This window comes from Astatotilapia calliptera, chromosome 20 (assembly GCF_964374335.1).
Source record: "Astatotilapia calliptera chromosome 20, fAstCal68.1, whole genome shotgun sequence".
Taxonomy (NCBI): Eukaryota; Metazoa; Chordata; class Actinopteri; order Cichliformes; family Cichlidae; genus Astatotilapia; species Astatotilapia calliptera.
The window spans coordinates 18,249,581-18,309,923 of NC_137441.1; the positions used below are offsets into that span (position 1 = coordinate 18,249,581).

The 60,343-nt window shown below is 43.1% G+C and overlaps 1 protein-coding gene and 1 pseudogene across 4 annotated transcripts; one reads left to right on the forward strand and one right to left on the reverse strand.

The window, feature by feature from the left end:
* The first annotated feature begins 6,010 nt into the window (after positions 1-6,010).
* On the forward strand, positions 6,011-54,027 carry igsf21b (immunoglobin superfamily, member 21b). Of its 4 annotated transcripts, XM_080294437.1 has the most exons (11): positions 6,014-6,235; positions 21,513-22,512; positions 41,980-42,104; positions 45,306-45,427; positions 45,527-45,645; positions 46,006-46,121; positions 47,543-48,056; positions 48,164-48,264; positions 48,408-48,600; positions 48,679-48,717; positions 50,966-54,027. In XM_080294437.1, the coding sequence occupies exons 4-11, from the start codon at positions 45,354-45,356 to the stop codon at positions 51,043-51,045; spliced, it is 1,236 nt and encodes a 411-aa protein (XP_080150563.1). In that variant the 5' UTR covers positions 6,014-6,235; positions 21,513-22,512; positions 41,980-42,104; positions 45,306-45,353; the 3' UTR covers positions 51,046-54,027. The 4 variants fall into 4 exon arrangements, with proteins under 4 accessions (XP_026010364.1, XP_080150563.1, XP_080150564.1 ...); XM_026154579.2 differs by lacking the exon at positions 21,513-22,512 and having other exon boundaries at positions 6,011-6,235; XM_080294438.1 differs by lacking the exon at positions 41,980-42,104.
* Positions 54,028-56,481: 2,454 nt separating this feature from the next.
* LOC145423360 (18S ribosomal RNA) lies at positions 56,482-57,458 on the reverse strand (annotated as a pseudogene).
* Between the last annotated feature and the right edge of the window lie 2,885 nt (positions 57,459-60,343).

Below are 60,343 nucleotides of genomic sequence, written 5' to 3' on the forward strand. Positions count from 1 at the left end.
ATAGTATTTTATTTTATTCTATTCTGTACAGCTGTGTACTGTATTTATTCTTATTGTATTCTAATTTTAGATTCATAACTTTTGCACTGTCCACTTCCTGCTGTGACAAAACAAATTTCCCACGTGTGGGACTAATAAAGGTTATCTTATCTTATCTTAGATCTATGTTCACATCTGCAAGCATCTCCTCTGATTGGACTTTGCCAGTTAGCTGGAGGAGTTGTACCCTTGTGTGGATGCTGTGACAAAGTGGGTGAGAACACCATTTGTCCAGAGTTGAAGTTTGCTATTCTTAGTTAACGTTTGTGTTTTGATTTAGCCATACCTTATTTTAATTCTGTAGTTTGCAAACATTTACTATCCCGGTTTTGTTTATGTTTTGTACTTTTACAGATTATATAATATAGCATCTTGGCTTAAATCAACATTGACAAGTTTGTTAAGTTAACATTTTATTTAATTCAACTGTTAATTTGTCTAGTTTACTTGGTTTGAACTCACCTGACTTACCTGTGTTCCAGGAGCAAAAGGAGGAAGTGATGCCTCACTTCCTGTATTTATAGCTTCTTTTTTGGTTAGGATGTCACAGGAAGAGACCAGGTGAAGAGGGGGAGAATTGGTGTAATTGAATAAAGCCGATTTTAGGATTGTGTTTGTTAGAGAGATATGTATTGATGTAACATGTATTGACTACACCTTTGAGTGTTTTATTGCTAATAAAGAGTAGCATCATACGTTTATTAGAATGGTAATGTTTATCTTACCTATTGAATGGAATAGTCCAGAGGAGGATATTGTTTGGAGTATTTAAGCAGAAGAACTCAGATGTTCAAGGGGAGAGGGCCAGGTCAGTAGTGATGGGCAGATGAAGCTTCATGAAGCACTGAAGCTTTTCATCCAATTGGTTCACCCCAGCGCAAAGCGTCTTGAAGCTTCATTTGCTCTAGCAGGACACCTACTGGACGTAAAAATATTAGTTGGCATGAATTTGAAGAGTGTGGCATTTTGCACACAGCCTGTAAATGTCAACAACAAAAGGAGTGTGTAAAACATGTATATTGTAGTGGTGGCAGTATACTGTGTATATTTATATTGGCAGTATGGAAAATGATTATTTGGAAATGCTTAAAATGGAAATGATCATTTACTGTGAGGTGAGGTGTGGACAGTGGTTGTGCTTTTGTAATGTTGAGGTATGGACAGCTACAGACTGAGGCCTCAGTCCAGCCTGTTCACATTTTATTCAGTAAAAACTAAATTTTCACTGCTTTTATTGCCTTTTTAGTGGGGAGAACATAGCTAGGATTTAATGATTTAACAAATCTTTTAAATCCTTTGTCCTCCACAATGCTAAATGGCTGGGAGTCCTCAATCACCATGCTGACCAGGTCTTCATCTATTTGAGATTGTTCTCCTGAGGAAAGACAATAAAAGCAAAGCACAAATATAAATATCACACACGTAACTTATTACAGTTGTATAATATTGTTATATCATTTAGTAACATTACGTCATGCTATATTATCATGGCATTTGATGGCTCACCTGGTCTTGCTCCACAAACAGTGTTCTCCTTGTTCTCATGCAAAGCTCTGTAGTGCCTAAGCATGGATGAGGTGTTGTTGTTATATCCCAGCTCCCTGGCACATAGCAAACACTTCACCTTGTACAAAAGTAAAGACAGCTTAACATAAATTGTATTGCACCATCAGTATTATGAAAATACATCTTCTGTAGAAATTTACATACCTTGTTGGGAGGAATAAGATCAAATGTTCCCACACAGGGGAGGACATCCTCCTCTTCGTAGCTGGCTTCATTCTCTCCTGTCTTTCTCTCCTCACTCTCATAAACCTCCAAACTCTCACTAACCGCAACTCTCCATCAAACACCCACATTTTGAATGAAGTCTGAGGGATTTGTGATTATCGTTTCACAACCAGAGTTGGTTGCTTTAACAGATGATCACAGACGGGTATATGTCAAAGTTAATTTAGGAAGCGGTTTTTAAACTACTTCAAGTAGTGGCAGCAAATACTCACATCTGTTGTCCTTTGGGCTCAAAAATGACCCCGTCTGGTTTGAATATTTATAAAGCAATAAGTATAAAATATCATTCATCTCTGTGTTTCAAGGTTTTATTCATCTTTATTCCAACTCATTACCTGACATTTTTCTATATTTTGGCATGGTAGGACACCAGGGCATGGGTCTGAGTGAAGGCAAACTTTCATGAGGACAAAGCCGTGTCCATATTTCACACGAGTGCAGGAGGAAGCTCAGGTTTATTCCTCTGTACTGGGCCCTATTTCAGGAAGCCGGTTTAGAAAACTCAGAGTGAAAAACGATACTCAGGGTTGAGTAACCCCGAACTGTCCAACTCGGAATATTCGGTTTCAGAAAGGCTGATAACAATTAGTTCAATCAACGCGGAGTTGCTTTAACCCCAAGTTAAACGCACGCACGAGGATACATAAAGCCCTGATTAGTGGAGCACAGATTAAGCGAGTCACCATGGAGACGGAGTGAACGAAGGCGCGGTCAATGTATTTTACAGCACTTGAGGCCAAAATTCTGATGGCAGCATATGCCGATAACATGCAAATTTTGCGGAAAAAAAGTAACACAGCCTCAGCTGCAAAAGAAAGGGTGCATGCATGGCAAAACATAGCCGACAGAGTCAATGCGTGAGTGTTAATTTAAACATTGATCTAGGGATTTCCACCCATTTAACACGTTTTTTTTATTATATTTTATTTTATTTTTTATTTTATACATTTGATTTTGTGATGTGATGTGAGCGCAGGTGCAACCCAACAGGCCCCAAACGTTCCTGGCAGCAAGTAAAAATGAAATATAAAAATATAGTCCAAACAGGTAAGGTGTAATTGTATTATGAGCCATAGTGCTTGGTCTGTTTGTGCGATGTAAATCAATTGCAGTTAGAGGCTACATTAATTTCCCCTCTGTAAGCACTTATTGAAATTATCTGAGCACATTACAAGTACATATTTGCTTACTCTGTATGCTCAAATGTGACCCGTTATAGCCAACAGAAAAAAAAGCGGAGGCCCGAAAAACAGGTGGGGGTCCTCCACCACCACCACTCACAGAGGCTGAGCAGTTAGCTTCCATATTTGTGATAATGTTGGCAGCATCACATATGATCTTCACAGTGCAGAGAACACAAATTAGCATCCATTACTATAATGAAATAATTTGTTAGTTTGAAATGCTACAGGGAGCTATGTACCTGTACATTAATGCTGTGGAAAGACTTCCTGTTCACATAGTCTCCTTCATTTACTGAAGGAGCAATGATTGGAATGTGAGTGCCATCTATACAGCCAATCACGCCTGGGAACCGTGAGAATAAATGTAAAATTTAAGTAGTAGTTCAAATATCAGCACATCATGAATTAAGTTTCGTTCATCCTGCTACCTGCAATTTTGTGGCATCCCTCTTTGATAAATCTTGTGGGTCTATGACCGGGGAACACCACAAACGAGTGCAGGAGACGTTTCAGTGCAACTGTAACATTCCTGACTGCCCGACAGACGGTAGCCTTGGAAACGTGCTCAGCGTCACCAATATTATACAGAAAGCTCCCGTTTGCAAAAAACCGAAGTGCAATACAAATAATATGTACAGAACTGAGAGAATGTCCGCGATGTGTCACATGCGTAATATATGGCCTGAGGATGTTATTCAAATAAATTATAGATTGTGCTGAAAAACGGTAACGTTCACACAGAAAATCATCAGGAAATGATAAAATGTCCAAACGCGCTCTAATCACTCTCTCCCGGCGGAGAGCTCTGCGGAGAATTTGGGCTTCAACATCTACTGGCTCTTCAGGGAAGGGGCACGCCATGTCTGACACTTCCTACAGTCAGGTTTCTGACAAAGAGGCGGAGAAGGTCAGGGTTAGTTGAAGTAAACCTGCTAGGGGGCAGGTTAGCTTCACGGAGTGTGTCGTCATAGTAACTCACTCAGAATTAATCTAAACTCGCTTTGTGAAACCGAAAACCCAGAGTTTTCGTTAACTCAGGGTATACTTACTCAGAGTTTGCACTAAACCGGCTTCCTGAAATAGGGCCCTGGTCCCATCATGGACAGCCTTCTTTTCTGCAGTTGCAGGCCAAGGGTCATATACAGTAAACAAATTGTTACTGGTGATTGTTTTCTTTTGGAAACCTTCTGCAATGTTAGGGACAACTTGCATGCCCTGACTGCAGGCCAGATGGTTTGCCATCATACACTAGCATGTTCCATGTACAGCTGGACCTGGCATCACATACTGCCCACGTTTTTATCTCAAAGTTCCCCGGTTTACTTGGGATGTTGTGTTGGAATGGACAGAGTCCTCTCCAAGTGCAAAGTCCTCCAGTGCAATGGAGGCTTGTGAGCATACTTTCTGTGTATGTATTATTGTAGGGTCTACCTTGCAATATGAAGCACCGTGATGCAACTGTTGTTGTGATTTGGCGCTGTATAAATACAATTGAACTGGATGTAGAGCACCTGCCTCCTCATTGTGCTGCCTGTTGTTGTTGTTGTTGTTATGGTTATGACCTTTGCTTGACCCCACACATCAGTGATCCAAGATCAAAGATGTTTGAAAGAAGTATGGTGTGAAAATATGTCCCTTTGCAACACTTTGTACTTTGGGGACATTTTTGGCCCCGAGGACAACAGGTGTTATAAAATCCAATAAAAAACCCCATAAATAAATCAGATTACTTAAAACTTCTTCCAATCATACATAGCATAGTACTGAATAACTTTTGTTATTTTCAGACCATTTGATGAAAATAAACACATTTTTGATAGAAAAAAAGATTTCTTTAGAAGACAAAAATGACCCAAGGACAAAACAAGGGTTTTAACAGTGACTGAAGCTGGTGAAGCTAAGCGACCGGCAGCTTTTCTTCAGGTGATTTCCACATATATATATATTGTGGATAAATCACTGGTCTTAGTTCAGCTAAGAACTGCGCTTTGTGTGGCAACACAGCTAACGTTAGCAAGTAAACAAGTTTTAGTCATTGTAACAGATGTGTTTCATCTTGCTAACCACATCAACCAACATTATTATTGTAGGGTCTACCTTACAATATAAAGCGCCTTGAGGTGACTGTTGTTGTCATTTAGCGCTAGATAAATAAAACTGAATTCAATTGAACTGAATGTGATGTAAAAACAGAGTTTTTAAAAATTGTTAATAGCCCAAGGAAAGCTGATGATGATGGAGATGGGACGGCAACTCTCCCAAAGTTATCTGGCTTTAAAAATGAATGAAACAGGCATAACAGAAAAACTTTACACAGTTGCCATTGTTTTTGTTCACCCAATCTAGGATGAAAACATTGCTGTTAATTTTATGAGACATTAAACTGCATAATTTTCAATAAATACCTGGAAAAACTGGGATGTTCTGAAATGTTTGACTGGTAGTGGATGATAATCAGAGAAATTTGAGAAACATATAATGCTAAAACACAGAAAATGCTTTCTACATTTTATACATCCCACAGCCAGAGTAGCTCTCTCTCCCGAGCATCCCTGTATGATACTAAACCTTTAGGCTGTTGGAACAGTCAACCATGAACTATTTTTAGTAGCCAACCACACACATACTGCATAAATCACACGTAGTATTAATATACTGCTTGTATATTTTTTGCCCCGCCAAAAACCCTCCATGAGAAATAATATAAAATATATACATGTTTTAATGTTTTAATTGGCATCACATGAAACACACGAAAGCTTAATTACATGGGATTTCTTATAGCACATTTTTGTGCTTTTTCACATAAACCTATCCAGAGAAAAAAACAAAAACAAATGCTGGATTGTGATAAGCAGCATACATTAAGCCACAGCAGAGAGAGAGCTTGTTCAACTTGAACAAGGAAACAGAAAATAGGACAGAATGTTAAATATTCTGGCAGACAAAACAGGGAAGCAGACATGGAGATGCACTGAGAGTGAGGTGTAGAAACAAAAACAAGAGAGAGAGAGAGAGATGCTGTAATCCTCCGAGTTTAAACCCGAGCTGCTGAGCAAAGCTGCCTCAGAGTGAAGTATGGGAGATGAAATGCTGCTGTCATCCTCCGCTCTTATAACAGATGGAGCATCCTCAGCTGTGAGCAGCAGCACCCAGCAGGATGACTGCTTCTCTTGTCCTCTGCCTCCTCCTTCTGCTTCACATTTTCAGTCTTACAACAGGTAAGTACATAGGGGTGTGCTTTGTGATTCCTTGTTGATATTATTGATTTTGCCTTTGTGTGGTCTTTTCAGTAGTCAAAAAAGTCAGTTTCTAAGAGTAGTTATAGGTAGTAGTAGCAGTTATAAGTGTTTTTTAAATCATTTGTTTCAGGGAACATGATGGTTTCACATAAACTTACTTGTGATGAAGTTAATCACCTGAGAGAGAACAATGCACTTTTTATACTGATACTCAAGAGAGTAAGAGTGTGTGTGTGTGTGTGTGTGTGTGTGTGTGTGTGTGTGTGTGTGTGTGTGTGTGTGTGTGTGTGTGTGTGTGTGTGTGTGTGTGTGTGTGTGTGTGTGTGTGCGTGTGTGCGCGCGCGCGCATAGTGAAAGGATCATGCCATCATGCCAGTATTTTTACACATTTGGAACAGTAGTTTGACAGGACACATCACTACATGACAATTGTTTTGTGTTAACTCTGCAATTAATAATTTGCTTAATTAAGGTATTTATTTTCTTCCAAATCCTTAGAAATCCATCTATTTTATTCTGCTTATCCTATTTAGAGTCACCGACAGGGCTGGGTCACAGGGCATGGCTGTCTAAGGTCGATGTCAACAGTCTTGACATCGACCTTAGTCATCAAGCGTCATAGTACTCCTTGAACAAATTACTAAAAATCTCCATGCAAATAATGATGTTTTCTGTATTGTGAAATGATCTTCATGAGAACTTTAGGACAACATGCCAATGGTCAGCCCAGCCTTACTTTGGACTGTGTACACAGATGACTTTGCATATCATAAGTTATATGTTATATCTATTTTTTTGTATTTTGGCTGAGGTGAATTGACTGGAAACCAGAGGTTGTCTGGAAGCTATTAAATGTTTAAAAACCTCAAAAACTTTATCAGCTTTTTAAAATTTGCAGCTATGTGAGGATTATGTAAACATAGATTTAATGTTACAAATTCAGCAGCTGCAGTCTTTCTCATGGATCTTGTTGAAATCCATTTTTATGAAAGGAAATTTGGATGTTTATTAAGCCTTTTGTTAAAGCTTCAGAGTAGGAAAGCTGTCCTTTAGTAAGTTACTTAATCCTGCTCAGAGATTTTTGCCCTTAGGGATAAAAAAGCCCATTGTCTAACCATGACCCATATTGCTCAAGGTAATCTGTACTTTAAAATGATTAAATGTTAGCGGCTGCTCAAACCACAGAGTGCATGAATGCTAATCCCAAAGCAGAAGTCAGAGATTTGCGATCTATGATCTTCAAAATGTCCGTCTAGATTTTGGTTCATGAATTATTTTCTCCGGGAGAACGAGCTCCTTCACTAACGTGATGTGGAGCCCAAAGACAACATCATGGAGGTGCAATGGGAATTACACATGACAATTCCATATGAGGGGAAAAAGGAAAGAATTCATTCATGCAATTTGAAACTTACATTTAAAGAAATTATGAAACATGAATAACATAAAATAAAATGCAAAGGAATATTTGATTTCTAATTCATAGTTTAATAGAAACAATTTAGATGCTGTCATTACATCATAGGCTTTGGAGGGGTCCTGCTCATCGCTTTATCTCATTTAAACTGCAGTTTAACTCATAAATCTACATTAACCCACTTTACTTGCTCCAGTTAATTTTCAGTTCAGGATTTTGAGTGGACTATTAGGGCAACTGTGCGATGCAGGAGGGGTTTAAAATGTTCTTCTGTGAAAGACTTTTGTGATTAGTTTTTCAATTTGGCATAATTCTTACAGCAGATTGAAATTATAATTATTCCTAACGCAGTTCTCAAAACAGTTGCTAAAAATACTAAAACACACATGTCAAAACACACAAAATCAGTCAATCACTTCATCCCTGACATTACCATTTTGAGACTTAGGCACCAAATGTTTTTTTTACTTTTATCAAAACATTTTTTGATAAAAGTAAGGCCAGACAGTCCTGATCCCCAAAGATCCTCAGCAAGGATCAGCCCCATCAAACTACCAGCCAATAACCTACCTCAGCACCACATGGAAGCTCCATCATAGCAACTAAGATGAACTAGCACATGGCTCAATATCTGAGCGGGACCCAGAAAGGAATGGGCAGAAACACTGGAGGAGCAAATCACCAACTACCTGCAGACAGAGCAGTCACTTGATACTGTAAGACCAGACTGACCAACCTGTGCACTGCCTGGATTGACTACAAGAAAGCCTCATGACTCAATGCCTCACACATGGATACTAGAATGCGTAGAACTGTACAAGATGGTCCTGATTAAGGCTCTACAACTGTAGAGCCTTAATCAGGAATTCAGTGCGGATGTGGCATACAACAGCACAGCACAAGTCACCATCAAATGTGGGATCTACCAAGGAGATGCTCTGTTCCCACTGCTGTTCTGCATAGGCCTGAACCGCCTCAGTGAGATCATTGACAAGACTGGCTACAGATGCCTAATATGGACTGGAGTAAACCTTATTCACCTACTCTGCATAAATGACATCAAGCTGTATTCCAGGACACTACATGTCCACCACCACTATTAATCCCCTACATTTAACCAAATTATATGCTATATTTATAAGAATAAAAAAATATATAAGTAGACCTCATGCCCTTCAATGAGGCCAGGAGAGAGCCCATTTTAATAGCTACTACTTACACTTATTACCTGTTATTTCAACAGCAAGAAGTAAAAACCTGATAAGAGATGGAGATGTGTTACAGTTTTTCTCCATTGGTTTGGCTCATTTCTTGAAACAGAAATTACATTCTCAAAATAACATGGACAAACCTCCAAACCTCTTGGCAAATGTTCATAACAGAATGGCATTTCTCATTCATTTTATCAAATGGCAAATACCTTAGTACATGTCTCAATTGTCTCAGTGCATCTTTGCAAATGATTAAGTACACGTAGCCTACAGTTATACAGTTAGCCCACATTTAGCACATTTTCCAAATGAATAGATCTTGTAGATCTAAACTGATTAGTTGATTCTCAGTCTAATGATCATTCTCTCCAAAACATGTCAGCATGATTTCATTGTATAAGTACTCGCATGCACAACTGTCTGTTCAATTGTCAAAATTGGTCAAGAACATAATACCATGAATACCATATATGAATTTCTTTGAATATTTGATAAATTGATGACAGTCGTTGACAGTCAGGTGAAACTAGACTAACGAAGGGGTAGTGTCACACACAGGTGTGTTCCATGATTGTGTGCTGCCAAACACGGATATATAGAGCTTGACCAGAGCCAGTCTGATCTCTGAACAAGGATAGACAAGGCCAAGCAAACGGACAAGAGGAAGTTCTTCCTCAAGGAAGAGGAGGAAGAAGAAGAAGAAGAGGAGGACTGAGAATGCGTGGTGGAGGAATAAGGGGAAGAGGCCGCAAATAATGCCATCACATTGAGACAGATCCGTGATGCCATCCTTCAGGACAATCATATATTCCAGAATATAAACACATTAAGCATCTCCACAATAGACCGGGTTTTGAAGAAGCATCAGATGACAATGAAACAAATCTACAGGGTACCATTTGAGAGGAACTCTGACAGAGTGAAGGAGCTGCGCTACCAGTATATAAATGTAAGTCAGTTACTGGTTGTCTCTCATTATAACCTTACCCGTAATCACAGTAAGCAGTAGTTCACTTATTTGGTTTCAATACCTCCTTTACCTGATTTCAGAATCAGTATTTGCTTCATCTGACTTCAACAATTTCAACAGAAAACTGCAGTTTACTGTATGATACGATTCTCATTATAATCCTTATTTTATTGTCTCCCAATCAAATCTATCTAATACTGTAGGTTTTACTGTAACATCTCAGTAAGTCATCAGTATTTCCCACTCCCCTTTCTATCAAATACCCCTGCAGTACTTCCACATAGGCCTATCACTAGTTTAGAACCACTGGAGTAGTGGCCTGTAGTATATTGAACCTGTGGGGGAGAACATGTCATTGTCTAACTGTAGTATATGACTCTTCTGTATGTATATGACTCTTCTGTATGTTCTTTACTCTATTTTAGAGAATAATGTCATTGGAAGGATATGAGATCCCTCACATCCTGGTGTTCGTGGATGAAGCTGGCTTCAACCTGGCCAAGGGCCGAAGATGTGGCCGTAATATTATTGGCCACCGGGTCACAGTGGATGTCCCAGGTTTTTTTTACATATGTATGAAACTTTCTTTGAGTGTGAATAAAAAATGGTTATAATTTCCTTGGTAGTGTGAGTGCAATCTGTGATGTCAAACCTTGGAAGCTACTCTTTTCTGTTGTATATTGTTGGTCCTCTGCCATAGTGACAAAACATCTAAACATTTTGTATGGCAGCACTCACACAATGCCAAAGGGACGATATATTTTGGGGGCACTGACTATTCAGATTAGAAAGAAATGTAGTTTTGACACATGAGGGAACTGTTTTAGGAGAGATATGAGCTTTTGCAGGTGGACCATGTTGTTGTGATCAACCATCCAGGTTTATTTTTGACAAAAGCACCAAGAATGATGAGAATGTCCGATCTGTGTCGAGAAATGAGCCAAAGCTATTGAGAAGGATCTTTGCCATTTTGGAGACACTGACTGTTTAAATGCGAAAGGGATTTAGATTGAAGCCTGAGTGAACAGTTTTGGAAGAGATATGAGCTTTTGCAGGTGAGCTATAGTGTTGTGCTAAACTGTAAGAGTGTTTTGCCAAATGATCTTAGAGTTTTGAGAATGTAATTTCTGTTTCAAGAAATGAGCCAAACCAATGGAGAAAAACTGTAAAAGAAATTAAATACATATTCAACACATATTCACTTAGTCATGGTCCGATATTCATTTTCAGTCTTGTCCTTTTCCAGATTCTTGGAATTTTTTGATGATACTTTCTGATAAAAGTCGTCACAATTTTATATTTAGGAATATCAATCTATTTTCTTCTGCTTATCCAATTCAGGGTGTTCTAAAACATTACTGTGAAATTGTTCCACAATTTGTAGAAATAGTTCTTTGCAGATTGGTGCACCTCTGCTCATCTTTACTTTTTAAAAGCGCTTCCTTTCCAATGCACTCTTTTTTATACCTAATCATGTTACTGATCTTTTGACAGTCAACCCAATTAGTTGCAAAATGTTCCTCCAGGTGTTACATTTCCAGCCTTTCTTGCCCTCTCCCAGCTTTTTTGTGATGAGTTATTGCCATCAAATCAAACTACAACTATTACTATTACTACAACAACAACAATTTTTCTTAAAATGATACACTATCACACTTTAAACCTTTGACAGGTTTTCTATGTTCCATTGTGAATAAAAGATTGGATAATGAGGTTTGTAAATCAGTGTTGTATGATATTAAATGAATGATACTTAGAATGAAACTGCAAGACAGAAGACAACCAGTCCCAATTAAAATCTTCAACCAATAAAATTTCATTGGTTATTAATGGAGGTAAAATGGCTTACAAGGTACATTTCCAAATAAAGGAACACAGAGAAATAATTAAATGTGTCCATCACAGTGATATGGCCATGGTATTTGCTCTGGAAGGAACTGAACAGCTATTCGAGAAGATGAAAGATATTTCATACACCAGTTCTCTTTTTGTGAGGATTTTGGGCTCAGGTTAAGCAGCTAGATAACAGACGTGATGGTTTTAAATAAAGATCTGAGCTCTGTGAGCAAAGAAGGGCATTAATGTGAGGTGAGTCTCATTATTTTCCATTTTAAAGCAGCTTTTGTTTTGTCTCATTAAAGTTCACCATTCCTAATGTCTAGAGAAGCAACATGAATTGCAGATTTGTAGTTGTGTTTTTTCAGTTTGGTGTTCATGTGTTTGGATGTTGGAGTCTATTTTCTGACAGGAGGGCAGACTGTCTTGCATCCTATAATGGGAGAATAGAGGGGCTTGTCCTAACTTTATCCCCCAGCAAACACAAGACATGGTCTATGTCTATGTCATGAACTTAGTTTTACAATTCACACACACTGTCCTGACAGGGAAGAATCATATCACTTCTCTATATCTCATTTGACTAACATTAATCTCATTACAAAATATGTTCTCTCTGGCTTTTTTGTTGTCTGTTTTGTTTAGGGTTTTTTTTTTTTGACATTTCAGTATTATTATTCTTTTATGTGTTAATCTCTTTGCCACATTGCGTGTGTGTGTGTGTGTGTGTGTGTGTGTGTGTGTGTGTGTTGGGGGAGACAGAGTTTGGCAAATGGCTGGCTCTGTGGATAAAAAGCTGCAGGGAGGATTAAAAGAGAAAACATGGGGAAAAATAATCTGAGGCAGGATGACATCATGCAGCACAGATCAGCCTCATGAAGGTGAGCCTCACTGTAATGGCAGAGGACATGATGAGTGGTCTTCAGTTTAATTCAAGCTGCCCTCGAATTGAACTGAATGTTAAATTCAAGTAAATACTATTATTATTTATTATATTATGCAGTGCTAAATCACTACAGTGATTTCCTCAATGTGCTTTATATTGTAAATTAAAAACCCTACAATAATACAGACAAAACAGAGAAAACAAGAACAAATCAATCAGACGAGGGACAGTGGGAGAACTCTTACAGGGAACAAACCTTCAGCAGAAGCAGCCTGTGGGAGGCACAGCAACAGGGAAAGAGAAAGAAAACGGAAAGAGAAGCTGGGAAGGGAGTTAACAGAAGGAGAGGAAAAAAATAGAGGAGAAACAATAGACTGAAAATCTGCTTGATCACCTGCTGAAAAGAAAACAACACAGTAAGGAAACCACAGCAAGAACCAACATAAGCATAAGCAACAGTAAATAATAAATATTCAGTGTTACTGAGCAGCATACAGTATTAATAGTGCATGATATGCTTAGATGTAGCAGCCAACCAAGATACTGTCTGTCTCTGAGTACCTGTTTGCACACCTTTGTGCACATCTGTGTTGTGAGCGCGCTTTTATTCATTAGGTTTCTCCATGTAAGTGTCTAACAGTGGGGGGCCAAAGCCCTCCCCCCAGGACATGAAGCAGGCATGGCAGATAGATCGATATAAATATATATGATCCCCAGAACATGAGAGCACAAGGAGGAATCGCACCACCCACCTAGAAAAGAGCTGGGAGGTTACCCAGTAGCCACAGTGCAGAAGCCACAGAGGGCAGCTGCGACAAGCCCGCAGGCTCCGCTGCCACTCAATCCAAGCCCACCGCAGAGGAGAAACAGCCAGCCCAACAATTAGTCAACTCCCAGACTACATAAGACAATAGACACCCAGGTTGAGTTTATCCTCCACGTCTGTCAGATCCCCTGCCCTCCACATCTTTACGAGCAGAGACCACATGCAAAGGATGGTAACAACCTCTTGCCAGCTAAATAGCTCCCCCCAGTTCCACTGATGCACTAGAGGCCTCCTGCCCCTAGGCAGGGCCCCCGTGCATGCACCCACTCACAATCCTGTCGACACACTAATCAGGACCCAGGCCCAACCAGAACCCCAGCCTAGAGGCAGAGCACCCCCAGAACTCCAAGTCCATAAGCCTGCCCCAGACCCGCCTAGGAGCAGCATGGCTACTGGTAGATTAATATGATCTATCAGACGGTCTCTATATTGGTTAGAATTATCATTATTTTAATTTTTCCAGTTCATGAGGACGGTCTTCTTGGCAAGCATAGGGCAGTGAGAGCCTTGTGGGCTGTATTCATCTCTGTAGTGACATCATCTAAGTCGACCAACAAGCAAACTGAAGTGGAGACTGGAATGTTACATTTCAAACACTTTGATAAGTCTTCACATATCCAGCACCAGAACCTCTGAACAGGTGGACAGAACCCAAGAGCTTGGACAAAACTGCAAGGTGTTTTCCCTTGACAGTGTGAGCAGTCCTTAGAAGACATAAAACCCATACTGAACATCCATTGACCTGTATACTGTACATTATGTAGTATTTTGCATTGTATTAACTGTAGACTGAGATTTCTAATCAATTTCAAGTCTAAGGAGCCTGGAAAGAAAAACATCTGGACTTCTTTAAGTTGCTTGAAGATGTTTCACGTCTCATCCGAGAAGCTTCTTCAGTTCTAGGGTCATATGATGATCATTTGACCCTTCCAAGGGCCCAAAGGCTCATCCTGTCACTAGCAGCAGTAAGCTCTACTGCTGCTGCTGCTGTTGTGGCCCACAAGCCACAATACTCACTTAAGCAGCTACTCTCCCCACTGCTTCCACATCACAGCCCAGACAATCTCGCAGTGGGACCTTTCTATCACCCAAAACACATTGTAGAGCCACAGAAACACCACCCCACATCATACAATTCTTCCCCAGCATATATAACCTCAGAGAGGGGATTGCTGACTGGGTCCAGATGCCAAACGAGGCCAATGAACAGCAGGTGCGTCCTGGAGAGAGGGCAGATTGAAAGCAAGAGAGAGGGGTGGGAGGAGCAAGAGAGGAGGAGGCAAAGAGAGAACACCACACCCACACAAGGGCAATTTCAAGAGGAGGCCTTGCTAGGGCTGTAACAAGCATTAATTAATGGCAGGACTTCTTTGAGCAGTTTTGTAGGAATGGGGTCTAAAAGACACGTTGATAGTTTGGAGTAAGTAATTGTTGAAGTTAACTCAGCTGCAGAGAAAGATTCTAAATGAATATCACTGGTACTTAAAGTATCTGTAGATAATGTTATGTCTGTGAGATGATTATGAGTAATTTTTTCTGTAATGGTTAAAATTTCATTTGTGAAGAAATTGATTAACTGATTGCTAGTTAACGTTAAAGGAATAGTTGGGTCAACAGAGCTCTGACTTTTTGTCAGCCTGGCTACAGTGCTGAAGAGAAACCTAGGGTTGTTCTTATTTTCTTCAGTTTTCTTCTGTTTTAGCTTTACGGTGGGCAGCAAACTATTTTCCAGCCAGGGTAAAGAATGATGTTCCAAATTAATGAGCCATTTCCTCCCTAGCTTACATGTTATCTGCTTTAAGGTGCGCTCATTTAAATAAACACTTAAGTGAGCATCGAGGGAAACAGGCAAATCCTTTGTGGCTAATTATTTTTGGCTAAATTCATTATTAATATTCTGCAATAACACTCCCCGAAATGTCTTTTCAATAAAGATGGCATCAGTGTGCACAGCAAGCTGGGTTCTATCTGCAGGATGTTGTTATTTTTCTTTTTTCATATTGCCCTGATGGCTCTGCTCCACTCATCTATGAAAGCCAAACACTTTGAGCTTTTAGCCAGTTAAACTGCCAACATTTGATCTGAGAAATCAGCCAGGAAGCCTTCCTCCACTACTGGCGGACATACTTGATTGACTATGCTGCCTACCATTCACTTTTCCTCCTTGGAAGCACTAAAAAAGATGAGTCATGTAAGTATCCAGATGTCATCGCTGGATAAATCCTTTTTGTCTTCCTGTTCCTTCAGACCTGCCAGCGAAGCCTCCAGTGGCAGTGGTTGTCGTCCTACAGAAGTGGCCCAAATTATAGACACCTTCGCCTTCTGAGATGCACTTCGGTTAGCACCAGTTTAATCATGTTTTGGATAGCGCTGTTATACACTGGCCGTGATTTATGAAAGCATTTGTTGGCCCAACTTGGCAGAAAGTTTCTGTTGGCGCAACTTGGGCCAACAGAAACTTGGCTTCAACCCGGTGAAATGGTAAATGGCCTGCATTTGTATAGCGCTTTTCTAGTCCCTAAGGACCCCAAAGCGCTTTACACTACATTCAGTCATTCACCCATTCACACACACATTCACACACTGGTAGCCACAGCTGCCCTGGGGCACACTGACAGAGGCGAGGCTGCCGGACACTGGTGCCACCAGGCCCTCTGACCACCACCAGTAGGCAAACATGGGGTTAGTATCTTGCCCAGGGATATTTGGCATGCAGCCAGGAGGGATCGAACCACCGACCTTCTGATTAGTGGATGACCTGCGCTGCCACCTGAGCTACAGCCACCCACAAAGGAGTTCTTGCTTGGAATTTCTTCCCCCCCAATGTTCATTTCTCAGCTCTCCCCGGACCACTGGTAAAGGTAGAGGGCTAGCTTCTGTATTTAAATCCAAAATTCACTGTCGACAACTGTTACCCGTTTTCTACCCCAGCTTTAAAGTGCAGCTTCTGGAACTGAACTCCTTCAATTGTCTACACTGTGGTGTATGGTCCACTGAAATGGGTTAAGGATTTTTGTGTTAATTCTTTTGACTTACTTGTGCTAGGTTATGATCATGTTTTAATTGTTGATTATTTTAACATATATGTTTTTTCTGAGACTGGACCACTAGTAAAGGAACCTTATCAACTCTTATTTTCACTCAGTGGGTGAGTGATCCAACTCATGGAAATGGTCACACACTTGATCTGGTGCTGTCATGTAATGAACTTTTGTATATAAATAAATAAATACAATTTTATTTATATAGCACTTTTCTAGACAGAATCACAAAGTGCTGCACATAAGATAACAAATAATAAAAGGGTAAAACAGACAAAATAAAACAGGCAAAAAATTAACCAAAAACAGTTTTAAAAAGGTGAGTTTTGAGTTGTTTTTTAAAAACAACTACCGAGTCCACAATTCTTAATGTATGAGGGAGAGAGTTCCACAATCTTGGAGTCACAGTGGCAAAAGCTCTGTCACCCTTTGTTCTCATCTTAGTCTGTTTTATAGCAAGTAAGCCCCGATCAGATGACCTCAGGGACCTGCTGGGGACATAGGGCTGTAGCAGGTCGGAGATGTAGGATGGTTCCAGCCTATGCAAGGCTCTAAATGTCAAGACCAGGATCTTAAAATGTACTCTAAATTCAACAGGAAGCCAGTGTAGCTGAAATAGCAATGGTGTCACATGTGAATACCTGGAGAATTTTGTCAACAGCCTAGCTGCAGCATTTAGCACAACCTGCAGACAATCCAGAGAACCTTTGCTTAGACACATAAACAAAGAGTTGCAATAGTCCAAGCGTGAGGAAATCAATGCAAGTATAGCTATCTCTGTCACAGTTTGGCATGGCAGACTGTGGGGATGTGGGGAAGGAGGACTCAGGCGCGGTGCTCTGTGTATAAACAGTGCGTTTATTTACAGTGTGTGGAAACAATAACAGTAAATCCCCGTGCTCTCCCGTGTCATGTTCTCCACTCTCGTGTGTCCACACACACCCTGTGCCTGCTGCCCTCCGATGTTCCTCCTGAGGGGAAAATAACAGAGGCAGCCATCAAGACACTTAATTCCAGTAAGCATACACTCACAGACTTAACTAAGCAGAAGACTAACATGAAATCTCAAGGAATGATCCCACGTCAGTGGGAGCTCCAAGACTCTCCTAAGTAACTCCCCTGACGAGCCCTGATCAGCGGCAGCTGTGTAGCTTCGGGTGTGGCCAGTCCCCTAGCAGGGCCACACCCACCAGGCCTGAAGGCACCTGTAAACCAGTGTACATACACACCTGCACCCATACACACACACACACACACACACACACCTACAAGCATGGAAAAGAGCAGCAGCAACACCAAAAATACATATAATATCATTAGTCCATGACTGCCCAGGGATCCTGGGTCGCTCAGACCCAGGACCCTGACAATCTCCAGTTTAGGGCGAGATAAAATAGGGCTGAACTTAGCCACATTTCTTAAATGATAAAAACAAGACCGAACCAGAGATTTCACATGCCCATCCAATGTGAGAGTCGCGTCAAAAGTGACACCTAAAAGTGACACCTGATAGAGGATTTAACATACACAGAAAGAGGACCAAGGGTTTTCACTATCTGGGATACAAATCTGTCCGGAGCATATATGAGGCCTTCAGTTTTCCCATCGTTGAGTTGGAGGAAATTTGCAGCCATCCAACGTTTGATGGAATCTAAGCAGTCATTTAGAAGCTGAAGCTTAGATAAATCCTGGAGCTTAAAAGAAATGTACAACTGAATATCATCAGCATAACAGTGATAAGAAATGTCCTAAAAGAGCCCATTATATGCTGGAGGGGGAGAAGATATATTAAGAACAATAAAGGCCCCAAAACCGAACCCTGAGGGACACCACAAGTAAGGGAGGTAGAGGATGACCTAAAATCAGAGACCACCACAGAAAAAGATTGGTTATGTAGATTAGAGATGGACCGATCCGATATTACGTATCGGTATCGGTCTGATACTGACGTAAATTACTGGATCGGATATCGGAGAGAAATAAAAAATGTAATCAGATCCATTAAATATCAAAAAAGCACCTCACAAAACTTGCGACACGGTGTAACTCGGCTCATAACCGTAGCACGTCGGAGCAGTATGCATCATGTGATAGAGCGGCTGTGTGTATTTATAGCCTCGCTACCAAACCAGCATTTCATCTCCGAGGAAGTGATCCCAGAGAGAAGTAAAGCAAGTGTGTAAGTTCATCTCTGAATGTTTGTAAAGCATTCCATCGTTAAGTTTAACAACCGATATATGGAGCGACTGCCTCTTCTCTCCCCCTCCCTCTCCTGCTGCTTCTTCAATCATGAAACTGATCAATGATCAGCTGATCGGCTTTTCTGTTGCGAGTCCGTGTCTCTTGTTTGTTTTTGGCCCACTTTGCACCAGAAAGAGGAAACCAGTGGCTGAATAACAGCAGCACGTTTAACCTCGATAAGCTGTTGTTAGAATTTATTTAATATTACTTTCTACACCAGGATCCTTTTCTACGCAGCTAACGGCTGGTAACTGTGCAGGGGCGGATCTAGCAAAGTTTAGCCAGGGGGGAGGATAGGGCATTAACAGGGAAAAGGGGGGCACAAAGACATACTTTTCTTTCTTATTCTCATTTAAAATGTCTAGCTTTTAATAAATAATTATCTGAATCTTACACCCAAAGTTTTAATCTGACATAAAATATATAGAAGTCCATTACTGTATATAGTAACTATTAAGTCTAATATACCCTAGTAAACTATAGTACTTTTTCCTTTGGGAAGATACCATCTGTGCAGTCTACAGTTCTGTTGAAGAAAGATGTTGAATGTATTTAATTATTCTTGAAAAATAATTTATTTCTGTGCATTTTTTTTCCAACCTGCATCAAATTAAAGTTGATTACGTCGATTAAGAATCATGAGGTGGAGGGTGGGTGGTTCCCTATTTTTTTTTTTGCTTGCTATTAGTTAGGTTGTTTAATATTTCTGCTAAGTACTCTTTAAAATACCAGAATAGGGAGAATGGTGCAGGTTTAAGTTTATTAGATTGATCAGTATTGCTGAACTATGAACTATTTTGGGTGCAGTGTATTTTTTACATACAGGTATAACAGAATAGCTTTAGTGTTGTTGTTTATTTAAACTTGACTATGAACTTATACAAAATGCAGCAAGATATAAAAAAAAAAACAGTGTTATTGATTTAAAAAAAACACTGTATCGGATTCATATCGGTATCGGCAGCTATCCAAATTTATGATATCGGTATCGGACATAAAAAAGTGGTATCGTGCCATCTCTAATGTAGATATGAGGAGAACCACTCCAAGGCAGTACCAGATACACCAACCCAATGTTTAAGCCTTTCAAGGAGGATGTGGTGGTCAACAGTGTCAAAAGCTGATGTTAGGTCCAACATAAGTAGGACCAAACATTTTCCTGCATCATTACTCATCAAAATGTCACTTGAGACCCTAAGAAGGGCTGATTCTGTGGAGTGAGCTCTGCGAAAGCCGGACTGAAACTTATCGCAAATGCTATGTTTGTCCAGAGCCGCTATAAGTTGCTTAGCCACAACCTTTTCTAGAAGCTTAGCAATTAACGGTAATTTAGAGATAGGTCTGTAGCTGCTCCAAAGAGAGGGGGTCTAACTGAGGTTTTTTTAAAAGTGAGAGAATAGTAGAATTTTTTAAAATAAACCAGAACTATACCAGACACCAGTTCAGGGTTGATTAGAGTGAGCACAGATGGACCAATAACCTGGAAGACATTTTTTCATTATGATGCAGGTACAATGCCAAGTGGACAAGAGGATGCTTTCACTGAATTCACTAGTTTTGCTAGCTCAGGTAGTGAAACAGGAGAGAAAGTGTCCAAAATGACAGGGTGTGATGAGGTGGAGATAGACATAACAGGTGCTGAATGAGAAAAGTTCATTCTTACATTCTTCATCTTTGCAAGCATAAAAGAAAGAAAACGGGGCCGCGGGAAGAGCAGGAGTAACAAAGCCACTAATGGTGTTAAATAGCACCTTAGGATTACCTCTGCTATTTGCAACCAAGTGTAAGAAATAGGCAGCCCTCGCACCTCTGATAGCATTATTAAAAGAAGCTAAAAGGTCCTTTAGGTAGAGGAGATGAACATTTAGGTGAGTTTTCCTCCACCTGGGTTCCACTTTGCGACAATCACATTTTAGACAAATACTGTATTACTAAAGTCAAATCATGTAGAAAAAGTTTAAGCAACTTCAGACCATTTTGGATGTTGATTGTGTTTGTGAAGTGGTCTGGTTTTAAATCCCATGACAGTACTGAGAGTTTTTAATTATCTTTTAACTGTTGACTCAGGATGTTCTGCTGTTTTAGCTCTTATAGAGTTAGCCGCTGCCTTTGACACTGTCCATCACTACATGTTGGTCGGAAAGACACCATTTTATGGTAATTTAAATAATATTTGTGAAAGAGGTCTTTTTCTGTTGCCAGTAGTGAATATTCTTCTTGTTCTGCCCTGTGTGGTATACCACAGGGGCCTGTTTTGGGTTCTGCTCTGTTCTCATTATACATGCTACCTTTGGGATTCATTATCAAGAAATATAATATTTTCTTACACTTTTGTATTGATGACATCCCAGTTTACTTCCCATTGAAATTGGATGTCTCTGTCCCACTGCAGCCTCTTGCTGTCAAAGACTGGTTAACACTCAATTTTCGTATTTATTTTATTATCACCTCTTGATGGGACTACTGCAATTTTCCCTATTTGCGTTGCTGTGTTCCTCTCATAGTCCATGAGTTTGAATAATTCACTACTCAGTCTTTGTTCTCCTCATTTTAGACAATGCATGATCAACCACACAATCTGGAGAGGTCCAGATTTATTGTAAATATCAGAATTATCTAGAAATTAAATGTTGCATTTGAGATTTTAGCATAAACTTTTAGCATAAACCTAAGCATGATATAAACAAACTGATTAAAACTGTTTTACATCCATCTACAGAAAAATTAGCAGCCTGGTAACATGGTGAGAGAAAACTGTACATGAAATGTTAGATTTTAAAAAATACACCAGTAAAAGGTTTTACAGAAGTGTAATTTGTTCTTTTCAGAGTCCAGGGCACTGGCTCTGCCCAGGCAGTGACAGCAGGGTGCAGTCCTCAGCTGGCCGAATGAGCTCACTCGAGCTTCCAGCAGAGGACTGAGGCAGCTGAGTTAACTCACCCATGCTCTCAGCAGAGAGTGATTGCTGAGACGGCCCAGTAGAGCTCCGAGGTGAAACAGGTTGCGCTGTCTCCAGGGGTCCAGAGTAAGCTGATTCAACACACGAATGGCCTGAGGATAAAAACTCCTCTTGAGCCTCTCTGTTTTTGTTCAGATGGTGCGGAACCTTCTGCCTGATTTCAGAAGCTGGAACAGTTCGTTGCTGGGATGGGACAGGTCCTTCAAAATCTGAGTTGCTCTAGTCCAGTATCTCCTGACGTAAATGTCCTGAAGGGAAGGGAGAGCTGTCCTGCAGCAGTGTTCTGCTATACAGATCACTCTCTGAAGAGCTTTTTTATCCTTGACACAGCTGTTTCCATACAATGATGTGATGTTCTGTGTGAGGATGCTCTCCACAGTGTCTGTATATAAGAGAGACCCTGAACTTCCTCAGTTGTCGGAGGTAATACAGGCGCTGCCTAGCCTTTTTGGTCTGGACCTGAATGTGGGCAGACCATGTCAGGTCTGAGGAGATGTGGACACCGAGATACTGAGGACTGCACACTCTCCACTGGAGCTCTATTAATGATAATGGGCTTGTAGTCTCTTTGCTGACTCCTTCTGAAGTCCACCACCCCCTCCTTGGTCTTGCCGACGCTCAGCTGGAGGTGGTTGTCCCGGCACTACGATGCCAGATTCTTCACTTCATCCATGTAGGCCGCCTCATCGTTGTTGGAGATGGCGTCCAACACCAGCCTTGGGTGACCACACAGACTGAAGTGTAGAGGGAGTAGAGAGGAGAGGACACACTCCTGTGGCGCTCACGTGCTGATGTTGATGCTGTTGGAGATGCAGCTACCCACCCTCACCACCTGAGTACCGCCAGTGAGGAAGTCCAACACCCATAGGGTCAGTGCAACTGGACGGTAGTCATTCAGGCATGAGGGCTGCTTGTTCTTTGGGACAGGGATGATGGTAGATCTCTTGAAGCATGTGGGGACCACAGACTTAGCCAGGGACACGTTGAAAATTGAAGTGAACACACCTGCTAGCTGGTTAGCACAGCACCGCAGCAGAGGGTCGGTGATGCCGTCTGGCCCCGCCGCTTACCTTGTGCTCAGAGCTGAGGAGCCTGAGCTGGCGACAGAACTGGTGACCAGAGATGGGCAGTAACGCGTTCTGATTACTTTTTTCAAGTAACGAGTAAAGTAAGGGATTACTATTGCAAAAACGGTAATTAGATTACCGTTACTTTCCCGTAGGAACGCTGCGTTACTGCGTTACTAAAACCGTGATTTTTTTGCGAGAATGTCTCACAACAGTGACGTAAGCGAGTGCGCCGTTAGTGACAACAGCTGTGTGCAGATCAACAATGGATCACATATCGATTGTGGGAGAGAGTATGAGCGTGCAGCGTTTAAAGCGTGGAAGTACTGACCTTACTTTGAGTTTGATTCCATAAAAAGTGACAAAAACATTAGTGTCCGTTGTGCGTGGGAAGAAAACTTCTTTTGACAGCGAAAAAAAACCCCTAAACTTCCAAGCAAGCACCGAGTGCGCTACCACGTAATGGGAAATTCACAGAGAAACTCGCGGATTCTTCAACTGACCGCGGCACACCTGCACCAGGGTAAACCCCCGCCTACTGCAGTCCTGCTTTACAGGTTAAAATAGAGCAACAGGACCGCTGAGTCTTTGACTTTATTTATTTTCTGCTGTGTTTTACTTGCATCTATTTGAAAGAGTGAGTGTAAACACAAAAAATATTTTATTTTATGTGCTGGAATGTGTAGAAAATAGGTTTAAATGTTAAACTAATTTCTTCAAGTCAGAGAATGGTGCATATAATTAAATTTTTTGCTTGATGCATAAAGTTAAAAGATTAAAACTAATAAAACAAGTTTTAAAAAGGGACCTTTCCATTTGATTACATTTTGTATGATGGATTATGTAGAAAAAGTAGAATTGGGCTGAAAGATCTATCGCTTTATCACCTCTTCAGGTTGTAAATCGTGTTTTTAAAAAGTAACTAAGTAACTAAGTAACTAAGTAATTAATTACTTTTGAAAATAAGTAATCAGTAAAGTAACGGGATTACTTTTTGGGGAAGTAATCAGTAATTAGTTACTGATTACTTTTTTCAAGTAACTTGACCAACACTGCTGGTGACAACACTGGAAACTGAGCTGGTGACCAAAGTGATGGTTGTGGTGGGAGTGGAGCGGGTAGTGGAGTAGATGACTGAGCTGACGGCTGGGCAGCTGACAATAGTAGTGGTGGTTGTAGTGGAAGTTGAGTGGGCTCACCGTCTTTCAAACTGTTTAGTCACAGGACGGCCAGTCTTTAATATTCCACTCACAGGTTAAATACGGAAACTACTCTTGTAGTTTCTAAACTGGGGAAAACTAAGAACTAAACAACAATCCTGAACACGAGGCGACAGCGTGAACATGAAGAAGGATAATCAGGGAGAACTGTCGGAGGAACACAGACGGACCAGTAACAATCAGGAGAAAACACAGGGCTTATATACACACAGGAGCAACCAGGGAATGAGAAACAGGAGGGAGACACAGCTGGGGTTAATTATACATAACGAGACAAGGAGAAGCAAAACTAGACTCACTGCACGTAGGACTGGGAGAATCAAAATAAAACAGGAAACAAGACACAATTCACAAATACGCGGACAACAAACAACAAATGAATAACCAATAATCAGGAAATAGAAATCAAACATAAAACACTGGGAAACACCCAGGACCATGACAAAAAACATCCGAGTTTTTTTCAAACCGCAATCAAGGTCTGAACAGAACTTGAAACTCAGCCTTAAGGCTGATGGACAGTTCTCTGTACAGCACTGCCAAAGCCAACATGAGGAAGCATGTCAAGGAAGGTAGTGTGCTTCTTGGCAGATGACTACCCCCACCAGGTGTGGAGAGACATCCAAGCCCTCTCCAACATCAAAGGCCAGAGCCACCCAGCCCCTGACGGCAGCCTCACACTTGGAGAGGAGCTTAACACCTTCTTTGCCCAGTTTGAGATGACCCCTCTCCCACACCCCTGCCCTCCTTCTCTCCCGCACCAGGCACACACCCCTGTCCCTCCAGGAACATGAGGTTAAGAGGAGACTGAGAGTGGTGAACCCCAGGAGAGCTGCTGGCCCAGACAGCATCCCAGGGGCTGCGAGGACCAACTGGTAGGGGATCATCACCAGGCTGTTCAACCTCTCCCTGACTTATGCCAGGTGGGAACGGTGTCATTCCCATCCCCACAAACCTGGAATAGACAGCCTTAATGACTACAAACCTATAACCCTCACATCTGTAGTCATGAAGTGTTTTGAACAGATAGTGTTTTCGCACCTTAGAGACTGCATACGGCCCTGTCCTGACTCCTACCATTTTGCTTACAAATCAAATCAGAATCAGAATCAGAATCAAAGTACTTTATTGTGATCCCAAGGGGAAATTATGTATTGGGGATATGAATTGGGAGGAGACCTTCACCATCACACTTCAGAGAGCACTGAGCCATCTGGAGAACAGTAAGAGTTATGTGAGGATGCTCTTTGTGGACTACAGCTCAGCATTCAACACTACAATCCCAGACATCCTTGCCACCAAAGTGGACCACCTTCAGATGTCAAGTATGCCGATGACACCACCATAAGCTGCTGCTGGCCTTCTACTGTGAGGAGTGGTAGAAGTGGAGCAGCTCTCCTACTGCCTGGGTATTTGAAATGCAGAGGCCACGACTGACAACAGGAAGGCTGCACAAAGGGTAAATAACACTGCCCAAAAAATCATTGGCTCCCCTCTGCCATCCCTGGAGGCCATCACCAGCACCTCCTGTTTCAGGAAAACCAGGGCCATCACAGGTAACCCCTTGCATACTGCCCACTACCTGTTTCACCTGTTTGGCCTGGTTCTCCTGGAATTTCTTCCTGTTAAAAGCGAGTTTTTTCTTCCCACTGTCATTAATTTTATCTTGTGCTTTTGTTTTATTGTCCTTCATTGTGTCATTGTTCTATTATGTGTTTTATCCTATTGTACAGTGTCCTTGGGTGTCTTGAAAGGCGCTTTATAAATAAAATTTATTATTATTATATGATTTTTGGGGTTTTCTCTTCTTTCTCTTTCTCTTCTTTCTTCTTAATTTTCTATCTGTGTACTCTTTTCAATGAACTCTCACTTCTTCCAATTTTCTTTTCAGCAGAAAAGAAAAATAACCAGCTGTTCTCCACAGAACCAGCAAAGGTGTACTCTCAGTGGCAAGGGAACAATAAGAGAACAGCACCACCAAGGCTGGAGACGGAGCAATACTGGAAGAGCATATGGGAGAAGGACGCAACCCATAACGGCAATGCTCAGTGACTAGTGGATCTGAGGGCAGACCATAGCAACCTCCATGAACAGGGTCCAGTAACCATCATGGTGGCAGACATCCAAGCAAGGGTCTCTAGTATGAAGAGTTGGACAGCACCAGGCCCCGACATGGTTCACGCCTACTGGCTGACTGCACTCCACGAGCGTCTGGCAGCACAAATGAACCAGCTGCTAGTGGACGAGAGACACCTGGAATGGCTAACCGAAGGTCGGACGCTCCTGATCCCCAAGGACCCCAAGAAGGGACCGGTCCCATCCAACTACCGACCAGTAACCTGCCTCAGTACTATATCGGCTAAGATGAAAAGGCACATGGGTCAATACATGAGCGGGGCACAGAAAGGGATTGGCAAGAATACCAGAGGTGCAAAACACCAGCTACTGGTAGACAGAACAGTCAGCCGAGACTGCAAGACCAGGCTGACCAACCAGTGCACTGCCTGGATTGATTACAAGAAGGCCTATGACTCAATGCCCCACAGCTGGATACTGGAATGCCTAGAATTGTACAAGATCAACAGGACCCTAAGAGCCTTCATCAGGAATTCAATGGGGATGTGACGTACAACACTAGAGGCCAACTCCAAGCCCATAGCACAAGTCACCATCAAGTGTGGGATCTACCAAGGAGATGCTCTGTCCCCACTGCTGTTCTGCATAGGCCTGAACCCCCTCAGTGAGATCATTGACAAGACTGGCTACAGATACCGACTACGGAACGGAGCAGTTGTCAGCCACCTCCTGTACATGGATGACATCAAGCTGTATGCCAAGAGTGAACGAGACATCGATTCACTGATCCACACTACGCAATGACATCGGGATGTCATTCGGGCTGGAGAAGTGTAGTCGGATGATAACAAAGAGAGGGAAGGTAGTCAGAACTGAGGGGATCGAGCTACCAGAAGGCAACATTGCAGACATAGAGGACAGTTACAAGAACTTGGGGTTCCTGCAGGCGAATGGGAACCATGAAGAGGCAGCTAGGAAAGCTGGCTTTCCTGGAAGATGGCCCCAACTGACCGAGTGCTCGGTGAATACCTCAGGCAGCAGAAACCCAAGAAAGAGGAGGGATACAAGGAACCATGATGGAAGGACAGGCCCCTGCATGGTATGTACCACCGGCAGATAGAGGAGGTGGCTGATATCCAGAAATCCTACCAGTGGCTGGACAAAGCTGGACTGAAAGACAGCACAGAGGCACTAATCATGGCAGCACAAGATGCTAGCAGGCAGGGCATACATGGAACGCAATAACCAAGTGGCCGGCATAGTATACAGAAACATCTGTGCCGAATATGGCCTGGAAGTTCCGAGGTCAAAATGGGAGACACCCCCAAGGGTGGTGGAGAATGACCGAGCTAAGATCCTGTGGGACTTCCAGATACAGACGGACTCTGTATCAAAGTGCAAAGCCTCACAGATGATGTGCAGCAGTGGGTCCCTCAGTCTGTCCTCACTCTGGACACTTGCAGTTGTCACACATGGAAATCAAATGTGTGATAAGCTGCAGGATTCAAACACAAGTGTAACTTATAAACACATGTTCATACTTTTATTCCACAATCAGAGAGAAAGAAAGAGAGAAAGAATGCAGGACAGACAGACAGGTGACAGTCTCAGGTGTATACACTGCTACAAAACAGCACAAGAGAAGGAGGATTTAGTGTTTGTGTTATTACGAGTGCTAAACAAGAAGAGTTTCCAGATGGTACAGTGGACACATGTGTGACTCCTGTGATCAAAGCATCTTTCTTTCAGCTTAACGAGTGAACCGTCAGCTCGTTCAAACACACGTTAAAATCCGTTTGGCTCGACACCACCGAACAGAGGCAGCAATATAACATAGCTAACATTAACAGTGCAGTGAATCCTGCTTGTGCCGTGATATTCAGGACTACAAACCGAGCAGCATCACTGAGTTTCAGCTTGTTGTGTTTGTGGATATATGACTGACTTTAATTATCCATAAAATCATCACATTCTCTGTAAGATTATGGTCAACTATTGAACGGCGTATATTTTAAAGTAAAGGCTCTAAAACCAAGTTAGTACAAACATCACTAATGTCACATAACTCTGCCGACATGTGGCCAACAGGAATGTCTTCATTATTAAACATTCGCACATAAGTGACATAATATTCAGTACTTTTGACAGTTCACTCTTCGGCCGCTCTGCTTCTGCCGTATTTTGCGGCAAAATTATCCACACCCACCGCCGCGCTATGAATTCTGGGATATATGGGACCACGAAGCGTGCACCGGACGACGCTTGACATTTGGGAAATCGACAGCATATTTGGAGTATGCATTTGAAGTACCCTTCGGATTGGGACAGCCGTCATTGCGTCGCGGTGACGTAATAATTCAATTCAATTCAATTTTATTTATATAGCGCCAAATCACAACATAAGTCGCCTCAAGGCGCTTCATAGATACAGAGAAAAACCCAACAATCATATGATCCCCTATGAGCAAGCACTTTGGCAACAGTGGGAAGGAAAAACTCCCTTTTAACAGGAAGAAACCTCCGGCAGAACCAGGCTCAGGGAGGGGCGGCCATCTGCTGCGACCGGTTGGGGTGAGAGAAGGAAGACAGGATAAAAGACATGCTGTGGAAGAGAGACAGAGGTTAATAACAGATATGATTCAATGCAGAGAGGTCTATTAACACATAGTGAGTGAGAAAGGTGACTGGAAAGGAAAAACTCAATGCATCATGGGAATCCCCCGGCAGCCTATGTCTATTGCAGCATAACTAAGGGAGGATTCAGGGTCACCTGGTCCAGCCCTAACTATATGCTTTAGCAAAAAGGAAAGTTTTAAGCCTAATCTTGAAAGTAGAGATAGTGTCTGTCTCCTGAATCCAAACTGGAAGCTGGTTCCACAGAAGAGGGGCCTGAAAACTGAAGGCTCTCCCTGTCACGGCTCCCGAGGCGAGCCGTGTGGAATAAATGAGGATCCAATCGCAGGCAGTCGTGGAGAAGTGAAGGTGATTTATTGAACACAAAAAGAATGTGGACAAACAGCAAAACGGGGCTCGAACTAAACTAAACTGGGAAACAACTAAACTACAGAGCACAAACCTGAATGAAAACGAGCAGAGGAGGATGACGATGAACAGCAGGGAGAAGACACGGTGGATACACAGACTGACACTGAGTAATACAGACGAACCGGCAACAGGCAGGAGAACACACAGGGCTTAAATACACACACCAGTAATCAGGGGATGAGAGACAGGAGGGCAACACAGCTGGGAGGAATCTGGGCTGACGGGACAGGGGAAACGTAAACTGATCACACTCACATACGACACGGACCTTCACAATAAAACAGGAAACTCAGACACATGGAACCAGACAAGACATTGAACTAAACAGACAGATTCACAAACAGATGGGGTGACACCATAGACAGACAGATTCAGACGCAGACCGAATATAACACAGAACTTAAACAATCATCATCTAGAAAATGATAACAAACTAAAAGCGCTGGGTCACCGACCCAGGACCATGACAGTACCCCCCCCTCAAGGGCTGGCTCCAGACAGCCCAGCAGAAACACAAAAACCGACCAAAACAAAACAGAAAAGGACCCGACCAGGGCGGGCGGAGGGGGCCCAGGACGGAGGGACAGAGTCCAAAAAGGCCCAGATGGCCAAGTTCAGGAGGCCGACCATGCGAATGGCAGCGGGGCAGGTCCGGATGCCGGCCACGCAGTAGGCAGTGGCGCGGAAACAGTTCTGGGGGCCGACCGTGCGGACGGCAACAGCGGCGTGGAAACAAGTCCGGAGGCCGGCCACGCGGAAGGCAGTGGCGGCGTTCAGGAGGGCGTCCACGGTGGCGGAGATGCCCAACAAGCGGCCTGGCAAATGACCGACGATGTGGAGGTGGTAGTAGGGGACCTGAAGGCTGCGTGGCCCCTGCAGCCCCAGGCGAAGCGGAAGCTGGACCAGACGAGGCGGAAGCGGAGGCTGGACCAGACGAGGCGGAAGCGGAGGCTGGACCAGACGAGGCTGATGAGGACGCTGAAGCAGAAGCTGGACCAGGCGATGCTGATGCTGAAGCTGAAGTTGGACCAGGCGATGCTGATGAGGATGATGAGGATGCGGAGGCTGGACCAGGCGAGGCTGAAGCAGAAGCAGAGGCTGGACCAGGCGAGGCTGAAGCAGAAGCAGAGGCTGGACCAGGCGAGGCTGAAGCAGAAGCCGAAGCTGGACCAGGCGAGGATGATGCTGAAGCCGGAGCCGGACCAGGCGTGGGTGATGCTGAAGCCGGAGCCGGACCAGGCGTGGGTGATGCTGAAGCCGGAGCCGGACCAGGCAACGGCGAGGATGATGCTGATTCTGGACCAGGCGAGGATGCAGCAGAGGCCGAGCCAGGCGACGGCATGGGTGAAGACACGGAGGCTGCAGCTGGCGTGGATGAAGACACGGAGGCTGCAGCTGGCGTGGAAGCTGGAGACGGAGGCGCTGCAGCAGGTGGCGGCATGGATGAAACTGCTGCTGCAAGCGAGGATGAGGCTGCTGGTGGAGCAGCTGGTGGCTGGACGGGCTCCTCGGGCCCCCCAGCTGACGAGGAAGGAGGCTGGACGGGCTCCTCGGGCCCCCCAGCTGACGAGGAAGGAGGCTGGACGGGCTCCTCGGGCCCTCCAGCGAGAACAGTCTCAGGACCAGTGGGCACAGGGGCACCCTGGAACACACAGGACAAAACCAGCAGGTGCGAGGACCTCTGGCAGGAATAGATCAGAACCAGCAGGCCCACGGGCCTCTGGCAGGAACAGATCAGAACCAGCAGGCGCACGGGCCTCTGGCAGGGACAGAACAGAACCAGCAGGCGCACGGGCCTCTGGCAAACACATAGCAGACTTCAGCCGCCCAGAGCATTGACTCTGCTCAGGCAGTGACAGCCAGGTGCAGTCCTCAGCTGGGTTCCTAGCCTCCAGGGGTCCAGAGTGGGCTGAGGGCTGAAACTCAGCCTCTGGGGAGGCCCTGGAGCGCGTCACAGTCTCCGAACTGGCCAGCTTTTTAGGAATGATTACATTATCATTAGGTTTGACGTTCTGCTTAGAACAAACGGATGAAACACAGTTCCTTTTAGATTGATTTGACTGAGCTTGTTGTACCGGAGTAGCAAGTGACACAGGGTGCAGGGCTAGTGGCTGCTGAACAGGAGGCTGAACTGAGGGTGACTGAAACAATGGTTGGGATGACGACGGTGGTGGAATTGGAGACTGAGCTTGAGGCCGGGCGGCTAACTGAGCTTGAGGCCGGGCGGCTAACTGAGCTTGAGGCCGGGCGGCTAACTGAGCTTGAGGCCGGGCGGCTAACTGAGCTTGAGGCCGGGCGGCTAACTGAGCTTGAGGCCGGGCGGCTAACTGAGCTTCCGGTTGCAGTTCAAAAGAATAAACAGTCCTGGTATTATCAGAGCTGGTGTTAATTGTCTCTGGGATATATGCCACAGTTTCAGCAGACCCTGGGTTAGCTGACATGGGTTTAACAGGTTCAGAAGAACAACAGCCCTTTGCTTTCACTGAAGTCTTAAAAATGCCAACCTGGGAGAGATCGGTTATCACGAAGGTAGGTAAGCTTTGTGAATTAGCTCCCACTGACACACCCCGAACAACCCCAGAAGAAAACGTCTCAAAGTTCAGTTTGGAGCTGTTATCCTTTTTACTCACCACAGTCGGCCGCTCTGATATCCTGGGGTCCGACTGTGGCGAGGGGCGTCGACGGCGTGAGTGCCGTTTCCCATTTGAAGGCTGGACCGACGGGCCGGGCAGGACACTCTCCGTCGGGTCAGGGAGTGAAGCATGAGTTGCAAGGTGGGTGGTAGCAGGGGGGATAAGATGAAGCTCGTTCAGAACGAAATTCTGTGTGAGCGGGTGAAGTGAGCTGAGCAACCAGGGGAGACCAGAAACTAAGCGCTGTAGCCGAACAGCTATGCCTTGGCGGAATTCTCTCCCCTCATGCTCGAGCCATAAGTTAATTAATTTGTCCACAGAGTAAACAATATCCTCCCGGAGCTCCTCGGGCGGGTTGACTGCTGCTGGGTCCATAGTGGCCGGTTCGTACTGTCACGGCTCCCGAGGCAAGCCGTGTGGAATAAATGAGGATCCAATCGCAGGCAGTCGTGGAGAAGTGAAGGTGATTCATTGAACACAAAAAGAATGTGGACAAACAGCAAAACGGGGCTCGAACTAAACTAAACTGGGAAACAACTAAACTACAGAGCACAAACCTGAATGAAACCGAGCAGTGGATACATAGACTGACACTGAGTAATACAGACGAACCGGCAACAGGCAGGAGAACACACAGGGCTTAAATACACACACCAGTAATCAGGGGATGAGAGACAGGAGGGCAACACAGCTGGGAGGAATCTGGGCTGACGGGACAGGGGAAACGTAAACTGATCACACTCACATACGACACGGACCTTCACAATAAAACAGGAAACTCAGACACATGGAACCAGACAAGACATTGAACTAAACAGACAGATTCACAAACAGATGGGGTGACACCATAGACAGACAGATACAGACGCAGACTCAGAGGCAGACCGAATATAACACAGAACTTAAACAATCATCATCTAGAAAATGATAACAAACTAAAAGCGCTGGGTCACCGACCCAGGACCATGACACTCCCTCCCATTCTACTTTTAAATACTCTAGGAACAACAAGTAGGCCTGCAGAGCGAGAGCGAAGTGCTCTAATGGGGTGATATGGTACTACAAGGTCATTAAGATAAGATGGGGCCTGATTATTTAAGACCTTGTATGTGAGGAGCAGGATTTTGAATTCAATTCTGGATTCAACAGGAAGCCAATGAAGGGAAGCCAAAACAGGAGAAATATGCTCTCTCTTTCTAGTCCCTGTCAGTACTCTTGCTGCAGCATTTTGGATTAGCTGAAGGCTTTTCAGTGAGTTTTTAGGACATCCTGATTATAATGAATTACAGTAGTCCAGCCTGGAAGTAATAAATGCATGAACTAGTTTTTCAGCGTCACTCTGAGACAGGATATTTCTAATTTTAGAGATGTTGCGCAAATGGAAGAACGCAGTCTTACATATTTGTTTAATATGTGCATTGAAGGACATGTCCTGGTCAAAAATGACTCCAAGGTTCCTCACAGCGTTACTGGAGGCCAAGGTAATGCCATCCAGAGTAAGAATATATATATTATATTATATATTTATGTATTTTATTTTATTGTTTACACTATTTAATTTGTAAAATATGTGTACACACACACACACATACACACACACACACACACACAGACACACACACACACACACACACACACACACACACACACACACACACACACACGTAGAAAAATATTTAGTATACAAATCCAGAAATGCATATACTATTATATATTGTACATATTGTACATATTAGTTTCAGATGTAGCCATTCTTGTATTTTGCTTGTTTACGTTATTGTATTTTGCACAACTCTGTTGCTTGTGAAGCTCGCACACAAGAATTTCACTCACATGTACTGTACCAGTGTACCTGCACATGTGATGTGACAATAAAAGTGATTTGATTTGATTTGATTTGAATCTGGTTAGATACCATATTTCTAGGCTTTTCAGGGCCGAGTACAATAACCTCAGTTTTATCTGAATTAAGAAGCAGAAAGTTAGCGGCCATCCAGGTCTTTATGTCTTTAAGACATTCCTGCAGTTTAACTAATTGGTGTGTGTTATCTGGCGTCATGGACAGATAGAGCTGGGTGTCATCTGCATAGCAGTGAAAATGTATGCTATGTCTTCTAATGATACTGCCTAAGGGAAGCATGTATAATGTAAACAGAATTGGTCCTAGCACTGAACCCTGTGGAACTCCATAATTAACCTCAGTGTATGAAGAGGACTCTCCATTTACATTGGTAATTGGAGTCTATTAGATAGATATGATACAAACCACTGCAGTGCAGTACCTGTAATACCTACAGCATGTTCTAATCGCTCTAATAGGATATTATGGTCGACAGTATCGAATGCTGCAATAAGGTCTAGCAGGACAAGCACAGAGATGAGTCCACTGTCAGAGGCCATAAGAAGATCATTTGTAACCTTCACTAAAGCTGTTTCTGTGCTGTGATGAGCTCTGAAACCTGACTGAAACTCTTCAAATAAGTCATTCCTCTGCAGATGATCTTTTAGCTGTTTGACAACTACTCTTTCAAGGATTTTTGATATGAAAGGAAGGTTGGAGATTGGCATATAATTAGCTAACACTGCTGGGTCTAGAGATGGCTTTTTGAGTAAAGGTTTAACTACAGCTAGCTTGAAGGCCTGTGGTACATAGCTGATTATTAGAGATAGGTTGATCATATTTAAGATCGAAGAATTAATTAATGGCAGGACTTCTTTGAGCAGTTTTGTAGGAATGGGGTCTAAAAGACACGTTGATGGTTTGGAGGAAGTAATTATTGAAGTTAACTCAGAAAGATCAATTAGAGAAAAAGAGTCTAACTTAACATCAATGGTACTAAGAGTAGCTGTAGATAATATTACATCTGTGGGATGATTATTGGTAATTTTTTCTCTAATGATAAAAATTTTATTTGTGAAGAAGTTCATGAAGTCATTACTAGTTAACGTTAAAGGGATTGTTGGCTCAAAAGAGCTCTGACTTTTTGTCAGCCTGGCTACAGTGCTGAAGAGAAACCTGGGGTTGTTCTTATTTTCTTCAATCAGTGATGAATAGTAAGATGTTCTGGCTTTGCGGAGGGCTTTCTTATAAAGCAGCAAACTATTTCTCCAGGCTAAATGATGATCCTTTAATAGGTCTCAAAATGCGTACTTCAAGCATGCGGTCTCTTAATGGACACAGCCATAGACATGCCACACAAGCTTGACAACATGGACACAACACAGACGTGAAACACATGACAGACTGGACAGGAAACATGACACATGATCTATGTGTCATAATCCAATCTATTTTTAAACCAAAATTGGTATTTGAGAATGTTGGTGATACCATGCTTTAAGATGTAAATGCCTATAAAATTGACATAAAATCACTTTTCTTTGAAAACTTTTTGCTTAGTTTGTTGGAGAAAAAGCAAAATCTTGAAATCTTGTGACAATAATGGAATGCATTGTTCTGGAAGAGGCATACCTGAAGTATTTATCACAAAAACTTGTCTGGTAATATACCTGGGCTTTTCCTTCCCTGTCTTGTCTTCCTTTTGTGGTGTGCAACTGATGAGGGTGAGGGGATACTAAAATATAAGGCAAAAATATAAGTGGTAGGCAGACTAGCGATGAGAAGCGATCCGTGACCTCAACTGCATGATCATGAAATCCACTGAGTGGAGCAAGTGTGCTGGCAAAATTTGGAAGAAATGGTGGGAGAAGACATCAGAAGAAATTCTGGACAATGAGAGACCTTGGTAGGGGAATGAGAGGAACCTCAGTCAGGTAGTGACGTGCTCGCAACAGAAGCTCTGATGGTGAAGCATGCTGGGAATTTTTGACGCTCTAGGTAAAGTTGTCACGGTCCCCGTGCCTGCCCAGCCGGCCTCATAAGGCTACACTTGTGTTTTTGCTTTCTCTCTCTCTCTCCCCTACCTCTCTGCCTGGGCGGAGCTCACTGCTGGCTCCTGCCCTTGGCTTACACACCTGTTGGCGATCAGCTGATTTCCCGACTACTATTTGAGGCTGGGCCACAGATTTTCTCATCGCTGGATAATTGTGCTACTAACTTTACCTTCCCGGACCTGTGACCTCCCAGCTGTACGAACGTGTGTGAGTTGGATGTGAGGACGTGAGCGAACGTGAGAGAGAGAGCCTTCCCCTAATCCCTTGGAACCCTGGATTTTTCCCCGTCACTGTATATATTATCGCACTGGTGTGTAAATAAACGGTGCTCTGAGACGTCAACCTGTTCTGCGCTTGAGTCCCTGCTTTCAGATTGTGACAAAAGTAAAGAAAAATTGTTCATAGAGTCGTTGGGGCCATATACATTTACGAAATGTATTTTTTGTTCCATGATAATATCTTAAACAGTGATGTACCTCCCCCTATGGATCTTTGATGAGCTTTAGACTTTGAAATGGTATTGGTTTGTGTGTAGGGATGGCCTATGCTATAGAGTGGGGCAAAAAAGTATTTAGTCAGCCACCGATTGTGCAAGTTCCCCCACCTAAAATGATGACAGAGGTCAGTAATTTGCACCAGAGGTACACTTCAACTGTGAGAGACAGAATGTGAAAAAAAAAATCCATGAATTCACATGGAAGGATTTGTAAAGAATTTATTCGTAAATCAGGGTGGAAAATAAGTATTTGGTCAATAACAAAAATACAACTCAATACTTTGTAACATAACCTTTGTTGGCAATAACAGAGGTCAAACGTTTACTATAGGTCTTTACCAGGTTTGCACACACAGTAGCTGGTATTTTGGCCCATTCCTCCATGCAGATCTTCTCGAGAGCAGTGATGTTTTGGGGCTGTCGCCGAGCAACACGGACTTTCAACTCCCGCCACAGATTTTCTATGGGGTTGAGGTCTGGAGACTGGCTAGGCCACTCCAGGACTTTCAAATGCTTCTTGCTTCTACACTCCTTTGTTGCCCGGGCGGTGTGTTTTGGATCATTGTCATGTTGGAAGACCCAGCCTCGTTTCATCTTCAAAGTTCTCACTGATGGAAGGAGGTTTTGGCTCAAAATCTCACGATACATGGCCCCATTCATTCTGTCCTTAACACGGATCATGCTGGTGATATCTTCATCTATTAGTTCTACACGGCGAGTCACTGTCCGCCGTGATAAACTGATTTTCTCAAATTTGTCTTTGGTCTCCGGGCACAAAATACCTGCTGTCTCTACCATACATTCTTTTAAAAACTCGCCCTCTGACAGTGGTTTGCTGGCCTTTGCTATTTTGAATGAAAGCATAAAACTGGCCTTGGTACTTGACTCTTGAATGGCAGTTTGACGGTGAAAAAAACTTTGCTGAGCCTTCAAATTAGCTGCCAACTTCTCAGCAGCAGATTCCCGTTCTTTTGTTGAGAGCTTGCTAGCATAATTTGCGTGCTTTGTGGCAAAGTGACGGCTAATATTATACTCTTTAAAAACCGCCACAGTTTCTTGGCATATCAGGCAAACAGCAGATGATCGGTGTTCAGTGAAAAAATATTTAGTTGTCCACTCCTTTTTGAACACTCGACATTCTCTGTCCACTTTCCTTTTCTTGGGTCCGCTCATCTTCATAGAGGGGCGGTAGGTCACAGGGTAAAGTGCAAACGTGGAGTAATAGGCCTACGCCGCTTCACCTCAACAAAGCCAATATATCTAGAGTGCGCCATCTAGTGAGGAAACATCAGAATTGCAGGGGAAATAAAACATTAACAAGGTTAATTTATTAAATTTTTTTCAAGTTTGGCGGGCCGGATCAAAACGTTTAACGGGCCGCACGTGGCCCCCGGGCCGTAGTTCGCCCATGCCTGAACTAGAGTTATTCAATATTCCAGCGACGAGTAGCTCAGCGCCCCTGCCTTAAGAAGTGTCAGTAACCAAATGCAGAATCACTGGTGATCAGCTGCAGGTGCGTGGGCCAAGGGTGGGAGCTCAATCTGAGCTCCGCCCAGGCAGAGAGACAGGAGAGAGAGAGAGCAAGGCGAGCAAGAGAGGGGAGAGCAAAGGCAGAGCAAACAAAAACAAAAACATTTGTGGCCACACTGGGCTGGCCGGGCAGGCACAGGGACCATGACAACGTGTTCATTTAGTTGGTTGCTTTCATGAGTGTCCACCACAGCAGGTCCTTTGTTTGTCCCCCGTTTCCCCAGTCATGGTCTGTGTGTCTGTCTGGTTTCTCTTGCCTTTCTGTCCCTTGCTCTCCTTGTTCTTATGCCCTTTCTCGTCCCTCCCTCTCTCGCCCCTCCCTCTGTTCCCTGGGTTTCATCAGTCTGCATCTTGGTGTGTATGTTTCACGTACTTCCTGTTTTTGTTTGAAACTAGACAAGAGTCCTGTGTGTTCCATACTCGGTTGTTCTTCCCCTGTCTCGTCAGTTGATTTTGTTCACCTGTGTTCCCCAGGTGTTTCATCTCTGCTCTGACCCCCTCTGATGTATTTACTGTCTGTGTCTCCCTCCGTCCAGTGTGGTGATCTCCCTCATCCTCTGGCTGTGTGTTCCGGCTGGTATCTCAGTTTAGGTTTCTTGGTTTATGTACATAGTCATTCAGCAATAAAGCTGTGTTTAAGTTTAATTTTCCCAATTAGTCTGCATTTTGGGTCCTATATCAAGCCTTCACTGCTACATGACAACAGACCATTGAAAAGATAAATCAAATCAATTTATTTATATAGCACTTTTCACAGGATAAAAACCACAAAGTGCTTCACAATAATATAAAACAGAAATACATAAAATACATCAATGATCAAACATACAGCACAAATTAAAAGCCAATTTAAATAAATGAGTCTTAAGCTGCTTTTTAAAAGAATAAATAAAATCAAGGCAACGCAATGATGGAGGGAGAGCATTCCACAACCTGGGGGCCACCGCTCTAAAAGATCGATCTCCTCTGGTCTTAAAACAAGTTTGTGGGACTACCAACAGCCTTTGATTAGATGATCTCAGGCTGGAAGCCAGTGTAATGAACGTAACACTGGTGTAATGTGCTCTCTTTTTTGTATCTTAGTTAAAAGCTTTGCAGCAGCATTCTGGACTAACTGGAGATGGTCAAGATTCATTTTGCTCAGACAAAGAAAAAGACTGTTACAATAATCTAAGCGAGATGAAACAAAAGCATGAATAACCATTTCTAACTCAGATTTAGACAGCAAAATTCACAGTTTGGAGATGTTTCTTAGCTGAAAAAGGCAATTCCTAATTAACTGACGAGACTGTTGTTCTAGGGACATGGCAGAATCAAAGATCACACCAAGGTACCTGAGGTTAGGGTGAACAGATGAGCGAGAGAACCAAGATGCTGTTTGATATCTGGTTGTCGGGGGCAATAATTAATGTTTCTGACTTCTCAGAGTTCAGCTGTAAGTAGTTGTGACCAAGCCGCTATTCAATGGAAGCTAAACATTTAATTAAACAGGACAGTTTATGGACTTCCATTGGCTTAAAAGAGCAATAGAGCTGAATATCATCAGCATAGAAGTGATAAGACACCTCAGGGAACTGCCTAATTAGAAGTCCTAGAAGTAACATGTACAAAAGAAAAAGAATAGGACCCAGAACTGAACCCTGCGGTACCCCACATGTCAGATCTTTAGAATGTGACATAAGTCTGACTGATTTGGGCTGGTTGGTGAGGAGATCAGTGATACAGGATCAGATGGTATCCTCTGTGGACTGATTTGCTCTGTAAGCAAAGTGGTAGGGGTCCAGAGAGGGCAGTAGGCAGTCTCTGATATGCTGAGACACTCGAAACACTTCATGACTGAAGATTTAGGGGGTATAGGTCTGTAGTCATTGAGGAAGTCTATTACAGGCTTTTAGGGAATGGGAATCATTATGTAGGCCTTCAGACAGGTGGTAATGGTGGCATGAGTCAGGCAGAGGTTAAACAACCTGATGAAGATCCCCTCCCAGTTGGTCCGCACAGGCTTTGACCACAGCCCCATGCCATCATGGCCACAAAGCTCTCTTGGAGTTCACCACTCTCAGTTGCCTCCTTACCTCATGCTCCTAAAGGGAGAGTGCTGGGTGAGAAGGAGGGGGAGGTGAGGTGACGCTGAGCAAAGAAGTTGTTGAGCTGCTCTGCTAAGTGTGAAACTGAAGGCCTCATCCTCCTCCTGTGAGCCTCCTTAGCTTGTTTGACACCCCTCCTAGAGTTGGCTCTGGCAGTGCTGTACAGAAAACTTTCCCTCAGCTGGAAGGCAGAGTTACCAGTTCTGATCAGAGCCTGTACTTCTCTCGTGATCCAAGGTTTCCAGTTAGGAAAAACTGTTATATTCTCAACACAGCACTTAATGTAGAAAAGGACAGACTAGGTGAAGCTCTCCAGGTCCTGCTGTTCAAAGATGAATCAGTCTGTCAGATCAACACCTGTAGCTGGATGAGAGCACCATCTGGCCATGTTTTAGTGACCTGGGTGCTTGGAGGGGTTTGTTTCCTGAGGATGGTTTAAAAACAGATGAAGAGCAGAGACGAGTGGTCATATTGTCAGAGGTGGGGGAGGGGTGTCGCTTGATGTTACTGTGCACATGGTCCAGTGTCCTGTTGCCCCTGGTAGAGCACTTTGGGGAGTACAGCTTTCAAATAAATAAAGTCCTCAGCAACAACATGCCTCAGCCTTGATGTATATACAGGGAGTGCAGAATTATTAGGCAAGTTGTATTTTTGAGGAATGATTTCATTATTGAACAACAACCATGTTCTCAATGAACCCAAAAAACTCATTAATATCAAAGCTGAATGTTTTTGGAAGTAGTTTTTAGTTTGTTTTTAGTTTTAGCTATTTTAGGGGGATATCTGTGTGTGCAGGTGACTATTACTGTGCATAATTATTAGGCAACTTAACAAAAAACAAATATATACCCATTTCAATTATTTATTTTTACCAGTGAAACCAATATAACATCTGCACATTCACAAATATACATTTCTGACATTCAAAAACAAAACAAAAACCAATCAGCGACCAATATAGCCACCTTTCTTTGCAAGGACACTCAAAAGCCTGCCATCCATGGATTCTGTCAGTGTTTTGATCTGTTCACCATCAACATTGCGTGCAGCAGCAACCACAGCCTCCCAGACACTGTTCAGAGAGGTGTACTGTTTTCCCTCCTTGTAAATCTCACATTTGATGATGGACCACAGGTTCTCAATGGGGTTCAGATCAGATGAACAAGGTGGCCATGTCATTAGTTTTTCTTCTTTTATACCCTTTCTTGCCAGCCACGCTGTGGAGTACTTAGATGCGTGTGATGGAGCATTGTCCTGCATGAAAATCATGTTTTACTTGAAGGATGCAGACTTCTTCCTGTACCACTGCTTGAAGAAGGTGTCTTCCAGAAACTGGCAGTAGGACTGGGAGTTGAGCTTGACTCCATCCTCAACCCGAAAAGGCCCCACAAGCTCATCTTTGATGATACCAGCCCAAACCAGTACTCCACCTCCACCTTGCTGGCGTCTGAGTCGGACTGGAGCTCTCTGCCCTTTACCAATCCAGCCACGGGCCCATCCATCTGGCCCATCAAGACTCACTCTCATTTCATCAGTCCATAAAACCTTAGAAAAATCAGTCTTGAGATATTTCTTGGCCCAGTCTTGACGTTTCAGCTTGTGTGTCTTGTTCAGTGGTGGTCGTCTTTCAGCCTTTCTTACCTTGGCCATGTCTCTGAGTATTGCACACCTTGTGCTTTTGGGCACTCCAGTGATGTTGCAGCTCTGAAATATGGCCAAACTGGTGGCAAGTGGCATCTTGGCAGCTGCACGCTTGACTTTTCTCAGTTCATGGGCAGTTATTTTGCACCTTGGTTTTTCCACACGCTTCTTGCGACCCTGTTGACTATTTTGAATGAAACGCTTGATTGTTCGATGATCACGCTTCAGAAGCTTTGCAATTTTGAGACTGCTGCATCCCTCTGCAAGATATCTCACTATTTTTGACTTTTCTGAGCCTGTCAAGTCCTTCTTTTGACCCATTTTGCCAAAGGAAAGGACGTTGCCTAATAATTATGCGCACCTGATATAGGGTGTTGATGTCATTAGACCACACCCCTTCTCATTACAGAGATGCACATCACCTAATATGCTTAATTGGTAGTAGGCTTTCGAGCCTATACAGCTTGGAGCACGACAACATGCATGAAGAGGATGATGTGGACAAAATACTCATTTGCCTAATAATTCTGCACTCCCTGTACAACAGAGCAGCAGTGAATAGTATAAGAAACTACAGGACTATTGACTGTGCAGAACCTTTCTATTCACTGCAGGAGTCTTATCTTCCTCTGTTTTCTTCTTGGCAGGTTATTTAACCGTTACTAGTGAATCTCTTCCTCCTGTCGTCATTGGAGATACAGTCACACTCAAGTGCAACTTCCAAACAGATGGCAGCCTGAAAGAGATTGTGTGGTTTCGGGAAAGCGAACAGGTAAAGTTAGTTAGCTTTGAGCTGAATGATGATCTTGCGTGTGTAATGCTGCAACAAGAGTACTGAGAGGGACTAGAAAGAGAGAGCAGATTTCTCCAGTACTGGCTTCTCTTCATTGGCTCCCTGTTAAATCCAGAATCAAAATCCTTGTCATCACATTACAAGGTCTTAAATAATAAGGCCCCATCTTATCTTGAAGACCTAATAGTACCGCATCACCCCAACCAAACACTTGGCTCTCAGACTGAATCAGAGTCAAAATGACTTTTATTTCCAAGTTTGTGCGTGGATCTTGCTGTGGTGTTATGGTGAAAAGTATTTACAGTATATGTAATATATACATCACTGTATAAATATTAACAATAAATACACATAAAAGAAATATATAATACCTAGTACCTACAGTTATAGAATACAAATGATAAATTAACAAATATGTAAGATTATGAGTGAGAGGAGTGCAAAATGTAGATAGGAAATGATGTGCAAAGTCTTTATAGCCTGAGTATATTGTATTTCCGTTGTTTTTTCCTATCAGCCTACCTCTCTGACATGTCTTCCCAATGTGATGTTTGTGTAAAGTTTGGTCAGAAGGTTCCTTTGTAAGTGCGCATGCACCATTAGCGTGCTGCCTGATGTAACCTATAATTTCCTTCGGGATTAATAAAGTATTCTGATTCTGATTCTGATTTACAACAAAGTGCAAACACCGGTTACACTCAGCAGAAGGGCCAGATTACACTTTTCCAAAAAACAGAGCCTGCATAGTTAAGGGGGAAAAATTTTTTTTGGGCAGATATGAAATAGACAAGATAAATTTATACCAGAATCATGGGAAGAGAAAAATATGATAATGGAAAAGCAACAGCCCATGATGTGCCAGCATGTGCCAGTGTGTTTATCTAATTTTACAGATGGATTTATTGATGTGGCTGCTATGTCAGTCTGACTTCTGAAGTGCACAGGGCTATATTTAATGCTTAGATTCAGTCAAATGATGCAAAACTGATCGGACAGTACTTCAAACTACTGATGGACAATGACCCAAAGCCAGCTGCAAAATACACCTAAGAGTTTCTCATGGCAAAGAAATGGGATATTCTTCAACCGCTGCGTTAGTCAACTAATCTCAACACAAAAACTGGAAATACATTTTTTACTTTTTTATGTTGGGGTTGGCAAATTGCACATGTCAAGGCTGATATAGGACTTTCAAATTGATACCATAGGCGTGTCTACTAAAACTCTCAGGCGATTTTGAATCTCAGTGACCTCAACTTGAAGGTTAGAGGTCAGAGGTCAAGCTTTCTGAAATGGTAAATGGTAAAATGGTAAATGGCCTGTATTTATATAGTGCTTTACTAGTCCCTAAGGACCCCAAAGCGCTTTACATATCCAGTTATCCACCCATTCACGCACACATTCACACAATGTTGTAAAGCGATAACTCGAGACGGAAATCACATAAGATTTTGAAACTGATACCATAGGTGTATCTGTTTGGAAGCTGAGGCGTGCATAAATTCATACAGTGGGGCAAAAAAGTATTTAGTCAGCCACCGATTGTGCAAGTTCCCCCACTTAAAATGATGACAGAGGTCAGTAATTTGCACCAGAGGTACACTTCAACTGTGAGAGACAGAATGTGAAAAAAAAAAAATCCATGAATCCACATGGTAGGATTTGTAAAGAATTTATTCGTAAATCAGGGTGGAAAATAAGTATTTGGTCAATAACAAAAATACAACTCAATACTTTGTAACATAACCTTTGTTGGCAATAACAGAGGTCAAACGTTTACTATAGGTCTTTACCAGGTTTGCACACACAGTAGCTGGTATTTTGGCCCATTCCTCCATGCAGATCTTCTCGAGAGCAGTGATGTTTTGGGGCTGTCGCCGAGCAACACGGACTTTCAACTCCCGCCACAGATTTTCTATGGGGTTGAGGTCTGGAGACTGGCTAGGCCACTCCAGGACTTTCAAATGCTTCTTACGGAGCCACTCCTTTGTTGCCCGGGCGGTGTGTTTTGGATCATTGTCATGTTGGAAGACCCAGCCTCGTTCCATCTTCAAAGTTCTCACTGATGGAAGGAGGTTCTGGCTCAAAATCTCACGATACATGGCCCCATTCATTCTGTCCTTAACACGGATCAGTCGTCCTGTCCCCTTGGCAGAAAAACAGCCCCATAGCATGATGTTTCCACCCCCATGTTTCACAGTAGGTATGGTGTTCTTGGGATGCAACTCAGTATTCTTCTTCCTCCAAACACGACGAGTTGAGTTTATACCAAAAAGTTCTACTTTGGTTTCATCTGACCACATGACATTCTCCCAATCCTCTGCTGTATCATCCATGTGCTCTCTGGCAAACTTCAGACGGGCCTGGACATGCACTGGCTTCAGCAGCGGAACACGTCTGGCACTGCGGGATTTGATTCCCTGCCGCTGTAGTGTGTTACTGATGGTGACCTTTGTTACTTTGGTCCCAGCTCTCTGCAGGTCATTCACCAGGTCCCCCCGTGTGGTTCTGGGATCTTTGCTCACCGTTCTCATGATCATTTTGACCCCACGGGATGAGATCTTGCGTGGAGCCCCAGATCGAGGGAGATTATCAGTGGTCTTGTATGTCTTCCATTTTCTGATGATTGCTCCCACAGTTGATTTTTTCACACCAAGCTGCTTGCCTATTGTAGATTCACTCTTCCCAGTCTGGTGCAGGTCTACAATACTTTTCCTGGTGTCCTTCGAAAGCTCTTTGGTCTTGGCCATGGCGGAGTTTGGAGTCTGACTGTTTGAGGCTGTGGACAGGTGTCTTTTATACAGATGATGAGTTCAAACAGGTGCCATTCATACAGGTAACGAGTGGGGGACAGAAAAGCTTCTTACAGAAGACGTTACAGGTCTGTGAGAGCCAGAGATTTTCCATGTTTGAGGTGACCAAATACTTATTTTCCACCCTAATTTATGAATAAATTCTTTACAAATCCTACCATGTGAATTTATGGATTTTTTTTTTCACATTCTGTCTCTCACAGTTGAAGTGTACCTCTGGTGCAAATTACTGACCTCTGTCATCATTTTAAGTGGGGGAACTTGCACAATCGGTGGCTGACTAAATACTTTTTTGCCCCACTGTATCTATATGGTCCGCCTCCTCTAGTTCAATTGATTCTAATTCTAATGTACTTCTCCCTGGCAGATTATTGAAGGAGCCAGTGCCAAGCAAAAGATTTTCAGCTATAATGCCATGTACAACACTAGCTACTCCAACATGGAGGACAACCGCAAACGGGAGGACCTAGTATACCAGTCAACAGTTCGGTGAGACTAGTACACTGAAATAGTGTTTTTGTTATGCTCTATGATAATTTTCCACAGAAAATCTGAGTTGTTAATAAAAATCATTCTTTGCATGAACAGACTTCCAGAAGTTCACATGGAGGATGATGGCCTGTATGAGTGCCATGTAGGGATTTATGACAGAAATTCCAAAGACAAAGTTATTCTAGCCTCTAGCAGTATCACCCTCACTGTCATAGGTATGTATTCATACTCATGTTGTCCCATGAACATCTCTGGCTGTATCAGTGGTTTTCTCTTGGCACCATGTATATCTTTTACTAAATTCTGTAGTAATTTATGGAAGTATTGTAAAGTATTTCATTATAGCTATAGTTTGGTTATAATTTGCCATTGGTGTATATTTTACAGGAAGAATTCATTACACTGGGGTAATAAGTTGTAAAAATAGTAAAAAAAAACATTATTGTAATGTTTTGAAATTTTTGCTCTTTAAGGTCTTTGCACTCCAGTGTCAGCTCAGCTTCATTAAACACACCTTCAATGAAATGAAAGCACCTTCCTCTTTGACTGCCTTGGTCATTGTATTTTCTCTCCAGTACCTCCAAAGTCTATCTCTGTGGTGGTGGCCAACAGCCCAGCTCCATTCAGCCGCTACGAGGCTCAAAACTTCACTCTGGTTTGCATTGTTACAGGAGCAAAACCAGCTCCCATGGTGAGATGGAGAATTTTTATGTCTTTATCTCTCTTGAAAGATTTGGTATTTACATCACTGCTAAGTATGTGAGGAAGGATAACTTAATTGTTGATCATCAGCCTATTTATGAATATGGAAACAACTCAAATATTTTCCTGATAGAGTTGAAAACTGTGTTCTTTCTTTCACTGCAGAATTAATTTAGTGTGCACTGCTGGATTTGGTTGGTGCTCACATAAAAAGAGCAATAACCCCTACTTGATGCACCCTACAGCAGTTGGAAATTTGGAAGCAAAAAAGCTATTTAAAACTGTGTTCTGTACCCTGGATGACCTCTTTTGAACATTGGAATTGGGAATTTATTGCATTGGGAATTAATATTGGAGAATATTATGTGGCTGTAAGCAGGAAAACTCCAACAATCAGCAGTGCAGTGACAGCTCCTTTATTTACAGTATGCTTTCGTGTTTTCCACTTATGAAGCCAACAGAATTAGAGGCAATGTCATTTTAGAAACATAATTCTGGCTACCCTCCCTCCCTCCTCCCCCCCCCCCCCCCCTCTTGCCCTCAGCAGAGATAGTTTCAGCCCTATCCCAGGCAGTGACCCTGAACTAGATAAGCAGAATTAAATAGATGGATACAATTCTTGCTGAAAATGCCACTACAAAATAAAAAAGCAATAGAGCAAGAACAATGCAGACCCATCTTATAGCAAAATGCAAAAGCTCTTATGTACACTGAAAGGATGGTTAGATTTTGTTATTCACCCTGTTCCTATTTCATTTCCCCCTTCTGCACTGTAAGCCTGTTTGGATGCCTAAACCTAAATGACTAAAAACAAAGATAAATCTAAACATGTTGCCACACGGGGAACAAATCCTGTATGTAAAGTTGTCTTAGCACTACCAACCCCTGAGAAGTGTCTGCTATCAGTGAAGACAACAGGAGCAAGTGCAACTGCCAATAACCTTGATAATGTCCAAGTTGGTGTCTATATCATAGACTTGTAAAAATTACAACCTGACGATTATTTGATTTTCCTGGTTGCTGCTTAGCCGTAAAAGGCTGAGTTATTATTATCTACTGGGCGGGTGGGAAAACAGGCGGCATGGACTTCCAAATGAATTAATAGCACAGGTGCAAATACTAAAAATCTCAGTGACCTCAACTTCAAGGTCAAGGTCAAAGGTCAACTTTTCTGAAAATCACCTGGAAGATTTCAGATTTAAACCATAGATCTATGGAGGAGGAGCCTGAGGGGTAGCACTGGTGGCTGCCAGCATTTTTAAAAATTTTACAGCTGTGGATGAGACTCACATTTCTGCACTATCCTACTAACTTTAACACACACAATGGAGTTCTCCAGCTGAACTTGACTTATGATTAAATGTCTTCAAAATGCCTAGTGAGCTAAGTTTTTCTCTCTCTGCTGTTTAGGTATACTTCAAGAGAGATGGTGAGCTTATTGATGTTGTGCCAACAGCCCAGTCTTTTTCTTCAGTAGGAGTTCAAAGTAAGAGCCCAGGTCACAAAAAGAGCTGGACTATGAACCAGGCAGGGCTTTGGAGTACCCAGGTGTTGACCAGTCGAGATGTTGATGACACCAAACTCCAGAGGACCCTGCTGGAGCAAGAGGAGAAGCAGGCCAGGCTAGACCATAATGGACCTGTTGACTCTCAGGGCCAAGAAGAAGAGTCCGAACTGAATCCTGAGGAAACCACTGAGATTATCCCTGAGACAATAGTGAGCAGGGAATTTCCCCGCTGGGTTCAGACTACTGACCCTCTCTATTACTTCTATCACCGGCAGCAGGCAGCAGGCGATGGCACCATGGAGGTTAGAGCCATGCTAACCTGGAGCCTCAACCCCCAGCTTGACAATGAGGCTCTATTCAGCTGTGAGGTCAACCACCCAGCTCTATCCATGCCCATGCAAGCTGAGGTCACATTGGGTGAGTCATTCACTAACTGGCTGAGCTAACATGCAAACAGAGTTGTTTTTAAATCCAGTCACATGTGTTCAGTGTCCAGTGTGTTATTTTTACATTTTTCCTCTTAGCTGCTCCCAGAGGACCTAAGCTGTCCATGAGTCCCAGTAAAGCCAAAGTGGGAGATACAGTGCGGATCACTGTCCAGGGCTTCCAGCTGGGACCTTCTGCAGTGAGTATTCAACACAGAGACTCTAAAAATCATTGTGAAGTTTAAAAATCTGAACTTGTAGTACTTCTGTTGGATAGCTGTGACAGTTTCAATGGCATAAAATTTAAAATGCTTCTCATGCTCACACACCTGTGTGTCCACAGAGTGAAGTCTTCCCTGAGCCAATGTTCACTTGGACCAAGGTTGGTGGGGATCTGCTCGATGGCAGAGCAGTCCATAACGGAAGGGAACTCATCCTGGAGAGAGTCCCTGCTGAGCTCAATGGCTCCATGTTTCGCTGCACAGCCCAGAATCCTCTGGGCTCCACGGATACCCACACCCGCCTGATCGTGTTTGGTGAGTTGTTTGTGTAGGGATTAGTTCTGATCAGTCAATGCTTTCGGTCTTTTCAAAGCGAATCTTGTGTTTTTACAGACAACCCAAGACTGAAGAGAGGAAAAGAACATTACATTGGTACGTCAGTTTCAGTACAGCTACAACTGTGACGGTGGCAACTTTGCACGAGTCTAAAAGAAAAACAAGAAGTATAAAAAGAGAGTGACCTCAAGGTGTGGGCTTTTTGGGAGTTCCCAGCACATTTTAATAACTACACATAATCTGATTACCTCCAGGAGGTAGGGCAGGTCATCTGCTACTCAAAGGTCGGTGGCTCAGTCGCTGGCTCTTCCAGTCCACAGTGCCCTGAGTGAAGATACTGAATCCCAAATTGCAAATTCATGATAGAAAACAGTTAAAGGCATTGAATTACAGTGGGGCAAAAAAGTATTTAGTCAGCCACCGATTGTGCAAGTTCCCCCACTTAAAATGATGACAGAGGTCAGTAATTTGCACCAGAGGTACACTTCAACTGTGAGAGACAGAATGTGAAAAAAAAATCCATGAATCCACATGGTAGGATTTGTAAAGAATTTATTCGTAAATCAGGGTGGAAAATAAGTATTCGGTCAATAACAAAAATACAACTCAATACTTTGTAACATAACCTTTGTTGGCGATAACAGAGGTCAAACGTTTACTATAGGTCTTTACCAGGTTTGCACACACAGTAGCTGGTATTTTGGCCCATTCCTCCATGCAGATCTTCTCGAGAGCAGTGATGTTTTGGGGCTGTCGCCGAGCAACACGGACTTTCAACTCCCGCCACAGATTTTCTATGGGGTTGAGGTCTGGAGACTGGCTAGGCCACTCCAGGACTTTCAAATGCTCCTTTGTTGCCCGGGCGGTGTGTTTTGGATCATTGTCATGTTGGAAGACCCAGCCTCGTTTCATCTTCAAAGTTCTCACTGATGGAAGGAGGTTTTGGCTCAAAATCTCACGATACATGGCCCCATTCATTCTTTCCTTAACACGGATCAGTCGTCCTGTCCCCTTGGCAGAAAAACAGCCCCATAGCATGATGTTTCCACCCCCATGCTTCACAGTAGGTATGGTGTTCTTGGGATGCAACTCAGTATTCTTCTTCCTCCAAACACGACGAGTTGAGTTTATACCAAAAAGTTCTACTTTGGTTTCATCTGACCACATGACATTCTCCCAATCCTCTGCTGTATCATCCATGTGCTCTCTGGCAAACTTCAGACGGGCCTGGACATGCACTGGCTTCAGCAGCGGAACACGTCTGGCTCTGTGGGATTTGATTCCCTGCCGTTGTAGTGTGTTACTGATGGTGACCTTTGTTACTTTGGTCCCAGCTCTCTGCAGGTCATTCACCAGGTCCCCCCGTGTGGTTCTGGGATCTTTGCTCACCGTTCTCATGATCATTTTGACCCCACGGGATGAGATCTTGCGTGGAGCCCCAGATCGAGGGAGATTATCAGTGGTCTTGTATGTCTTCCATTTTCTGATGATTGCTCCCACAGTTGATTTTTTCACACCAAGCTGCTTGCCTATTGTAGATTCACTCTTCCCAGTCTGGTGCAGGTCTACAATACTTTTCCTGGTGTCCTTCGAAAGCTCTTTGGTCTTGGCCATGGCGGAGTTTGGAGTCTGACTGTTTGAGGCTGTGGACAGGTGTCTTTTATACAGATGATGAGTTCAAACAGGTGCCATTCATACAGGTAACGAGTGGGGGACAGAAAAGCTTCTTACAGAAGACGTTACAGGTCTGTGAGAGCCAGAGATTTTCCTTGTTTGAGGTGACCAAATACTTATTTTCCACCCTAATTTACGAAGAAATTATTTACAAATCCTCCCATGTGAATTCATGGATTTTTTTTTCACATTCTGTCTCTCACAGTTGAAGTGTACTTCTGGTGCAAATTACTGACCTCTGTCATCATTTTAGGTGGGGGAACTTGCACAATCGGTGGCTGACTAAATACTTTTTTGCCCCACTGTAAGTGATGAATCAATGTGTCAAAAGTATTTACAGTACAAGGTTTATTTTTGAAACTGTTTGCAGTTTTTATTTATTTATATAGTATTTATGCACCAGGTGTGTAGTTAGAAGAAAGGACAGTGTGTTTGTCAGTGTGACACTTTGATGTATTTGTGATCATTTTCAAACTTTGGAGTTTTGCGCGCACACACACACACACACACACACACACACACACACACACACACACACACACACACACACACACACACGTACTGGATTGATAGATAACAGGACAAACTGGCTGGTTGACAGTACAAATACCACATGCTTGGATAGGAGGTTGTTACATCAGCATTTGAATTTTGTCTTGTTTGTGTGCAGCCATCAACACAGCAGTCGGTCGGCACTCCTTCACATTATCCACCATTCTACTGCTGAGATTCACCTGTGAGCTGACGTGACCCGAAGCTCTGCTCTGCTGCTAAACACACTACCCAACTTCCTGAGGCACCATCAGTGACCATCAAGTAGTTAAACCTCCAACCAGTCCTTCTGCTTGAGCACCTAGGAGGAAGGACTCATTCTGATTCTGCATTAGACACAGAATGAAGTTTCAGAGGCAATTTACATGTAATCTTGGGAATACTTGAGATTTACCACTACCATAGGGATAATAGTAGATAGATTGTAAGTCAGCATTATCAGCTGCCGGGATTTTGATTCATAGCATCACTCCGACTGCCAGATTTATGTTATATAAACAAAAACAAAAACCCACAACCCAGGCCAACTCAAAGACACATCAAATATTGATTAGTTAGGGCTATTATTCAAAAAGATCTGGTGAACAAGTTCTCTAGAAATCATCAAATCTGGACAGCTTTCACGTTCTTACATAAAATAGCTGATGTTTTGGGGGTCTGATTGTTCCTTCTAGTGATGGGATTTCCAGCTCTTTTTAGAGAACCGGATCTTTAGGCTCGGCTCACTAAAAAGAGCCGGCTCTTTCAGCTCCGAACCGGCTCTTCAGGTTGTTTTGTTGCTTTAATTTATTTATTTTAAACAATAATATAAAATTATGCACAAAAGGAGTTACCGTACTAATGTAAAAAAAATGTGGTTTTATTTATATATGTTTATATATAAATATATGTGGTGGCCCCTAGAGACAAAGCACGTACAAACTCCAAAAAGCACATACAAATTCCAAAACACATTCCTAGAGTTAACTGAACTTCCAAAACAGAGCTACCTAGATCACTTAAATTACACAATTGAAAGCATATGTGTATGGTTTGTGTATTTATACACAAGCACTCATATATATTCAAATAAATAAACAAAAAATGTTCATTTACCTGTTACTACCACACACCAAATGCGGTCGTTGGTACTTGCTGGCTTGTGTAGCCACTAGGTAACAAAAGCTCAACACTGCACCTAGCATTCTGGAGCACTTCTGTTGTGTTTTGTACGTGTTTTGGAGATTTACGTGCTTCAGGGTTTGTACGTGTTTTGAAGTTTGTATGTGCTCTGTCTCTAGGGGCCACCGTAAATATACTTTTATTTATTCACTCCACATAAAATGTAATAAATAAATCATATAATACAAAAACCAACTAGTCACATTTCAACTTTTAACTATTTACATTTTCAGCTTTTTCCTTTTAAACAAATTTAAAATGAAACAACATAAAACACTACAAACCACAACACAATTAAATATAAATTAAAATATGAAAACAAAAAGAACATGCATATTCTCTGTCATATGGGCCTGCATGAATAAACTTTCTGAATCCTTTATCATCCGCAACTGAAAATAGTTGTGGATGATTACTATACCTTTCTACAACACGTTCTCACTCCCAAAGCGTAACATTCTACGCTAGGTGACAAATCGTCAACATATTACGTTTTCGGGCACCCAACACATTCCTACATGATGACATCGGAAAACTGAGGACATGTGAGAACCGTTTGGACTCAATCTACACATGTTTGCTCTTTTCCTTAAAATCGCTTGGGAAAACACTATTTCATGTCATTAAAGTGCTGGTTACAGTTAGAAATAAGGTTATGGTTAGGCTTAGGGATAAGGTTATGGTTTAGGGCTGCAATACAGGGCTGGAACGTCTATTACTGCGGGAGTGTAATTCCACTGGATTTAATCCATAACCCGGCGCATGCCATAACAACGCGGAAGGTCACCTTTCGCGTTCCTCATTGTCCTGGTTCTGTTATTTTTCAATACTTGCTTGGTTAAGATTCATATTCAAAACATCATAAATTTATTTCAGTTAGTGCAACAAAAACTGAAATAAATGACTAAAAATAAAATAAGATACTGTGCTGTGATACAGTGATTTAGACTTCCTTGAGTCTCTAAATTGGACGGCAGTTTACCAAACTAGTGAATGAATAGATTATATAGAAGATAAAGATTTATTGAACAAACTAAAACAATGTTTTTTAAACATAAATATGAATAAAAATGGACAGGAATATTATTCCAGATTAAATAAACTTAAAAAAAAAAACTTTAACTTTAAATATTCTGTCAAAATCAGGCAAGTTAGAAATATGAACACATGGCCAAAAACCCCAGAAAAAATACACAAGGTTCGAGCCGCATGTAGATGGAGCTGGGGCATTGCTTCAGGAATGGAACTAATAAACTGTGTGGGCCATTCAGTGTCATACTTTCCCTTGAGTCTATCACTACACTGCAGCTCCATCTGAATCTGCACAGGTGCAGTTCAGCAAAGTCCGCTGACTTGGTTCAACATTGCTTGGCAACAGGGAAGGTAAGGCAGGTTGCACTGGTGCGTTTGTGACAGCTTCACTTGAAATGCCTTCACCACATCATACATGTCCATGAACTGACAGATTTCCTTGCTGAGCTTAAAAACTCTATTGAGAATTTTTATCCCAACTCAGCCAACGGACGTCAGTATGATAAGGAATGTCGGCAAATTCTGAATCTATTTCCCACATAAAAGACTGAAATTGACGGTGATTTAAACTTTTAGCTCAGATAAAATTTACGGTTTACGTTACGGAGATCATTACATGCTCCATTTTTAGGACTTTACCACACAGCCTTTCCTGGTGTGTGATGCAGTATGCTGTTAACTCACGGTACAGTTCTCCTCCTGCATCTTTACTCGCATCCTGCTGACTAGTCCGCTTTTTTCATCGCACAACACCGGCGCTCCATCTGTTGTAAGTCCAACAAGTTTGTCCCATGGTAGTTTCATGTCGGTTACACTTTGACATATGTTTTCAAAAATGTCTTTTCCTGTTGTTGTCCCATGCATCGATTTAATGTTCAATATTTCCTCTCCACGGATGAAGATGGTCAGATGTGCAATGTCCATCATGTCTGTACTTTCATCCACAGCAAGAGAGTATGCAATAAAGCTTTTGCTTCTTTCACACAACTGTGTTCTTAAATCAGTGGCCATCTCACAAACCCGATCAGCAATCGTATTTCTCCTCAGGCTCACATTTGCCAAAATCTGCATTTTGTCTGGACACAAGACGTCGCACAGCTTCATCATGCAGCTCTTCAGAGTGGTACCGGGCTGATTTGGCTCCTCTGCTACAATAAAACTTGCTTTCACAACAGCTTCACTTTGTGATTTTGCTCTGGTGAAAAACATCTGCTGAAATGTCAGATTTTTCTTTAGCTCTTCTACTTTCTGTAGTTTCTGCTCTGCATATCCTGACGTTTTGTCTCGTAGTGCTGTCTTAAATTAAATTCCTTAATTACAGCCACATTAGCTCCACTAATAAGTAGAGATGGACCGATCCGATATTACGTATCGTATCGGTCCGATACTGACGTAAATTGCTGGATCTGATGTTGGAGAGAAATAAAAAATGTAATCGATCCATTATATATCAAAAAAGCACCTCACAAAACTTGCGACACGGCGTAACTCGGCTCATAACCGTAGCACATTGGAGCAGTGTGCTCACGTGATAGAGCAGCTGTGTGTATTTATAGCCTCTACCAAACCTGCATTTCATCCATAGCTGGACTGGCCATCGGGCATACCGGGCATTCGCCCGGTGGGCCGATGGTGAATTTTCGTTTTTATGGGCCGATGATTTTTTTTTATTTTTATAACAGTATAAACAATGAAAGGTGATGGATTGGCCAGATGCTGGCAGATGTGTAAAAATAACTCAGTTGTTTGGTGGTGGCTATGGCAGAGCTGCCACAAGAGGCCAGGTGGATGAGGGAAAGGGGGGGCAGGAGGAGCAGAGACCCGAGGCGGCCGCCGGTCCATGTGTCAGGTGAACTGAACTTCAGGTAAGAAGTTATGACCAGCAATCTATCTGGGTCAGATATAAACCAAGTTTAGGTGTAGTTTATTTTCGTTGTGCTGAGTTTTTACCGTCAGTTACAATAACTTTTACTGCGTACTAGCTAGCATGACGGAGTTTCTACAGCTGGGTGGGTGCTATGTTACTGATAGTGAACTTTATTTTATTCATAAGGTTAGTTAGTAGAGTTGCCAACGGTCCCGTAAAAAACGGAATTGTCCCGTATTCATAGAAAATGTTACGCGTTTTGCATTGAGGTGAAAAGGAACACAGTTTGTCCCATACTTCAGCTAGAATGGAAAAAGACACAAAGCTGGAGTTTTTCTCTGTCTTTACGCTGTCAGCTGTTTCTTCTTCTCTCATTCAGTCATGAAACTGATCAATGATCAGCTGATCGGCTTTTCTCTCTTGCTTGTTTATCGCCCACTTTGCGCCAGAAAGAGGAAACCAGCGGTTGTCGTGCTAAACAACAAACAGCAGCACGTTTAAGCTTGATCAGCTGATGTTTGCTGGAGCCACAGCTGTAAAAGCTGCTGGTCATTATGTCGGTTTGGTTATCTGGGGAGAGGAAAACATGAAGATGAAACCAGGAGATGTCCTTACTGAATCATCAGAGCTGAACAGGTGATGGAGAAACAGGTTTACTTTTTAGGTGATATGAATGAGTTGAAGGGAAGTTATGAACTGTTTTTGAGAGACAAATAACACCAGGATCCTTTTATAAATAGCTGACAGCTGGTAACTGTGCAGAGGCGGGTCTAGCAAAGCTTTGCCAGAGGGCCAGGAAGGGCATTAACAGGGAGAGGGGGGCACAAAGAAATACTTTTCTTTCTTATTCTCATTTAAAATGTCTCGCTTTTATTAAATAATTATCTGAATCTTACAACCAAAGTTTTTATCTGATGTACAACGTATAGAAATCATACATATACCAACAAGACAGTGTACATCACTGTACATTAGTTGTACATTAGTTCTCGCAGCTAGCTGCGTTCTTCATCGACGCACGAGCCGAGTGATCCACCACTAAGAGTCGTATTGTTTTTTTTGTTTCACTGTGGGTTGCCACATTTGTAGACGGGGAAAAGGGTTTGAAGGTATAACCCCCGGGCGCTCCTTCCCCCGCCGAAGCAGGGGAGAGGAAATATTGAACCCCCCGTGCTCCCTCCGCAGGAGGGAGGAGAGTTGGGTACCCAGAGGCACGCGGGCAGCGGCCAGGGCGAGACCGCCAGCCAGCGCTTTCGGTCGAGGTTCTCGTGGCGGGCCCTTACCGGTAGTTGCCGGACAGGGACCCCGGCGCCCGCCTCCAACGAGCCACAGTCCCGACTCTCCTCGGTCGGCCCTCAAAGGAAGCGGTCAGGGCTGCGGGCTCGCTTTGGCGTAGAGGCGGGGCGGGGCCGTCGGGTCGTCCGGCCAGTGACCAGGCCCAGATTAAGGCTCGAGCTCCGATGGGGGACGCGCAAGCTGACAAACTCGGGAGATCCGCGACGGTGGCGGGAGACCCTCGGCGGCAAAAGGGAGACAACCGGGTGGACTGCAGGTGGGCCGCTCGGTATAGCCAGTAATGATCCTTCCGCAGGTTCACCTACGGAAACCTTGTTACAACTTTTACAACTCTCGATAGTCAAGTTTGATCGTCTTCTCGGCGTACCGCCGGGGTCGGTCACAGCCGATCCGAAGAACTCACTAAACCATCCAATCGGTTGTAGCGACGGGTTGTGTGTACAAAGGGCAGGGACTTAATCAACGCGAGCTTATGACCCGTGCTTACTGGAAATTCCTCGTTCATGGGAAATAATTGCAATCCCCAATCCCTATCACGAGCGGGGTTCAACGGGTTACCCACGCCTCTCGGCGAAGGGTAGACACACGCTGATCCACTCAGTGTGGCGCACGTGCAGCCCCGGACATCTAAGGGCATCACAGACCTGTTATTGCTTAATCTCGTGTGGCTGAACGCCACTTGTCCCTCTAAGAAGTTGGACTCAGACCGCACGGGGTCGAGTAACTAGTTAGCATGTCGGAGTCTCGTTCGTTATCGGAATTAACCAGACAACTCGCTCCACCAACTAAGAACGACCATGCACCACCACCCACAGAATCGAGGAAGAGCTATCAATCTGTCAATCCTTTCCGTGTCCGGGGCGGGTGAGGTTTCCCGTGTTGAGTCAAATTAAGCCGCAGGCTCCACTCCTGGTGGTGCCCTTCCGTCAATTCCTTTAAGTTTCAGCTTTGCAACCATACTCCTCCCGGAACCCAAAGACTTTGGTTTCCCGGACGCTGCCCGGCGGGTCATGGGAATAACGCCGCCGGATCGCTAGTGCAAGAAGTACAAAAATAAAAATAAACAAAGACAAAATTGCATTAGAACTTATTTTTAACGTATTGAAACTAATAATAGGAAGGATAACAACCTGTAAACTGATATTAACAATGAAACATAGTTGGCATGACGACCATGCCCAGAATGTATAAAATGAATAAAAGGAAATAATTCACACGAAAACCTTTTAAATAAAATAGAGAGATGCATAAGGTACATTAAGGCTGTGTCATTGTTCAGCCAAGGAAAGTGTGTGAAAAGGTAAATGTCTCCAGCTTCGGAAAGGGTGAAACTGCAGATCACCCGAAGCCCTTGATGGATACAAAATAAAATATAAAATATATAATAATAAACTGCTTGGTCCGCCATGCAACAGAGAGAATGAATGTGACTGAAGGTTGGATCTGAGATGAGGCAAACAGAAGACCAGTCTAAAAAGTAGGCACAAACCTGTTCAGAGAAAAGCAAATCTGTGCAGATTGGATGAATTCTAAATTATCTGTTTGCTGAGTAAGATGATCCTAACTATTAAATTGGCTCAGTAGTAGTATAGTGATATACACTAATAAAATATTGTAATATACTATTGTTATTATATAGAAAGAAAAAGATGATAAATTCAAATTCAAATTCAAATTTTATTTGTCACGTACACAGTCATACACAGTACGATATGCAGTGAAATGCTTGGACAACTGCTCGTGACCTAAAGAGAACAAAAAAAGAAAAGGCTATGAATAAGATAGGAAATAAATATGAAAAATTAAAAAGAGTAAATTTAACTAAGAAGGAATAAAAATATAAATTAAGGTTAAAAATGAAATAACTGTACAACACAAATTAGAATGAAGGGTAAATTTAACTGGGAAGAATAAGATAAAGATAAATATATAAATTAAAGTTGAAAATAAAATAACTGTACAACAAAATACAAAATACACAATACACAATATAGAACTATATAAGAATGTATGAAGAAATATAAATGTAAATAAATATATACACAATAACAGCAGCTGTACAAGTATTAACCGGAAATGAAGAATATAGTGACCAGTGTTGTGAAAAAACAATGTCCAGAAAGTCCAGTGTGTGTGTAAGAACCATATGTGTGGGTCAGTACTGTGTGGTGGTGTGATTGAGAGACCGTATCGCCTGCGGGAAGAAGCTCCTCCTCAGTCTCTCTGTGTTGGTCTTCAGGGAGCGGAATCGCTTTCCTGACCTCAGCAGAGAGAACAGTCTGTTGTTGGGATGGCTGAGGTCCTTCACGATCTTCCTGGCCTTGGTCCAGCACCGCCTGCTGTAGATTGAGTGCAGGTCAGGGAGCTCGGAGCGGATGGTGTGCTCAGCTGACCGCACAACCCTCTGTAGAGCTCGTCTGTCCTGCATGGTGCTGTTCCCGAACCAGGTTAAGATGTTTCCCGCCAGGATGCTCTCTATGGTGCACGAGTAAAAGTTCCTGAGCACCTTGGAGGGCAGTTGGAAGTCTCTCAAGCGTCTGAGGTGGTAGAGACGCTGTCGGGCCTTTTTCACCACGGTGTTGATGTGACAGGACCATGACAGGTCCTGCGTGATGTGAACTCCGAGGTATTTGAAGCTGTCCACTCTCTCCACTGGGCACTCGTTGATGACGGGGGTCTGGTAGTTCCTCTCCTGCTTAGTGCTGAAGTCCACTATCAGCTCCTTTGTCTTACTGACGTTTAGAAGGAGGTTGTTCCTCTGGCACCAGTTCTCCAGATTCCTAATCTCCTTCAGGTAGGCCGTCTCGTTGTTATCAGAGATCAGGCCCACCACGACGGTGTCGTCAGCAAACTTGATGATGGTGGTGGAGCTGGTAGTGGCCACACAGTCATATGTGTACAAAGAGTACAGCAGGGGGCTCAGAACACACCCCTGGGGGGCTCCAGTGCTGAGAGTGGTGGAGGCTGAGACATGTCCGCCCATCCTTACTGCCTGTGGTCTGCCAGTTAGGAAGTTGGAGATCCACTGACACATAGATGAGCTGAGTCCCAGATGCTCCAGCTTGGTGGTGAGTGTGGAGGGAATTATGGTGTTAAATGCAGAGCTGTAGTCTATGAAGAGCATTTTAACATAATTCCCCCTTCTAGTGTCCAAGTGAGTGAGTGATGTGTGGAGGAGATGAGAGATGGCATCGTCTGTGGAACGATTTGGACGGTAAGCGAACTGTAGTGGGTCCAGTGTGTCTGGTAGTGAAGAAATGATGAAGTCTCTGACCAGGCGTTCAAAGCACTTCATCACTACTGAGGTGAGGGCTACAGGGCGATAGTCATTGAGAGAAGCAGGGTGGGGTTTCTTCGGGACAGGAACAATGATGGACTCTTTGAAGCATGTGGGGATCACCGACTGAGATAAAGAGATGTTGAATATCTCAGTGAACACAGGAGCTAGCTGGTATGCGCAGTCTCTTAGGATACGACCTGGGATGCCGTCTGGTCCTGCTGCTTTCCTGGTGTTCACTCTCTTGAAGCCTCTCCTTACTTCATGCTCGGAGATGACGAGCACGTTTCCGGTGCTGGCAGTATCTTCCTGTCTGCAGCCGTTAGCGCCGCTAACACTAGCATTGTTGGAGACCTTAGCTGCAGCCTCGAAGCGAGCATAGAAAGTGTTCAGCTCGTCTGCCAGAGTCACGGCCGCGTTCGTCATACCGGTTGTTGGTGCTTTATAGTCCGTTATTGTCCTTAGTCCCCGCCACAGGCTCCTAGAGTCACTCTGTTGGAGTTGTGACTCTAGTTTCCGCCCGTAGCGCTGTTTCGCCTCTTTCACCGCCCTCCGCACGTTATATGACGCGGCTTTGTACGGGTCCATGTCCCCCGTCATGAGTCCCGTGTTGTAGGCAGCGGTGCGGGATCTCAGAGCGTTGCGGATGGTTGCGGATAATATTAATAATGATATAATATTAATAATAAGAAGCAACCTAGTCAGTTATGATGTGAGGTGGACGATTGTTATGAAGTAGTCTGCATCAAGCTTAAGGTTTGCTCAAACTCAGTATAATGACATATGAGATGAAGAAAATAAAGAAACTTTCTAAACTAATTAGGTGCATAGAGGCACTTAACCTGCTTGAAAACCTGTCATTT

What these genes read in the sequence shown, in the direction of transcription:
- igsf21b (XM_026154579.2), top strand. Translation starts at nt 6,175, where the DNA reads ATGACTGCTTCTCTTGTCCTCTGCCTCCTCCTTCTGCTTCACATTTTC. An exon ending in GTATACCAGTCAACAGTTCG is followed by an intron (nt 45,428 to 45,526) that starts GTGAGACTAGTA and finishes TTGCATGAACAG; the next exon opens with ACTTCCAGAAGTTCACATGG. An exon ending in AGGAAAAGAACATTACATTG is followed by an intron (nt 48,718 to 50,965) that starts GTACGTCAGTTT and finishes GTTTGTGTGCAG; the next exon opens with CCATCAACACAGCAGTCGGT.